Source organism: Zootoca vivipara, chromosome 8, assembly GCF_965207765.1.
Source record: "Zootoca vivipara chromosome 8, rZooViv2.hap1.1, whole genome shotgun sequence".
Classification (NCBI taxonomy): Eukaryota; Metazoa; Chordata; class Lepidosauria; order Squamata; family Lacertidae; genus Zootoca; species Zootoca vivipara.
In genome coordinates, this window is record NC_142591.1 from 58,102,942 (window position 1) to 58,175,030 (window position 72,089).

General features: G+C 41.5%; 2 protein-coding genes across 3 annotated transcripts; both read right to left on the reverse strand.

Annotated features, from left to right (window-relative positions):
• Nucleotides 1-18,554: 18,554 nt before the first annotated feature.
• LOC118090215 (E3 SUMO-protein ligase KIAA1586) lies at nt 18,555-38,179 on the reverse strand. Of its 2 annotated transcripts, none has more exons than XM_035125631.3 (3): nt 38,076-38,179; nt 26,890-29,121; nt 18,555-19,743 (listed from the first exon to the last, which is right to left on the reverse strand). In XM_035125631.3, the coding sequence occupies exon 2, from the start codon at nt 29,033-29,035 to the stop codon at nt 26,900-26,902; it is 2,136 nt and encodes a 711-aa protein (XP_034981522.1). In that variant the 5' UTR covers nt 29,036-29,121; nt 38,076-38,179; the 3' UTR covers nt 18,555-19,743; nt 26,890-26,899. The 2 variants fall into 2 exon arrangements, with proteins under 2 accessions (XP_034981522.1, XP_088531753.1); XM_088675627.1 differs by lacking the exon at nt 38,076-38,179 and adding an exon at nt 29,327-31,382.
• Nucleotides 18,639-19,726, reverse strand: PEX2 (peroxisomal biogenesis factor 2). Its single transcript, XM_088676193.1, has 2 exons — nt 19,206-19,726; nt 18,639-18,663 (listed from the first exon to the last, which is right to left on the reverse strand). The coding sequence occupies exons 1-2, from the start codon at nt 19,724-19,726 to the stop codon at nt 18,639-18,641; spliced, it is 546 nt and encodes a 181-aa protein (XP_088532319.1).
• Nucleotides 38,180-72,089: the final 33,910 nt, after the last annotated feature.

The following is a 72,089-nucleotide window of genomic DNA, read 5'->3' on the forward strand; positions in this document are numbered from 1 at the left end:
TCCGTCAGATACCCCAGGACATGTAGGGCTTTAAGGGCTAATTGCATCACCTTGTCTCAGAAACCAGCTAATAACCAATACAACTATTGCAATACTTGTAGTGGACAAAAACCATTCGGCAGCATTCTGGATCGTGAGGTATCCAAACCACCTTCAAGATAACGTAAATTACATGGTGAGTCAAATCACATTGCAGTGATGTGTAAGTTAGCAGTTGCTTATGGTTAGCTTTTCTGGAGAGGCTCTCAGTACTTCCCTGCTCACTGCTAGGAATTCCCACTAGCACCATCTTCAGACAGCAGATCTGAACACTGTCATTATTTTCTATAGTCTGCTTCACCTCATATACACTCAATGCATTTACTATGGTTTTAGTAAAAACATGAATAAAACATCCGATTAAAATCTGAGGATCATGAAAAAGGCCAACTAATACACAGGAACTTACCTGACAGTCTGATGTGCCATTCACAAGCACATGTAGCAGTATGGGAGCCTGTGGCGCAGTGGGTCAGTGGGACTGGCTGGTAATCAGAAGGTTGGTGGTTCGAGCCCACCCACGGATGGCTGTGGGCAAGATTGCAGCATTGCAGAGGTTTGGACTGGATCACCCTTGGGGTATCATCCAACTCTATTTTTCTATTCTGCTTGTGCCATTCTACACTGCTCAGGAGAATGTGTGAATGGAACATCACCTGAGCAGGGAAAATCATATCGCCCTTTTCTACCCAACTGTTGCCCAACTATCCAAGCTGTGTGGCATTAGGTTAGCGGGAGCCAACTGCAGCAGATATAGGTGAAGGGGGCTTGAAATTCCTTCTTAGCAATTGGCTACACTCCTGCAATATCTCCAAGGCCTGGGCATGCTAAGGCTTTGATTTATTGCAAGGAGCCCTCCAATCAGCCTTTGATTGCCATGATGTCAGAATGTTCACACACAGCGTAACCATTAAGAAGTAAACTGTCAGTACACAGAAATGGCCGTGTGCTGTTGCTAAGAAGAGGCAAATAGAAGTGGTAAGAGCTGAGTTTCTGGTGTGTTTTCTGCTTCCTTGGGAGCACTCACTTCTTGGTACCTGGCCTTATTAGGGAATAACAGAACAGTGTTCCATTTAGGGAAGTCTTTCAATATATATGCATTTGTGACTTAGCTGCTAAGGGTATGGAGAAGTGTGGAAGCTGAATATGAAATAAAACTTTCTGAAAAGGTTGACTAGCTTTTGCTTCTTATTTATTACTTTCATTACACTGCACCTGGAAGTATACTTGGTACTTTACAATAACAACAATGGGGGGAGGGGGGAATGCCCAAAACAGTCTACAAACAAACAAGTAAAGTAATTGGAAAAGAATTAGCAACTAAGTATATACACAAAATATGGAATTAGGAACCAATTCAACTGTATTTAATTAAATTGTGGATACAGATTTCAGGTGGAGATTATACCATCTCAGTTTTCATGCGAGGTGTCCACATTAAAATGACAGCAGCCCATGAAAAACTTAGCATGTTTGAGGTAAAGCCTTCTGCATATCCACATGCACCTACTTTTAAACAAGCAGGTCTGCATATGATAAGTGAGTAACAGTTCAAACATTTTAAACCCTCTAGCATAGAAATTGCTGAACAATATTTCTGTATAATAATGTACAGTATTACATTTGGGTTCTATAAACTTAATAGCTGTTTACTATTACTATGTGGGTTGCCTATTTGAGAGGGAAGTCTGCAAACCAGGGGTGCACATTTCTGGTCCTGAAAGTGGTGAGGAGATGCTTCACACAATTAGGCCAATTTGTGCAGAAAATCATGTCCTCCCTAAAAGAGGGCACATGTTGCGGTGAGACCTGGAGACCGACCTCCTGTGTTGTGGGTGGGTAAGATTGGTCAGCCACAACACCCGACTGGTAGGTCCCTCGATGTTGGGTTCAATCTGGCCAATGGGGCACAGTCCAAACGGATCGAGGGACCTATATATACCCATGCACGTGACCCAGAGCTTCCTCTTTCAGTGCGTGCACTCGGAACACCTGCCCACCTCTCCCTACTTTTAGGGCTTTGTTGCGCTTGACCTTGCTATGCCATCATGTGTCATCTGTCATTGGGACAGGGGCACAGCAGGAATTTTCCCCACTTGCCTAAATGGCTGTTGCCATTTTGGTTTCGCCTGCCGCGTAGCAAATCGCCACAACTTGTAAGGTTGCGGATAGGCACTGGTTCAGGTGATAGGGATGGGAGAACGCTCTCGCCATGCCCATGTGAAGAGTATTCCGTTAAAGGAATCCAGGGACTCAAATGGTTCGGTCAACCCCTGAGAGGGGGTTGTACCCGTGCCTGAGCCCAGGGGGACATCTGGGTGGCAGACATAGCCTGTTTCCGGCTTTCCGCCTATCCAGGTGTTCACCCTTGGCTTACCTATGCTGGTGCCCTGGGTCAGCGATGCCTGCAAAGGTGCAGGGAGCTAGTCGAACCAGAGCCTATGCAACCACTCACTTTCTGTAGTCAATAAAGTTGTGGCCTAAATTCTGCCAAAAACCAAACTAAAATTTGAGTCAAGTGTGAATTTATTTAGGGGGGAGGTCTCTGGGTCTGAACACGCAAACACTGAGTATGACTTAGTCAGATGGCATCCTCTAAGTAGGCCCATCAAAAACAAGGACGTTGGCCATGATTAAGCCCATTTACTTCAATGATTTTACTGAGACTTAGGCCATGCCCACACCACACATTTAAAGGCATGGTGCTACCACTTTAAACTGCCATGGTTTCCCCCAAAGAATTCTGGGAGCTGTAGTTCGTACAGAGTTCTGAGAGCTTTCAGAAGGTCCCTAGTCCCTTCCCAGAGACACAATTCCCAGAGTGGTTTAACCATCAACCGCTCTTCACAGGGAACTCTGGTAAAGTGGGGAGACGTAGAATGAAAGAAGAGACACTCACAAACTTCCCACAGCCACCTCAAAAGTAAGGTGATTGCATTTTTTTATTTAAAAAACCCAACACATTGCACCCCTCCCATGAGAATTTTACAGAATTTTGTCATTTTTGAATGAAATTTCTATTCTCATTAATTTAATGAGAATAGTAGATAAAATGCATTAGACTAACGCAGAGTCCACAAAATTCTGCTTACCAGGCTTTACATGACCTGAAGTTTCCAAAATAGGTGCTTTCAACATGCTGCTTGTAACATTTGCAAGTGGCAATTGCAGCATACAAAAATTGGATAGGCAAAATTCCATACAAAAGTATGTATATTGGGAGAAATTTGCACTAAAATTCTGATAAATGTATGAGGATTTCTCTCTCATTCATATCTATCTATCTATCTATCTATCTATCTATCTATCTATCTATCTGAAATGTGTAGAACTGACATTTAGATTAGTAAACTGAGAAACTCAGGAAAAACAAAATTAACAGATTCACCCAACCCCAAGGCAGACATAGTTTGAAAAACACAATTGTACCATGGATTCCAGTTTGTGTCTATGTGTATGTAATGGAGACACACTGGTTTCAGCGGAAGTAGCAGACCTGTGTGTACAAATGAGAGGCTGGCATAAGAGTCTGAATGTACATCAGAGTTCTGTACCTACAACATCACAGGATGGTAGTGCATGTTTGGGAGACAGTTCAGGACACCTTTGCAAGGACCATGGGTGCTCCTTAAAATCCATTTTCACTAATTTATCTTCATCTACATATATCCAAAAGCAAAATGCTTTTAAAGAGAACAAACTATGGTTTGGCTATATTTATCTTTTTTACATTGCCTACTTGATAAATGCCTTTTTAAGTGGTTACAAAAAAATAAATAAAATAAAATATTTATCTATTGAACGCACAAGCTTTTTTCTGCAAACCGATGAGGAAGCCATAATTAAGAGGGAAGATCAAGTACTTCTGCTCTAAGCAAAAGTAATTTGCAACAGTGAATTAATGTTTTTTATTAATATTGGTATTTGAAGTGAAGTTTGTTTTGGTTATTGTTTCAGGGGTATTTATTTATTTATTCTCCCCGATTTTCTCATCCCTTGTGTCTTTTTCCAGCTGCCATTTTTCCTTCTTAATAATGCTGAAAAGAAATTTGCTTAAGAGACAGTACTGTGCTTTTGTGCGCTGCACAAATATAAGATGGGGAACACAGGGTTTGCCTGTAGTACATGTGGAAAGGATCTAGGGGTCTTGGTAGACCAGAAGCTTAACATGAGTCAGCAGGGTGATACAGCAGCAAAAAAAAGCTCATGCTATTCTAGGCTGCATCACCAGAAGTATAGTGTCCAGAACAAGGAAAGTCATAGTGCCGCTCTATTCTGCCTTGGTCAGGCCACACCTGGAGTCCGGTGTCCAGTTATGGGCACCACAATTTAAAAAGGATTTTGGCGAACTGGAATATATGCAGAGGAGGGCAACCAAGATGATCGAGGATCTGGAAATAAAGCCTTATTAGACAAGGCTGAGGGAGTTGAGTTTGTTTAGCCTGAATAAGAACAGACTGGGAGGAGAAATGATAGCCATCTTTAAATAGCTAAAGGGTTGTCACATGGAAGATGGAGCAAGCTTGTTTTCTCCTGCTCTGGAGGGTATGAGCCAAACCAATAACTTCAAGTTACAAGAAAGGAGACTTCAACTAAACACCAGGAAGAACTTTCTGACAGTAAGAGCTGTTCGACAGTGGCACAGACTCCCTCGGGAGGTTGTAGACTCTCCTTCCTTGGAGGCTTTTAAGCAGAGCTTGGATGGCCATCTGCCATGGATGCTTTAGTTGTGATTCCTGCATTGCAGGGTGTTAGACCAAATGACCCCTGGGGTCCCTTCCAACTCTACAATCCTATGATGCTATGATTATAGGAAGCACAAAAGGATTGGGAACTGATAGAGGAAAACAATGGAAGCCGGAGTGCTTGTCTGATGGTTAGGAGACCCGAGTAGAAGCACACATTTTTAATGTGGCTGACTGAAGCAGATTTTGTAAGCCAGGATTGCTGATGCTGCATTTCAGAACCAGCACTGCTTATTTATTTTGTTTATTATTAGTACTCAAGAGCTTGTCCCCTCTTTCAAATGACTGGAGGGTGTGGGTTTCAGAAACATCACAATTAAAGTACATTGTGCATAAAACAAAACCACCAGGACAACACATGAATGCCTGCTTTTGTACGTTCCTGTGTCTGCAGCTGGGTAATATGTGCTCTGCAACCTGCCTGTATGTTGCGCAAGCTGCACAGGCTTGGATACTTACCGGTAGAGCTGTGCATGAAAGGAAACTGATTAAAATTTAAGTTTCCTGTGCTACTCCTCCCTCTGACCCTCCCCACCCCTGAAAAGCTTCTCTGTAGGAGCATTCCTGAACAATGTAGGATGCAGACTGGGGGAGCGGAGAGGGTTACCGCTAGGGGTTGATGAAATTACCCAAATTCGGATGAAGGCCTTTTCTGTGAGTAATGACACTGCCAGATTTCAGGCAGTTCTTTTCTCTCCCAGCAGCCCTCCAGAGCCCTATCCCACTTTGTTCAGGAGTGCCCATTGCCTCCCCCCAAAGAGAACCCCGTCAATTTTGATCACTCTGTTAAGGATAATGTAAGGGGGGTGGGGAGGATTTTTTTTAAAGAAGTGTTTTCTTCCTATCACAGATTGCTGGCACTTCTACTACTAGAGGTTAACATATTGCCTGCCTGCTTTTAATAGAAACATTCTTCATGCATTCTAACAAATCACGTATCTCTGAATTCTGCATATAAAGTTGTAATTCCGTCAAGGGCTTGTAATGACATTGATAAATGATGTCACCAAAAACCCCTTCCTTGAAATACAGCTTTAATTATGGACACCTGGGTCCTTATTATTCCTTATATTATTTCTGTCATAGCACTATCTTGTCTTAGTAGCTGGGCCTCCATAGCAATTTGCTTTATCAGCAGCTCAAGTAATGCAGTAGAGCCCCTCTCCATGTTAATACACTGTGCTCGGGGTAATATAGATTGGTAGGATTTTTAAAATAATGCAGAGCTGCAACAGTAAATATCACTTTTAAGTTAGTCTAAGGATCAAACAACACCTGATGCTCCGTGGTGCTGTGCTTTCCCTTTGTGGTTTGTGCTTTGTTTTGTCTTTAAATGCAAAGCAGCCCTATAGCGGAAACAGGGAAGGGGGGCAAAGGGCTGCTTAAAAGTTTCCCTTCCAGCCTTTTGCCTGCTCACAATCACTCCCCAAAGGTGCTTTACCACTAGTGGGTGGGTGGGGGAAGCTACACTGATCCAATATCCTTACTTCCATTTGTCAGAAAGCAGCTGGAGGCTGCGATCAGTTTTGCGCAAACAAAGGGCAGGAGGGAAAGGGCTAAGTAGCTTCTCCCCATGCTTTCCACTCAAGACTGCAGCCTTGACCATAGCCACTTTGCATTTAAGAATAAAATGAACAAAATGAAAAAAATTCCTTCCAGTAGCACCTTAGATACCAAGTAAGTTTGTCATTGGTATGAGCTTTCATGTGCATGCACACTTCTTCAGATACCTGAAGTATCTGAAGAAGTGTGCATGCACATGAAAGCTTGCATGAATCTACCACTTATATCAACCAGCATCTCCTTAATGTTGTGCACACCGCAGCCTCCAAACAGGGGAAGGATTTCAGGGATGCCTGCACCTATCCAGAGTTTAGATTCCTTGGAGTGAAGGTCAATGGATGCTGAGGAGTCTTGATGATATATGGTTTTATATATACAACCTGATGGATGGGTTCACAGCATTAACACACCACCGATCCTGCCTCACTATTCGGTTCCCAGAGAGATCCTCAAGCCATAGCACTGGGTTCAGGGCTGGATTTAGGTTTGATGAGGCCCTAAGCTACTGGAGGTCATGGGGCCCTTTATATGTCCAGCTGTCCTTTGTCAACAACAAATTGTCGCTCTTTTTAGTGTTGAATATATGCTATATGGTAATTTATGGACCTAATAGGTATCTAAAGCCAGTTGCACATGACAAAATATGTATTTTATCAAAGTAATTGTTGAACTGAAATACAATTAAGAAGAAGTATATTAATAGTGAAATACAATTAAAAAGAAGTATATCAATAGTGAAATACAATTAAGAAGAAGCATATTAATAGTGAAATAATTATTAAGCTCTAACTTAAAATGATTTTTTATTTATAACAAACTTAATAATGCAAACACATTGGTATTTGCCAATAACAAAAGTTCCTTTAGAAGTGAGCAAACCAGTGATATTTTAGAGAGCAGGCTAGCAGGCGGGGTCCATTAGTTACATCATAGGTGCCTACACAGCACAAAACACTGTTGCTGTATGTAGGTTTTATTTTTATCTTATATTTTGGAAATGTACATCCAGGTTTTTTTCCTTTAGATTTTTTTGGGGGCCCCAAGAGAGTGGGGCCCAAAGCTACAGCTTGTTTAGCTTATACGTAAATCTGGCACTGACTGGGTCCAGCACAGAGCAAGACAAACCTCTATGTCTCCAGCTTTGGGCCTGTTATTCTCCTTGCTGGGATGATGTGGCATTCAGTCAGGTGAGAAGTGGTGAGAAAATGCCTATCCCACCCCCTCCTAAAAGCAGGGCAACACACATTTTCTTAGTGTTGTCACTATGGCAACACATCTCTTCTTAGCTAACCCTTTATGATGCTGATGATAGTGACCGATGCCATTAGCTTAACAAAGGAACTGATTTGACCAATGCACCAGGTATCCTCTTGCAAGGTTCTAACTTCACAGAGACAGAATCACAGGCATGGAAGGGACCCATGGAGCTAATTCAGACTGATCCTCCCCCACAAGATTTGTGCAGCTGTTCTGGTTTCAGTGATGGCATCATCACAAACCTGTATTGAGACTCCAGTCAAATGACTTTGATTAAACTAGAGTTGTGTGTGTGCATGTCTCTCTGAATTCAGTAAGGCTTCCTTCCTGATACATCTGTTCAGCATTGCAGAGTAAATAATTTCTAGGTGCTATTGGAGAAAATGGTAAGAAAAGAATACAGTATTTAACTGTGTATGCCAGAACTTCTGGCTGGCCGATAATTTCCTAATGGGAAATGACAGCTTAAATAGTTTATAAAAACAGCATTCCTCTAAAAGTTGCAGGCAGTAATTTGTATATGTAATGTGAAGAATAGAGGACAGTTTTTTAAAGGAACATTTCACAGGCTTCTTAGAACTATGAGAGCTATTTATTTAAAATTGCTTCAATTTTTTTCTTGAAGAAGGAAACAGTTTGGAGATCAAAGTGAGCAGTACTGTTATTTCTGTCACTAAAATGGCAGATTAGGGTCTTTGTCAGTGTTGCTCTTTGGGTGGCCATGTGTCCTATTCTACAGAGGACAGCGCTCTATATGAAGGGGGCTTGAAGGACTCATCTGTTTGAAGTACTGCCCAGTCCAAGCCCAGCTCAAAGGCTAAGAACCACAAGACAGGAAAATTTTGCACCTGAACAACAGACTGAGCAGGATTGTGAATCAACCTCCTCACAGTCTCTTCCCTGCCGTGGTGAGTTGTCATTATTTCTAAATGTGAATCTATACATATCAAGTAGCACACTTATGCAAATATATATCCTCCGTTTTGGTGGTGCAGTTCCTCTTTGGGTGATATTAAATCTTCATTCTCTAGGGCAGGGTCTGGATCTGGTGGCCTTCTAGATTTTGCTGGACTACAGCTCCCTGAGCAGTGGTCATTTGGGCTGTGGCTAATGTTTCTAACTCTCCTTGGTCTTGAGGGCTAGCTGTCCTGAGATTCCTTTGCATATAGCGTCAGCATCTGAGGAACTTTTGCCTTGAATTAACATAATGATTAAATGTTATTTCTGTCCCATTACCGTTGCAATTTCAAATATTTGTTGGAAGTATGGTTGGTGAGTGAGCCAAAAAGCTGACATGTTATTTCCTTATCAAACCAAGGTACAACTCAAGGCTAAATATCAACGGGATCGTGAAGGTTCAATAGACTGTGGATTTATGTCCTTCCCAAAAAAATAACTTTGAGAAAGCACAATGCTTTTCTGAATACCTCACAAGTTGGGGCTGGCAGGAATGTCATGTTTCCTTCATGTGTCTAGAAGGGTTACTTACCGTATATATATGATGGGCGAGATGACAATACCAGTTTCTACACTAGAGGTTACATTGCAGAATTATGCTCCACAGCTTAGTCACCCAAGATTAAAGACCTGGGAACTTGCTTCAGTTTCTGATTTGTTTGCATGCTTGAAAGGGTGGATGAGAGGTTGAAGCAAGCCGAGAAAGAACAAGAGACTCCATAGATCAGGGACTCTTAGCTGACCAATCCAGGGACAAGTGATCACTTAAGCAATACTTGAGTTGCTATCTTGGAAGGGCAAAATACACAGGGAAAGAGTCACTGATGTGTGTGTGTGTGTGAGACAGAGTGTCTCAGTGTGAAATGCCCCAGAAATCTCTATTTATTAATGTAGATGGGAAGGGGTGGGTGGGTTTGTATATGTGTGTGTAGAAAAACAACGCTGGGAGAACCCCTTAAATTCTACAGATGGGTTTCAACCTTCTGCAAGCCTTCAAAATATATGAAGTCAGTTTGATCAAAGACATTTTTTCAAAAAAAATGAGCACGTGTAACTTTATGGGAGGCTGCAGACAGAAGGTGCATGTGGATCTGTTGTGCGAGGGGAGTCAGAGCGGGTTATGAGGTCGCCAGAAGTTGTGCACCACAGAGGTGAGCCTGAGTGTGCATAGAATACTGCTTTATAAGGATTGGGTTGGTAGCCTTTTCTGTGGGCAGTTAACAGTCTCCTTCAAACATGTGCAAAGCTGTTGCCTGTACACAGCTTCAGTTGTGCTAAGGATGCTTGGGTCACATTCAGGTCAAAGCTGGAACAGGAGTAGGGGAAGAGAAAGAGAGGGGAGCTTTAGAAAGATGGCTAGGCTGGATTCCCATGTGGGTGGAGGCTTTGTGGGATATTTGAAACAGTGTGCAAGTGCAACATAACTGGGAAAAAATGGGCAGAGTGAGATCACGTGAAATGTTTGGTGATTCTTCTAAAGTTTCCCCTCCCCCAGGTAGGAATCTGAGGGATGTCAAGCTAAAGCTTTCTTGTGCCTCCAGTAGTTCACTCAACTGCTGGCCTGGACAAATGGAGCTCGATTGCCACTTGCATGCCTGCAGAGACTAAAGGCAGAGTTTTTGCCTGACATAAAAAATGGCAGAGCAAGGCCATCAGGTAATTATTCAGCACTGCAATGAATCTGAAGAGATGTTAGGGAAAGTAGATAAATGCATTTAGATAAGGGTAATTAGTAAGATGTTTCAAACTCTGATTCAAAGCAAGCCTTAAAATGACTTAGGGGTTACCCTTGCACTTCTAGGTCACTAGTTCAAGTGTATGTTGGGGGAACAGGAATGGAAAAGTGCCAGCTGTCATTCTACCATCAGAACAGCTTCCATTCCACATGTTTGCAGACATTTGCACATTGCAAAGAATCCAACAGGCAGTTCCTTGCTGTAAAATGTGAGCAATGGTATTTCAAAGGACAATCCACTCCCACCAATCTCAACCAGGCTGGGTGAGGGGTGTCATCTTGCCAACTTTTGAGCCTCGATTCCTCTTATGCAGTAGCGGTAATTTTAAAAAAATATTTATGCAATTATCATCAAACAACAAGAATAATATGAATAATATGAAAAAAATAATATGAAAAAAAGTTGATAGTTAAAACTGTCAGAATGAACAACAGTAATAACGAATAACAATTGGAACACAACAGCCCGTTTTAATTCTGGATGAGATCACATGAAATGCCTGTTGATAAAGGTAAAAGTAAAAATTCGTCCTTAAAATAAGTGAGAAGTCCAGAAGCAAACATGAGGGCAGTTAAATAAAAAAATTCCTTCAGTAGCACCTTAAAGACCAACTAAGTTTTTATTTTGGTATGAGCTTTCGTGTGCATGCACACTTCTTCAGATACAGTGAAATGGAAGTTTCCAGGCACTTATGTAGAGAAGGGGTGGGGAGGGGTGGGGATGGGGAGGGGGGATCACTCAGAAGGGATTGAAGTGGAATCTCTATATACCAACATCCCACACAATGATGGTTTACAAGCCATAAGGAACACCATTTCAGATAAAACCACAGCGGACTTTGCTACCAAACTCTGCCACTTTGTCCTTACCCACAACCACTTCAAATTTGGTGATGACCTGTTCCTCCAGATCAGCGGCACAGCCATGGGCACCCGCATGGCCCCACAGTATGCCAACATCTTCATGGCAGATTTAGAACAACGTTTCCTTAACTCCTACCCACTCAAACCTCTCCTGTACCTGCGATACATTGACGATATTTTTATTATCTGGACACATGGACAACAGACCCTGGAAACCTTCCACCAGACATTCAATGACTTTCACCTCACCATCAACCTAACAATGAACCAATCTATGCAAGAAATACATTTTTTGGACACTACTATAAAAATACAGGATGGACGTATAGACACCACCTTATACAGAAAACCAACTGACCGACAAACATATCTACATGCTTCTAGCTACCATCCCAAACATACCAAACAATCCATCGTATACAGCCAGGCCTTACGTTACAACCGCATCTGTTCCAACTCTACAGACAGAGAATCTCACCTAAGAGATCTACAGCAAACCTTTTTAGAACTAAAATATCCACCTGATGAAGTTAAACAACAGATCAACAGAGCCAGACAGATACCTAGAGAGAACCTGCTGCAAGACAGACCCAAAAAAGAAAATAACAGAACACCACTAGTCATCACATACAGCTCCCAAGCTAAAACAGTACAACGCATCATCAGAGATCTACAGCCTCTCCTGGACAATGACCGCTCCCTTTCTCAAGCTCTGGGAGGAAGACCTTTCATTGCCTACAGACAGCCACCCAATCTTAAACAACTCCTCACCCACAATAATACAACCACCAGACTTAACATGGACACTGGTACCAGAGCCTGCAATAAACCCAGATGCCAACTTTGCTGCCACATACACCCAGACAACACCATTACTGGCCCCAACAACATCCAACATACCATCTCAGGACTATTTAATTGCTCATCCTCTAACATTGTGTATGCCATCAAATGCCAACAGTGCCCTTCAGCTCTCTATATTGGACAAACAGGCCAAACCCTACGCCAAAGGATAAATGGACATAAATCTGACATCAGGAACCAGAAGACAGAAAAACCAGTAGGAGAACACTTCAATCTCCCAGGACATTCTATACAAGATCTCAAAGTAGCTGTCTTACTACAAAAGAATTTCAGAAATAGACTGGAAAGAGAAGTTGCTGAATTGCAACTTATCACCAAGCTCAAAACCATGGAGGGACCTGGTTTGAACAGAGATATCGGGTTCTTATCTCATTATACATGATAAGCGATCTTCAGCCATCTCAACCCTTGCTTTTTCATGCAAAACCATTTGCAGTCGTTTGCGGTCATCAACAGCTATCAGTCAGTCAATCACCCATTTCCACCACCCTTCTGAGTGATCCCCCCTCCCCATCCCCACCCCTCCCCACCCCTTCTCTACATAAGTGCCTGGAAACTTCCATTTCACTGTATCTGAAGAAGTGTGCATGCACACGAAAGCTCATACCAAAATAAAAACTTAGTTGGTCTTTAAGGTGCTACTGAAGGAATTTTTTTATTTTACTTCGATCCAGACCAACACGGCTACCTACCTGTAATGAGGGCAGTTGTTTGTCTGCAAGCAATTGGTATTCAGAGATAGTCTGCTTCTGAACGTGGAAGCTCCTCTTCAGATAGCTTTATAATCTTCCATAAATGTGTCTAATCCCTTTTTAAAGCTCATTGCCATCTTTAAACCTTGTGGCATGGAGTTACATAAAGATGTTACTTATAGATTTATTGAAATACTGAGACGCCATGTACAATAGAGCTTCCTTTTGTCAGTTCTGAACCTACCACCAATACATTTCAGTGGGTGAGCCAGACTTCTAGTATTATATGAGATCTCTCTGCTTTCAATTCATAATTTTATCAGTCTCTGTTGTGTCCCTTCTTATTTATCCTTTTCCCACGATGCAAAATACATGAAGCCAACAGAAAAGACTAAAGGAGCTAAAGAGAGTAATAAAAATCAAAACATACGGGGAGGGACGGTCTTGGTCAACAACAGTAATAGATTATGGCAGAGAAAAAGATAATTTGTCTCTGGCTAAAATGGAAACACACACAACCACTAGATTTTTTTAGGGGAGGGAATATGCTGCTCTGGATTATTAGTATTATTCTGATTAATTAGAAGAATATTATACTACCTCTATGTCATAAAAAGTGACAGGTGCCCTATCCTCCTTTTCACCAGAAGTTCTGCCCCTTTCCCCAGAGGTCTTGACTTTTAATATAAACTTTATATCTGGAATAAAGCTGCGTGCAATTTTTATTTTAGCATTTTGCCAAATTTTAACATTGGTAAAAATGTGTCGGCTTTCAGTGTGTGTGCATGTGTTTTATAAAAAAATGATTTTTGAAACTTCCTGGAATAAGCAAGCAAGCAAGCAAATAAATAAATAAATAAATAAAGTACTTTATACGATATGTCATTAGACACCATATCAGCTGCCTCGCTCCCCATCTTCCTTAATCCCTTCTTGACTGGCTGCTGTTTTGAATCCTAATTGTCCTGCACCAAATTTGCACATTCAATCTCAGTTGGTCTAGTCCTCAAGGCATTCAATAAAGTCACATTTAGGCTAATGAATTTCCATTAACATCTGCAAGTAAAAATTAATGTTTTAAAGTGCAAATTAAATCCAGGCTCTTCTCATAAGTGTATGTTCAGCAGAAGTGGCTGTGATCCAGCTGTGCGGACCGTGGCAGAATAAATTTACTCTCAACACACAAAGGAAGTGCAATGGATCCTAAGAACCGAGAATTCAAGGACCAAACCCTCACTCACCTCCTTGCACACTCGCGAATTTTCTAGGGATAAGAACACCACCATCTCAACCTATCTTCCAGTTTCATTTCTCTGAATGTCGTCTGCACCTTGCACCAGTATGCCAAACCTGTCAAGATGAAGGTCAACAAGGAATCTTCTCTGTGGTGGGACAGGGATCAAATGCAGTACAGTTGCACCTTGGTTTTCAAACAGCTTACAGTAGTTCCCAAAAGTTTTGGCTCGCAAATGCCGCAAACCTGGAAGCAACTGTACCGGTTTGTGAACTATTTTTGGAAGCCGAACGTCTGACAGGGCTTCTGATTGGCTTCAGGAGCTTCCAGCAGCCAATCAGAATCCACACTTTGGTTTCCGAACGTTTTGGAAGTCAAACGGACTTCTGGAATGGATTCCGTTTGACTTCCAAGGTACGACTGTATCTATTTCATGCAGGGAAGTATGTATTTGGTCCAGCCCTTCATCATACATACAGCAACAATGGGGAATGGCTGTAAGAACTGGTATCCACGAAAATCAATGGGTTGTATCCCACTAAGTCATAGAATCATAGAATTTTAGAGTTGGAAAGGACCACAAGGGTCATCTAGTCCAACCTCCTGCAATGCAGGAATCTTTTGCCCAACGTGGGGCTTGAAACTAAGAGTCTCATGCTTTACCGATTGAGCATAAGGACTTCCATCCACACAATGAAACTTCATCTCCCTCTCCTCTCCCTGCATGCCCCTCCCTGCACCCCTCAAAACCTGTTCCGGGATTTCCCCCAATCCTCTGGAGCAGACTTGTGGAGGGCATGGGGGTGGGTCCTTGGGAGTAAGAGAGGAATTTCTGTTGCATAGGCGGAAGTCCTTCCACTAATGGGATAACTTTGCTGTCTACTACCCAAGACACTCACGACACTATCCCTGTACAATTTCACACTCTAGAAAAAGGGTTGCATGTGCACATCTTGGCACAAGTCCTTTAGGCTGTGGTATAAAAGCATCCAGATTAATACTAACTGGTTGTGTTTTAGCCTCTGCACAATTAAGTCACTTTCTGGGGCGGGAGTCAGATGTGTCCACAGAACCTTTGTCACCAGGCTGGCTTGGGCTGTCAAAAGCTGCTTTCCAGATCATGTGGAGAGCACCCGGTTAGCGAAGAATGTTTTAAGCACAGGGTGTGGACCCCAATTCCTTTGCTTTTCTGCCAGTTATTAACTTCACTCTTTTAACAGGGCAGAGCACAGAGGAAAATGATAGCCTGTATCCCAAAGAAAAGAATGGCAGACTGATTACTTTATGGTTATTTTGAAAAACTGATGAGACAGCAAATGATAGTCAATCCTATTAAAAAGATTAAGCGTACACACACACACACACACACACACACACACTCCTTCAAACACTCTATATAGCCTACATTGGGATTGGTTGATATGATTCTACAACTCAAGAAGAGTGGAAATTACAGAACATCTGCAATGAAATTGGTTTTCTGTGGAAAACTGATGAATCACTTACTGCCAATGACTGGAAGGAAAAATACTTGTTTATGCCCTTATGTAATGAATTTTTATGAGGTGAAGTTTGGTGTTTATTAAAAAAAGAAAAGAAAAGAAAGAAAAAAAACCACTTTAAACCGCCAGAGATGTAAAATAATAGAATTCCAAATTCAAAGCAATGAATTACTGCAAAGACAATCGCAAGTAGAATACTATCTGCTACCAAACACCCAAACAGACCCATTACTCTTATAATGACATTAAAATTTTTCATCCATCCAGTTAAGTGGGGCGGAGAGGGGGGGATGGCATGAAAGGGGGCAGGCATAGCAGTTCCAGTTCAAAGCAGAAAACACATCTGCATTCCTATTTTGAGTTCCAGGATGTTTTCTTTTTTTCTCCTCCTGGAAAAGGAGATGGGGGGGGGAGGGGGAAGCTAAAGCATTTTTCAAGGATAAAATTACATTTCTCAGCAAGTCTTCAAAAAAAAAAAAAAAAACCAAATCAAAGGTCCAAAAGCTTCCTGCAGCCCCAGGAATACAAATTGGAGACAGACTCCTCCCCCATCCTATTTCCCAAAGTTCACACAGCCTTTTCAATTGAAGAAGTCCAGAATCCCATGCAGTGATGCATAGGCAACACTTTTACCCAAAACCTCCACTGAAGTCAGTGGGGCTTGGCTGTAGAATAGGCATGGCTACAGGCTGGCCATGTTAGCTGAAATTTACAAATATTTCCTCCTCGTAGCCAAGAAATTGCCTCGCAGTATCAAAACTCTTTAAGAGTTAAAACAACTGCATTCCCTCTAAAGACGACGGAACAACTTTTAAATAGGAGCGGAAATTAGCTGATGTTCTTGCTTGTGGCTAAGGTGGGGAGACCGTAGCCCTGTGCCAAACTGACTGCTAAACTAATGATTACAACAACTTAATTACCCTCAGTGTGCTTAATATCAACCCCCCATGGATTCCTGTCAGCATGCAAACTGAAACTCTAAGCCCTCATATGGCAATTGCTTTGGGGGAAATTAGCTTGGCTTCAGTTGTGAGGAGTGTGTACAAGTGCAGAGTTCTGAGGCGATAGTTATCTTTCTAATAATCCCTTTTCTTCTTTCGCTTTGGAATTATACTTTTGCTCGATTCCCCCGCCCCCAAACAGAAAAACCGCATCGGCAATAACAGCGAGGGAAAGAGCCAGAAGCAATATATCCACTTCCTAGCCTTTCTGCTCCAGCGCACAAGTATCAACCGAGTGGCCGGCAGTTAGCCACTCTCTTCAGAAATATGGCAAGTGTCACTTTGCGGGATTGGCCTGGTACAAAGCAACACAGGAGCTGCCTTCCACAGAGCAAAACCACTGGCGCAGCTCGCTCAGGGCCTATCTAGCATCACTGATTGGCATCAGCTCTGACACTCCCAGCCCTTTTCGGAGACGCTGGGGGCTAAACCTGGGACAATCCGCATGCAAACCAGACGCTCCACCGCTGAGCTACGACCCATGTCATGAACAGGAAGGGGAATCTGGTGGGGGGTGTTGCTATTACTGGGACAAACAACAAGCATAGAAAGTACTCACGGGGTGATGAAGAATGGTGGTCAGCGTGCAGGAACCAGAGCCGCAGGCCCCATGACCAGAGCCAGAGGGAGCCCTGTCTCCTCAAATACAGCAGGCTGAGGCCTAAGGAGCAGTGGGAGGAATGCTGTAGGAGGCTGAGGCAGACGAGGGCCCACAGCCCAGCTCACTAGCTGGCCAGGTGGTGCTTGTTAGCTGGAGGAGCTGAGTGATTCCTCAGCTGGAGGAGGCTGGGAACAGGTGAGGGTCACCTGCCTTGTCAAGCCCAGGTGCTCCAATTGGCAAGAAAACCACAGCTTGGGTGTTCCAAGGAGCTCTCGGAAAGTTCAGTAAAGCCTCTGAACCTATTGGAGGCATATAACAGCACTGGGAGACGCAACCACAATAAGGTTTGTGGATTGGCCCCAAAGTATTTGCAAGTCAAGCCTAATTTGGTTGATTTGATTTACATCCTTATGCCCTTTTAAAATGTTTTTTTTTGGGGGGGGGACACCATTCGGGGTTTTTTTAAATTAGGTATTTTGTGGTTTCTTCTTCTTCTTTGATCACTCGTAGCCGAGTAAGATTGTCTTCCATAAACATGGTTTTAACAATGAGTCTGTAAGTGACTATGGAGGCCAATTCTGGATCCACACATCGTTGCAGTGGGGACATTGGTTTCCAGGCGGGATTTGATCACAGTGTGGATTTGCCAAGTGTGCCTTCCTCTTAGTATGTTTCTCCCTTGCGTCCTGAGTTTGAGTGTCTTCAAAGCCCAGGGCACCTTTGGTAAAGGCTGTTCTCCAATTGGAGCACTTGCAGGCATGATTTTATTCTGTGAACCATCCTGAGACCCCTGGGTATAGGGTGGTATATAAATAATAATAATAATAATAATAATAATAATAATAATAATAATAATTTGCAGGTGCAGTTGTCTCTATGCAACTAAATCATACTCAGAGTAGACTCACTGAAATTAATAAACTGTGATGTCTTTTTTTATTATTATTACTTTTATTGGTCTACTCCCATACCATCCACAGAATACAACCCAGTGTGGTTGAACTGTATATAAAACTGAATGGGTCCAGTACTACTTGAGAAACAATAGTGTTAAATAGCTTTCCACACAGTTTGTGGCAGCTTTTGATGATGCCATCTCTTCTCTCCTTTTCTTCGCACCCACGTGGTTATATTGCATGTAACCTATTACAAGTGGCTGCACTTATGTTGAGGTTACCAGATTTTTTTCAATGAATCCAGGGACTTTTCAACTTCAATGGATTTTGTATGGGGACTGGATTTGTAAATCCAGGGACTGTCCCCAGGAAACGGGGACGTCTGGTAACCTTAACTTATGTATCATAGAATTGCAGAGCTGGGGCACCATGAGGGTCATCTAGTCAAACCCCCTGCAAAGCAGGAATCTTTTGCCCAATCTGGGGCTTCAACCAACGACCCTGAGGTTAAGAGGCTCATGCTCTACCGACTGATTCAGTTACCTTAAAAAAAGGTTTTCTTTGAATGCACTGACTTATGATGATATAAATAAAATGGACAGAGTTTAATCACTATTTTGTTCTTTATTTGCAGTTCTATTGAGTTTGCAATTCTTTGAAAACCACCATCTTTTTTAATAGCTGTTGATCATTTTACAGTAAAGTAACAAAACCTACAAAGTAGCACAGAATAAGAGAATTCCAGTATTACAGAGAGTTTAAAATTACTGCACGCTAAATTTAACTATCAGGATAGAATAGTCCCATAGAATCCACAAGTTATACATAATTATGGATTTGAGGAAAGCCTAAACAACCTTAATGTGTATCTACCTCTTTCATTTCTAACTTATACTTTAATGGCTGCAGATCTTGCACCTCTGTGCCACATTTAGGACAAGTGAAATACAAATCAAATAAGTAGTTGCTTTTAATACAATAGTAACAAAAAACATGTGAACAGCCAATGGTGTGAGGCAGAGTGGGCCACTCTCCACACAGAGGACATTCCTTGCAACATGCTGCTGAATTATTTTCATTTCTGGTACCCCCTGAAATAGGTAGAGACCAAGAAGAGACTTTGAGTTTGAGCTTTTGCATGTTAATAAGTGGTAAAAGAAAAATTAGAAATTCAGCAAACCCATGCCACAGGAGTTCCCTGTTCATGTATTCAAATCCAATCTGACGAACACTCTGTGGCTGGCAGAACACTGACCTGATTCGCAAAATACGTTCAGTGAGTGTAGCAAACTTTCCCTTCTGAAGAAAAGCAAGGAAGTTCAGCAATTCACAAAGCCTCAGGAGCCCAAACACTATGTTAATAAAGTACTTTGTCTTCCGGAATGACTCCAATGGACGATTGCTAAATAAACCGTAACACCTTTCTTCCAGCCATTTCCCACCGACGGTGCAAATAAGGTACCAATATTTCTGTTGCTTGCTCAACGCTTGGTATTTCTGCATCTGGGATAAGTCGTTCTTGTACTGAATGTTCAGAATAGCTTGCCCCACAGTTGCATTCTTGGAGTAGACAGTGAATCTCCACAAAAAAAGCCACAAGAAGGCTTTAAGCTCTGGTTCAAAGCGAGCCAACAGTCCGGGTTTAAATCCCTGAAAACAGCGAGTAAACTGGGACCAAACCAGCTGTTCCAATGCTTTGTTCAGTTCGAGGGCATCAAGCTGACTTATTCTGAGCACAGGAGTCACTTTCTTGCCACTGTCATCGCCAGATGCCATTGTCAACACGTGGCTTTCTATGATAAAAGAAGAGATTTAAACATATGTATTATTATGATCATCATCATATTAATTTCAATTACAATTTATTCGGCTTTAGAGGAAGTATTTCGTGTTGATGAGCTAGATCACACAAGAATTCAAAGCTGGGAAAATGCAACTTACCCCGAGGTCATTCAATGGCAAGCAGAGGTTTGAAACCTGAGTTTGCTACCCTCTCCTATTGGTTCGCCAAGAACAAACACTGTATATACATACTCGGCGACAGTAATGCTCATATAATTTTCACCTGATATGGTTGGTGTTAATCTTTAAACTGAAGCTTAGAATGTGCAATCAACAATTGCATTTATTATTAAATGTGAAGCATGGTGCAATAGGCTGAACACACAAACACCAATTACTATTTTATTTTTAAATATTTTTCTCTCAACCCTCCACTCTTACCCAAAAAGATAAGTATTTTATTTGGTTTTAGGGAAAAGGCAAAAGCTTATTCCAAACTTTTTTCTTTTTTCTTTTTTTTAAAAAGCTATTTCATAGGTGCAGGTGTCCCCTAAGAAAAATCACAGCACTTCCTATGGCTGAAGTTATTATCAAATATGAAAATTAAGAGGAAGTTCTGGGGGGATTGTATTGCAGTTAAAATAGTTAACATGCCTTAAATGTGGAAGTTGGGTATATTAAGTAGACATATGGGTAAGATAATGAAGAAATCCTTGCCACATAAGCACTTGCCATACAAAATGATGTGGAAGAATATGAATGAAAAGCATGCATGAGAGAATGTAAGCGTATCAAATTAATATACATAAGAGTGTAGCAGAGACTGTGACAAACTTTAGGTACTTAAAGAGAGAATTTTAGCTTCCCTTAAACTAAAACCAACATTCAGACGAAAGCTGCTTCCTTGCAAGCAAGCATCAGGTGTTGCTGGTGGTTTTTTGCAGGGAGCATGCAGAGCACCGGCCAGATCTGCTGGATGCCACCATCAGCCAGCATAAACTGTGTACATACTCCAAGATCCCCTCAGTGAGGGACAATGGGGTAATGATGGGAATGTCCTTTTGCAGGTGAGTTGGAGGAATGCTCGCTGGTGCTGTTGGGAATCCCAGGGTTTTCTGCAACATACAATGAGGACCAAGGGATCTATGGCAGAAGAACTGCTAGGTTGTATTGTGCTAAACACTGGAATAGATTCTTTGAAATCTGGACAGAGTTCTGCACTCTACTGATTTCATGATGGTTCAGTTGAGGTGGTGTTTTTATTTTTCAAGGCAGCTGGTGACCTTGCAGTACCTTGCTCTCATGCTTTCAGCAGTCTAGAACAGGCACCCTCAAACTCGGCCCTCCCAATGTTTTGGGACTACAATTCCCATCATCCCTGACCACTGGTCCCGTTAGCTAGGGATGATGGGAGTTGTAGTCCCAAAACATCGGGAGGGCCGAGTTTGGGGGTGCCTGGTCTACAGGCTGTACATTTTAGGCAGTTGCCTCCTTCCATTCTATACAAGCACAACTTCCTGCTGTCAGTCGGCAATCAGTTTCTTTAATTCCCCAATGTTCTTAAATGGAACTGAACCAGTCAATTGCTTTTATGAAATGTGAAGATGGCTCACAGATTCAAGACTTCTCCCAGAAACGGTGCTAGGTCCACATGTGGCAGATCAATGCGCTTAACTTATATAAATGTATGAACTGGTATGGTTTAATTTACTGCTCCAATTATTCACAGTGCACCATCACTATGCACAGCACATTACAAGAGAGGAAGTCCCTGCCTTGAGGAGGTTACAGTCTAAAATCTGACAATGGGGAAACAATGAATCTATTCATGAGTAATTCCCTGGGTTCACTTCAATCTCAGACCAGCAGGCACAGCCAACATAATTTTATCTGCTTGTTTTGATTTTGGACTAGATTGCTATAAATTACTTGGACAAGCATACAAGGGCTGTTCAACCACGGCAGGAAAAGAAGGTGGAGCTCAAGCAGGGCAAGTTATCCTTAGGCAACCCTTGTCTACTGCACATCCCAGAGTCAATCTGGTGAATAATCTAAACAGTGTTAAGTTACGTGTGTAATACAGTGGGCACAATTTAAGTCAACCTTTTTTCTGTGAGAGCATTCAAAGACAAAATCTAATACCCAACATACCAATGTTGTGTGAACCATGATGGACTCCAAAATACAAGAGTGTATCTGTAGAAACTTACACAAGTATGGCCTCGCAACTCACAACATCATGTAACATCAAGACAACTTCATTCCAGTTGCTGTGTGGATCACAAACACACATTTATTTTCAGTCTTGTGATCATAAACAAACATTTTTTCATTTATTCTTTCATACAGTTCCCCGAGCTCTATAAAGATAGACGTAATGGAAATGAAAGCAAATATACCAGTGTTGCTGGAAACACAAGGAAGCTTTAGTACAACAATAGAGAAGTGAAAGAAACTTGCAGATGAAGTTGATGTAGAACTTAAAACACCTAGAGAAGCAACACAACAGCGAAACTGTGCCGATCACCCAACCAATCCACAGAAGAGTTCTACCCTTGGTCCATCTACATTTCCTACCTGGATTCACTTATTACCTGAGGTATTGGGACACTTTCCTGTCACTAGGTTGCACTGCATAACCCATCATGATAAGCTTCACCAATAACAGTGAACTAACCTGCTTACAGTTTGCTAAAACGACTTTGATCGCAGGTGTACCGCATTTTGGGGAAACATACTTTAAAACTCATGTCAGTTTCCTTCAGGATCTTTACAAACTGAAAATGTTGGGCATGAATCATTGTTTGAAATATGCAACATGAACCTCAACATGAACCATACTAAACCATCCCTTGCTATTTAAATGGCCATCCATACAGCACTTCCCCTTCCAGTTATAACATGCAGTTATGACTGATCTTTTAGCACTCGACAATGAGTGAAGATCGATTGTCTGGCTTGTGTTTGTGGAGTGACCATGGAGAAAAGTTGAAGACCTATCCCAAGGAGAAATTTATAAAAGAAATGATTGATTGTTTTGGCCAAGACTCTCAGAGGCTCCAGTTTTTGTTTGAACGATGATCCACTTTGTATTATATTTTCCTTTAAGTTATGGACAGGCAAGCATTAACAACAACAACAACAAAAAGTCTGACAAGTTTCAGACCTTATGTCTGTTGTTCACTACAGCCAAGGCAGATTCTGTGTAAAAGGTGTGAAATTCAGCCTTAGGGGTTTTTAATTTGGTTTAGAATCCTACAGTATTGTTGTTCAGTGGAAAATATGAAGCTGTGTGTCTTTCTCCTGCCTTAACTGTTATTGTTAAATGGACAAATAAAGCAATTTGTTAGCAATTAGTTTTGAAATGTGTAATCCCAAACAATACAGTACACCACCATGGTTTCTTGTTGCTTCTCTTCAGCACCATATAATGATCTGTGGGGTTCAGTCATATGAAGATTGATAATATTCCATTCAACAATTTGTAGTTACAAGTCATAGAGCTTGCGTCTCCACATTTATTTCTGTGGATGCCCATGACACAATGGCCGCCAATATATGTGACAAAGCTACAGATTATTGAAAACGGTAAACAGATGTGAAAGTTGTAACGTATCTATATCTCTAACTCAAATGACACATTTTATATCATTTCTAACACTAACATGCCTTATGGTTATACAATTGCTTTTGCTATAAATATGCTATAGTTCTCTAGGTGTGGCTAATTTTCCAGAATACAATGGAGATTCTGTGCAACCTCTCAAAATAAAGATTATGTAATAAAATAGGTTTTAAAGAGGGAGGGGAAATGTAGTAAAAGAGGAATGTGACCAGAGAAAAAGAGCAACTCATAACTCAATTCTAAGATTTCCTAGAGGAGGCATGACGGAAACATTTTGTCTATGCAGACATACCTCCCTGGTTCTGTTTATCAAAATTGTTTATGTAATCTATAAGAGAGTTGCTACTGTGAAATATACAGAGACTATATACAATAAGCCCCAAACTTGTGTGCATTCATCTTTACATGCATGGCATTTTTTTTTATAAAAAAAAAGGTGCAGAAAAGGGGCGGAGTTGCGGGGAAAACAATTGTGGCAATCCCATCTGCCATTGAACCCAATGGGTTTTGACTATACACAATGTTGGCTTTAGGTGCGATCCCTAGAATGTAACACCTCACCTATGTTGCAGGTCTACTGTACTGAATTCTGTTCAAAATGCTTCTAGAAAGGGGGTTGTCTAGCTGTGTTCCAGGCATCCTCCCAGACAAGATCAGTCGTAATAGACAAATTTCTCTTAACATCAATTGGTCAACCATCACTAGACCTTTTAACAAGCTGCAGAGTTTTAGTGACCTTAAAAAAAACCCCACAACACTTATGTAATTGTAAAAAAAAAATTAAACTGTCTTGGAAGCTTTTTGGATGAAAAGTAGCATAAACATGCTTTAAATAAGATAAACAGATTGGCTGGCACTCCAAAGAACGGAGCGTAAGACTTGGAACCTCCCCCCAAATCTGCCCTGTAAAACATTCCTTGGCAGGAATGTACATTCCTGGGTGAAGCAAGTTTAGAAACCCATTGTCCTAGAACATCTCAGGGCTTAAAGAGGAGATAGCGAAAAGTTAGATACAGTCAGTATATCTCCTCCACTGCCATGGGCTTGAGGCTAAGATAATAGAGAGGCTTGCTTAGGGTCAGCTAGTCCCAGAGAGTTTGTGGCAGAGATGAGATTTGAATCAGCAACTTCCTGACCTATAACTCACACTCTTACAAACAGCACCACACCAATTTTAATTATATTATGCCCTATGAAGCCGAGAGATATTCTATGAAAGTACAAAGCCTCTGGAAACTCCTTTCCACCGTCTTAGTCAAAACACTGATAACTATAAGGCTCCAAACGGAAACCTTTAAAAATATTATCATTAGCAATGCTCTGTGAAGAGTGTGATCAAGCAAAGCAAACAAGAATTCTTGAGGGGGGAGAAATATTACCAAATGTCACTGTATATACTTTAAAATAATAATGTTTTAAAGATGACGTAGTTCAGGTTTTAAATGTATTTGAGATGTTTCTGACCAGATTTTTTCTTGTAATGTCACCCTGCTTTCCTTTCCGGAAGTAAACCGCATGTCATGTTTTTATATCTGTCCAACAGCTCTTTTAAATAACATAATATATTGCTCATTTTTATTTAACTAAATTCAGGAATCCCTCTTGCAAAACATGCACTGTAAGAAAACAATTTGCTGTATATCACCAATAAAATAGGTATTTCTCCTGATATACTTTAGCATTGCTTACTGAGTATTGTACAAATTATGAATGAATATATTTTATTTAGAAATGCATTATTGACAGAAATCTATCAATAGTAAAGTGGGTATTGTCAAGGGCCTGTCAATATTAATGTAATTATGATTAAGGGGATAACATGGATTTTAGCTTTAATACCAAATAACATCTCCTACATTGCTGCTATCAATATAAGCATTATTATTGACCTGTTCTGAGGCTCAGAACTAGATGTATTACCATTAGGCATATTTGTCAATGCATTCTGCCTACAAAAATTCTACATTTAAATTTACAGGCCTGTAAACTTTGGCAGCAGAAATGTATGAGTTCAAGTAATCTCTAGGGTGTCATTCCCCGCTTCGCCCACTATTCTACTGTAATAAACTAATTTATGCCAATCCAATGTCACTGCCATCTCACTCCCACTCCATCTCATTTTTTAAGCATAATTAGCAGAAAACAAACAGCATTTTCATAATGGAAGGTCACACACATTCTGTTGCTTAATGCATGCTGGCCTTGCATATCTTCAGGATCCAAAGCTTAGACAGAAAAGGAAAATAATGGGCTAAAACTCCTATTGTAAGAAGTTTGACTACTGAAATCCCTTAATTGTGTTGGCTGTGAATGCAGCAGCTTATTAGTGAACCTCTCAGTAAGTAATATTCCAATTGATTCAAACGTCTTATTATCCAAGTGCCTTAGTTCCCAAGGCCATTTACATCAGTGAGGCATGCTGATAATCTGTTAGGCACTCATCACAGTGTAAAATGCATCTCCAGCTGCCAATCAATACCACATCTCTTGTGGGTTACATTGTCTTGCTGGAACATTTTGTGGGGTCTGGGCACACTGCTTAGAGGGGTAAGGGAAAGGGCTGCAGCTCAGTGGTAGAGCATCTGCTTTGCATCCAGAAGGTCACAGCTTCACTTCCCCGACATCTCCAGGTAGCGCTGGGAATGTTCCCTGTCTAAAACCCTGGAAATCTGCTGCCAGTCAGTGTAGGCAATGGTGAGCTAGATCAGGGGTCAACAACCTTTTTCAGCCATGGGCCGGTCCACTGTCCCTCAGACCATGTGGAAGGCTGGACTATATTTTGAAAAAAATAATAAATGAACGAATTCCTGTGCTCCACAAATAACCAAGAGATGCATTTTAAATAAAAGCACACATTCTACTCATGTAAAAACACACTGATTCCCAGACCGTCCGTGGGCCGGATTGAGAAGGCGATTGGGCCGCATCCAGCCCACGGGCCTTAGGTTGCTTACCCCTGAGCTAGATGGACCACTGATCTGACAATAGCTTCCTTTGTTACTAAGGAGCACAGTTACGCAGGGATAGAGAACCTCTGGCCCTCCAAATGCTGGACGACTTCAGCCAAGCTGGCTAGGACTCAGATATCCACCAACTCAGGAGGTCCACAGGTTTCACCCCCCTGGTTTCCATCATGACCTAGTCCTGCGTCAACTCTGCTGGCGTTAGTTGAAGACTTCATTTTGAAAGCTTTTTTAAACAAACAGGTTGTCATAAATTTAGTATATGGAGCGTAACTCTAAAACATTTCCAAGCAGGACCCATCTCTGTAATGAACATTGCTACTGTTTCTGATTACAGAAAGGCAAACAGGACTTAAATAAAGAGAGGAAACCTGAAGTGTCTATTTTCCAGCAGAAGCACTTTGTGGAATAAGTTGTAAAATGTATTAATTGTTACAGGTGATGAAATTGAACTAAATCATCTCACCAAACTAGAACAAAAGCAGGCACAGAAAATCACTTGCACTGATGCTTTTCATCAGTGCTTTTCCTTTTCCTTTTTTTGAGGAAATAACGGTGCCAGTACTCACCATGAAGTTGTTAGAGTAAGTGCCACACTTTTGATACATCCTCCGATGTACCCTCGTCTTCTCTAGATCGCTTCCTGCTTTTTGTATCAACTGTGTTAGGATGTCCTTGTAGCAGCCATGATTCAACATATTTGGTAGGATTGAACTGAGTAAGAGGAGGTCCTACCATCCTGATGAACATCAGAGAAGAAACTGTCCGAATAACCAGAGATGATCTTGATGAAGTTACTGTGAGGTTCATCTGAGATAGTCCTCTTTCACATTCCGTCGAAGATATTGCAATTGTGCTTAAAGCATGCATTAGAGGAAGTAATTTGTCTGGGACTTCATTTTCTTCAAGATATTCATGAAAGCCACAAATTGTTTCCTTTTCATTTAAGCAAAACTTTTGTGCTAGCTTTCTAATTTCAGTTTCACCAAAGGTTAATTGCTTTCCAGGATTTTCTGGCCAATATTTGGAATCTAAAACCTTGGCACATTCAGGCAAATCAGCATCATCTCCTTCAAGTATACACTTTCTAACAGTTTCTTTCAGACTTTCATAGAAAGCAGATGAACTTATTGTAGGGGTAAGTTTTTCATTTTTGTGGAGCTCACTCCCTTTGAACTTCATAGTCTTCTGACTTTGAAGAGCAACACTATAGTATGGACCAGGATTTTCAGTTCGTTCTTCAAAAAGTTGAACTGTGTTCTTTATCTTCCTGTCTGCTGTAAACAAATCAATATTTCGCTCTTGTAAATCCAAACTTAGTTCACTGAGAACTTGGAGAGCGTCACACATAAGACCCAAATCGAGAACAAATTCACATGATGTTATTGTCCTTAAAAGACCCTCATAAAGACAGCGATCTGTTTTGCTTCTTCTCCTGTCTTCTTTTGCCTCCTGAAAGTGATAAACCAGTGCTTCATAATCTTGCCAAACTGCAAAAACTGTGCAAAAGCTAGAAGCAACCCAGCGAGTGCTTAAAATCCTTCCAATTTTCAGAAGCTGAAGTTCTAGAGTTGCTGCACATTCCTCCAATTCCCTAGCATTCTCGGGTGAAGCGTGGTAAGTCACATAGAGTTTGTCCATAAAATTCTTAAAGTGATTAACTCCAACCACTTTGTTCACAGTATCACTGACAGACAATTCCAGACGATGGTTAGCACAACGCCAGAAGATAACACTCGGAAATTTTTCTTTTATTAACCTTTTTACACCACCACGTGCGCCAAACAACACTGCAGCACCATCACAAGTGACAGACAATAAATACTCCTTTAAATAATCTTCTGAGATTCCTAGGCACTCAAGATGACTGATTAATGAGCTTAAAATTCCTCTTGCTGTTGTATCTTGTAACTCAATCAAATCTAGGAAAAGACTAACTGGAGCCGAATGTTTGGGAAGAACTACGCGAATAATAACAATCAAAGTTATTCTGTTATTCACTGTTGTCGATTCATCAATAATTAAGGACATTTTGTTCTTAGAGTTCACTATGTTGCTTATTAATGTTTTTCTCATTTCATCTGCAATATGGTTTAAAATATTAATGCAGGCATTTGTAGAGTGAAAGGTATATCCCATGTCTAGGCCATTAAGTTCCTGTAAATTTATTTCATCTTCAAAGTTGTTAAATGCTTGATTCTTTTTTGCAACTTTGTAAGCGGTTCGAAACACTTTTGTTGTGTTTAAGACAACTTTATCTAACTTTTCATTTTTAGATTCAGATTTTATCCTTTCTGCTGCTTTGTGAGCTCCACTTTCCTTGTGTTCAAAAATCTTTTTTCTTAAAGACATTAACTGTTGTTTGCGAGACTCTCCAAAATGACTAATTTTACAATTTGCCCACTCTACTGAAATTTTCATTCCCATCCGCTTTTCGACAGGAAGACTTCCGATATCTCGGCACACTTTGCAGCCCAACCTTTTATTGTTGACAAAGAGCCACTCATTTCTCTGACAGAAGTCATTTTTCTGCAATAGTGTCCAACATTCGGGCCAATCTTTGCCTGAACTTCCATCCTCTTGACCGCATGTATCCTCGGTGTTAGTTTTGCGATGTTTGAAAGGATCAGAAGTTGATTCCACAATTTCTGCTTCTTCTTCAGCCTTCCTTTTTTGACTCGGTGGCATAAAGTAACTACTTAAGGAACTCATCATGAAAAATGATTGCACCGATTTAACTTGGATCACATGTACAACTGCCTCATCGTGCCTTCTGCAAAGCGGCTATACTGAGCGTAAGTCTGAAAAAGAAAGAGAGGCTGGCGTTAGAGGAATTCCAGAAACAGAACTGGCAAAGACAATGGAGGGGTCCCACAAGGAGGGCTTGTTTTGGCGCTGGCCATGGCACCCACTTCCCCAGCCACACTGCAGGGAATTAGACTAGATGACCCTTAGGGTCCCTTAAAGCCAGATGGCCTCCCTCCCTCCCTCCCGTCCTCATATTACCTGGGACTCTTGCCGCACTGGCTCCGGTGACTTTCTGGCGGCTCCTGCGCCCACCCTGCCACGACCATCGTGAACAAGGCCAGCAGCAGAGCGCACTGCATGGCAGGGAAAGCACATCACACACTGTGCTGCCTGCTCTTGCGCTCCACAGGGAGCGGGACTCGTGCGCTCTGGCCAGCCACGCAGCTACTGACAGGAAGCAGCAGCAGTTATAGGGCCCAAGAACAGCCTCCGGGGGGGGCAGCGGAGCTGGGCCCTGGAATGGCAATGCCCATGCCATGTCTCCTCATGCAGCCGAGCATCTCCAGGAAAAAGTAAGTGCCGGTATTGAGGATCATTGGGTACCACCAGAAAAATAAGCAATGGTTTTCATCCAAGACCCAGTTTCTGGCTATAAGACCCTTTACCAACCTAGTGCTCCCCATATGTTGTTGGACTACAAATCTCACAATGTGCTGGCTGCAGCAGATGCAAGTTATAGTCCTACAACATCTGCAGCCTGCCAGGTTGGTGGAGGCAGGCCTTAAACATGGCCTGAAGGTATACAATGCAACACCTGTGCTGAAGAAGCAGGTTGAAATCTGGTCAGCGTCTGGACAGACTACCTGGGAACCCAGTGTGCTGCAAGTTCCATCATGGAAGAGAGATGTCAATGTAATAAAGATATACTATTTATAAACATGATAATTTCTTAAGAGTAATTCCTACCGTGTGTGCTAGTAAAAGACTCTCAAAATCATTTGTATTGAGTCCATGCCAAGGAGCCTGAGGAGTACTGAGGAATACAGTTGCATGAGAATTCAGCTGCCAAGTAAGAAGACTTCTATCAAAGCTACAGTGTGCAAGACAAACTCATCGGTCTTTGTTTAAAAGGGCCCACATTGGCTGTCTGTAGGCTGCCTCCACTCTACGGGTTTTCAACCCAAACCACAATAGAGAATCTCCTTAGAGACACATACTGTACAATGTATTTTTCTATCTTCAGTCTCATCAAAGATAGGTATGTTACCTCAACAAAAGCCTGACTAGAAGCCCTGAGTATATTATCTCTTAATCACTGTAAAATTAGTTTGCCATTACTATGCCATTAGCTTAAATAACCTTAGAAAAGATTAATTTCATATTACATTTTAAATTTCTATACTCTTCAATTAAGTGCCTACTATCGTTTGAAAGAATAATATAGACTTAGGTTCTCTAACCATTCTGCATAGCTAATAATACTTAACGTTTATATAACTTTCTATGTTTGAATCCCTGAAAATGTTAACTGATTATTTTCATGGTATTCCTGTGAGGCATTGAAGAATTATCTCCATTTTACAAGTAGAAAAGAGGACTTCAAAATTTGAGGAAAAGACTAGGAGAAATCACATGATTTTCATGACTATATTCATTTTCTTAAGTCACATAATCTTTTACTTAGAATTTTAGTCATTTAATTTACAGTTCTTTACTGGATATTGTAAAAAGGATAAATAACTATGGGAAATAGAAGGGAAATATCTAGGTTTGGGAATTTTAACTACCTTGATACAGAGAACTGGACTGATAATACCCCTTTTAATTTTTCATTAAAATCCATTATGTTGCCTGGAGATAATAAACTTTCTGTACCATGCAAGATGCATCTTACTATGCTAGACATCATTGATGGCTATGTCCACAATAATGCTTAAGCCGGAAATGGTAGTTTGGCAAAAATACTGGATGTGTAACACATTTCATTTTACTTACAGCTGAAGAGCAGCTATTATCGCTGCTACTACTGTTACTATGATTTTGCCCAACTAGGGAGTCTGTGTAATTCAAGATTAAAGGTAAAGGGACCCCTGACCATTAGGTCCAGTCGTGACCGACTCTGGGGTTGCGCGCTCATCTCGCATTATTGGCCGAGGGAGCCGGCGTATAGCTTCCAGGTCATGTGGCCAGCATGACAAAGCCGCTTCTGGCAAACCAGAGCAGCACATGGAAACGCCGTTTACCTTCCCGCTGTAGCGGTTCCTATTTATCTACTTGCATTTTGACGTGCTTTCGAACTGCTAGGTTGGCAGGAGCTGGGACCGAGCAACGGGAGCTCACCCCGTCACAGGGATTCGAACCGCTGACCTTCTGATCAATTGGAAACACTGAAGAATGGCAGCTGCATTGATACCTGTAAGACCAACAACTCAAGTAGTCTCTTGAATTTTACATAACTTTTATTCTGGCTAAATGTCCTTTCCCGCCTTACCCCACTCCATCCTGTTGCCCCAAGAGGAACTAGTAGCTTTGGTATATTAACTCAGGTCCTCTCTACTGGGCACAAACTCACTTAAGGCAAATAATTTTTTTGAAATAGATAACTAAGACAGTTGGGTGTCTGTTTTGCCCTTTACCAATAATCTTCATCTCTTCAACCCAGTCTTCTCTTTTAACATCTAGCTGGGTGCACCATTCTGGGAAACTTCAAAGGTGGCTCAGTCCTAATAAGGGTATTACATTACTAATAGAAAGATGCACATATAGTTGATCTAAACAGAAATGGAAAACCCTTTCCTGTACACACACACACACACATATACATATAGTGGAACCTCGAATTCTGAATGTAATCCATTCCAGAAGATCGTTTGACTTCCAAAATGTTTGAAAACTCAATACAGAAGTCTCAATAACATATGTAAACTCAAAATGGAAGCCACATGGCACGTTCGGCTTCCGAAAATTGTTTGAAAACCGGAGCAGTTACTTCTGGGTTTTTGGGGTTTGAAAGCCGAAATGTTCCAGCTTTCGAGACAATCATAAACTGAGGTTCCACTGTATATATCATTGTAATTTATGGGGGGGGGGGTGATACAAGTAACCATTTGACATTCTTGGGTCACTGAAACCTCCTGTTGGTTTTCTTTTAAAGTCCATTTTAAGTACATTTTTCTCCCAGAGTTTTAGTCTTTGTACCATGATACACAAACACACAGACTAAACCACTGCTTTCCATGTACTTTTAAGACACATTCAGCCCTCCTGTAAGTGCAGCTCTCCATTTGCCGGACGGCTGCTAACAAGAAGGTGGAGTCAGTAGTGGCAGGACACAGAGCAGCAGACACAGAAGGAGGAAAGAACACACCGGGCACCTGGGCTAAAGCTAAAGAAAGTTGCACTTCTTATTCCCATAGATCTTCACAGCACTGATCTGCTGTAGTTCTCATTTCAGAACAAAGGCAAGGCTGACCTGACCATTGTTTAAAGCAGGCATCCCCAAACTTCGGCCCTCCAGATGTTTTGGACTACAATTCCCATAATCCCTGACCACTGGTCCTGTTAGCTAGGGATCATGGGAGTTGTAGGCCAAAACATCTGGAGGGCCACAGTTTGGGGATGCCTGGTTTAAAGCATCCACCACTGAAACTAGGTTCTACGTGGGCATTTAAAATCACATAGTCCAGACTAAATGGCACTGCTTTTGGCTCAGCTGTATCAAATGATTGTATTTGTTTTGCTTTAAGGAGGTTTAATAACGTATCTGTGAGACCAAATTTTCATCTTGTGTTTTGGAATGAGTCTCTTAAGGGTGGTTGGAATTCACTTTTCAGATAACTGCTTTCTTCTTATTGCCAAATGTAATTAGTGTGTTATGACAGTATAATACTGACAACGGTTGGTTGTTTTGTTTTTTAAATTCCTAAACATGCCAATGAAGTGCTATGTTTAATTTATTTCACATTTTTCTCAGTATTCTCATAATTTCCATTTCACTGTCTTGGCAGTAAGATGGAGCAGTTTTCCGCTTCCTGCTTAGTTTGTAATCAATAAGAGATTATTGGGGTGGATAAAAAAAATAGTTACATTACATAATATTTATTAAATTGTGTTGAATACAAACATTCATAACTAGATTCTTTTTCAAATCTCAGGTCAGACCTGTTTTCAAACATACTCCACTAAATCCTGTTTAATAATAATAATAATAATTTATTATTTATACCCCGCCCATCTGGCCGGGTTCCCCCAGCCACTCTGGGCGGCTTCCAAAAAAAAAACAGAAATTCTAAAATACAGAAATCCATCAAACATTAAAAGCTTCCCTAAACAGGGCTGCCTTGAGATGCCTTCTAAAGGTCTGGTAATTGTTTGTTTTTTACATAAAAGAAAAAAATAGGGAAAATGTTTTGACTTCAATAGTTGAGCATTAAGAACATGATACTGTACGTACAATAAATCATGCACTGTGTTCATACTTTCCTACAATCATAAATATTTATGACTATCAACCAAATAGCAAGGACATTTACTTTTTATCTCATAGAAAAACACTGTTTTGCCCACTAACTGGAAGCCTGGCCTCTGAAAGTTCTAGATGCTGAGCTACAAGCTCTGCTGAGCCAACTCTACAATGGATTGTGGCCTTGTCTCCAAGTACATGATTTTGCTCAGTGTGCTTACATATGTACATTAAATTCACAGCCCAAGGCAGATATAATTGTGTGGTGCAAATGGCACGTGGGTCTGCATTACCAATTATTTTATATTATGTTGCAAGGTTAGTACACAAGCTTTATTTAGTTGCAATCCAATACGCTGTAACTTGCAGCAGAAAATATATGAATTTTAAAACCCGCATTACAGTATTTAAATCGATCCACACGGTAAACTATTTTTTTAAAATACGGGGTACAAAGTGCTTTTCTTAATTTACAACAGAAGTGAAGTGATCATAACTTAGAACAGGGATATTTGAAAGGACTTCCACCATGTTATATACATAAGTTCTTGAATGAATTATTATGGTATTCGATATGAAGACTTCTGAACATGCATTAACAGGATGCTGAAGTAGCTTTAGATATCTACTGCATTTCTAGTCTCAGGAAGCCCTGAATTATCACTGATAAATGTCTCAATAAACTTCCAAAGAAGTTCAGAACCTACTGCACCAAAATTTAAATCTGAGTCTTCTGCTGTGAAAAACCACAGATCTCACCAAGCTCAAGAACAAAGGATTTTTTATATATTAAAAAATAGCATTCTGTGCTGTATTCTAGTTAGCATCAATGGTAAAATTGCACTGTTGTAGAAGACAGTAACCTGATGTTCCTGGTTCCTTCTACTTGTAATTTCGCTAAATTCTGAAGTCTGATTAACCCCCACATAGGAATTTGTCTGCACAAAGCTAAATGGTAAATGCAGAAGGAATGAGCATTAATTAAACATATTTGCCCCAATCTGGGGGCCTCAGTGTGCACACTGAGTTATGTGCACATTGAGACTTCAGTGATAGAGAATGCTATATAATCCCCCATCCCTTTCTTCACCATTTAAGTTAATGGGAGAGCTCCTGCTGACAGTGAATTCCATGTCTGTATCAGCAGACCTGCAACTCTTATGAAATTTACTGCCTCTGAAAACCTAACACTAATATTCCGTTTCCTGTATAAACAAACAATCCTATATTCCTAAGCAATCCAAATGAAAATCATCTTGGAAAGTAACTGATTACAGCAACAAATAATATAAATTGCTTAACTACCATTTTAAAAAATATAAATGTATGCTTAGATCTGCACAAAATGAGTCAATTTCCATCAATGACAAAATGATAAGAATGATGTGCTTCTCCCCCCACCCCACCTCACTTTTTAATAAGGATAGCAAGGCTTAGAAGAGGGCTTATACGGTGCACTTTTTAGCTCACTCAAATCTTTATCTTAAGGAAATAATTTAAGGGAGGTACCATGGGCTTTGAAAGGAAATTAAAATGTGCCTGCTAATGTAGCATTAATTTCCTTATAGCAATTTTGCTTGGATCAAGTCTGTGCACTGTGCATGCTTTGAATATGTGATTTCAAACTGATATTTCCTTTCTCGCATATGTTACCACATTTAAGAGGTCTGAGATATTCCTTCCAAGGAATACATGACATGTGTGTGTAACATACACACATACGATATGAAAATTGACTCTTTGAGTACCATCAAGATTTTTTTAGGGCACATCTTGGTAATTGTTTCCACTCCTGTGCCAATGGTTTTAACCCTGCCTTCAAAACCTATAGTATTCACCACCTTGTTTTTCTCCATATTAGCTGAGAAATAACCTTTGAATAAGGTCATTGAAGGAAATAAGCAAAGGCAATCTTGCTCCTGGTGGGACTGCTGCTCAAATGTTATTAAAAAGAAAGAAAAAATGGAATCCCACCTGAAAAATGTAATTAATCGTTTCAAAATTCCTCTAACTCTCCTGAACAAGAACCTCCAGATTCACTTTGATTTTGCTTTAGGCAAATTTCAGTGACAAGTCTATTTGAGAGCTCTTCCACAGGACTAATGAACACACACATAGATATGCACACTTATTCTCTTCCCCCCCCAACCCCAGATTCATTTGCTGGAAGGAAATGGGTAGTGAAAGAAGTTCCTCAGATGACCACACCATTGTTCAACCTACTTGTAGAATATTTGCTAAGGCACTCCCAAACCTGAACTGGGCGTGTAAGCAGAATTCACGCACACAAGACTTTGTTATGAGGTAACTGTGATTCTGTGTCTATTTTGGTGCCTCCTGTGAATGAAAGGAGCGTGAGTGTGTTTGTATGTAGGGCACTGTGATTCTCTACAGTCTGGTAACAAAAATCTAGATACTGACTTGTATAGATGTGCAATTTTCTATTCTTGGTGTAATTACATACTGTAACTGTTAAAAGCACGTTTGTCTTAAGAGATATTATTTAGGTAACTAAACAAAACACGCCAGATTTGTTCAAATTAACATGCCTCTTTGCAAATGATTATGAATCACTGAATGCAGAATAATTTGGGATTTGCAATATGCCAACTCTGGAATACTAGGGGTATACAAGGAAGACACCTCAACAAGGTTACCTAAGGGATTTTTTTTCTCATTCTTTAATGTGTGAAGGAGCAAGCAAAACATCTGAAAACAATGTTCACGGGAAAGGATCAATGGCATGGATTTCTCAATGGCACTCCACTGGACTCTGCATCTTGAACAGCTGTTCACTCAAACTTCAAATACAGGCAACAAGTGGGAAGTGCAACTAAATGTTGGGGCAAGAAATGCTCTTTTTCATGACTGGTTGGCTGCTTATCCTGCATTTTTCTGGTATGCCCTATTCCATTCCTACCCTCCTCCAATTACTTGGGCATACTCAGTGTTCAGAGGGCTGTTTTGGGGTCACTCCAGTGTGTGTATGTTTACTTTTGCAAACTTTGGGATCCTTGAAATGCTGCTGCTACTTTCCAGGGCATGGGCAGTGCTCTTCCATCTATGTAAGGACCAACATAACAGATATTTATGTTCACTATTAGTACAGCAGCCCTGGCGCCCTCCAGATGCTGTTGGACTCCCATCATTCCCAACCAGCATGATCAGGAATGATGTGCATTTCAGCCCAAGACCTCTGGAAGTCACCAGGCTTGGGAAAGCTGATACTGTACACTGTATATGATGGCAGGTGCTGATTTCTGTGTTTTTCATTCGTTTTCACTCATCATTACTTTAGGGGCATGAAAAATGCAGGAGCAGGGCTTTGAAACTAACTGTAAATTAGTTTCAATTAGAGGTTTGTGGTTATTCATCAATTGTTGTTTTTTTAAAGCCACATGTAGTATGGCTAAGCCCCTTACTCACCCACCCCATAGAGGAATCAGTCATAGAAATGTCAGTATGATACAGTGGTGTTAAGACTACAGTTGGCTGGATCCAGGTTCAAAACATCACTCAGCTGTGAAGAAGCTCACTGGGTGACTTTGGATTAGACATTCTCTCATTGGAACATTAAGGAAAAACCTCTTGCTGAATCAGAACAAATCCAGCATTATGTTCCCACAAAGATGCCTCAGGGGAAGGCCACAAGCAGAACCGTAGGAACTAGCATTCAAGCCAATCCTAACTTGCATGCATGTTGCAGGGATAAAAAGTGGTGTTAGGAAGAAGGATCATCCATACAACCCTGGAAGGGCCACAGCTCAGTGGCAGAGCACCTGCACTTGCAAGCAGAAGGCCCCAAATTCAATCCCCGGCATCTCCAGATAGAGTTGGGGGAGACCCCCTGCCTGAAATCCTGCAGAGTCACTGCCAGTCAGCATGCAGTCAATACTGAGCAAGATGGGCCAATCGTCTGACTCTGTATATGACATCTTCCTATGTTCCTTGAGAAAAGGGGACAAAGAAATGTAAACAAGCAGATACATGGCAGGCAGAAATTCAACTGGTAACACTTTTTACAAAGCAGGTAGGGATATAACACAAAGAAACTTGGTTTGGGGATGTGCACAGAGGGGGTAACCCAACTTCCAAGATTTTGCTCCCTTATTTATTTCATTAAAATTGTGAAGGAGGAAAAAACAACAACCTCAAAGCAGTTTACAAAAATTCACAAAATTCACTTTCAAGCATACAGACGTCAAAGCACTAAAACAGATGAAAACTACCTCAAGTTTCTAAGCATCTGGATTAGGCTTGCGAGAACACGAATGCTTTTAGCAGGAGCTGGAAAAAGCGTACGGTGAGGCGGAGCCTGCTTGACCTCAATAGGCAGGGAGTTCCAAAGAACAGGCCTCTTCAGGCCTCTTGTGTCCCAGAATTAAGGATGGTCCTGAGCTCGCATTAAACCCCATTTGGGGACCTGCACCCCCACCCCACCTTGACGCCACGCAGCCCCTCTCCCCTCCAGCCCCCCGCGATTCCCTCCCCACCGAGTGCCAGTCTCCCCCCCCACCAAATCCCCCTCCTCCGTCACGGACTGACCTCTCTTTTCCTGAGGGAGGGGCTACTCCGCGAGACCCCGCCGCCCCGTTTCCCGCGCCGACCGAGAGGAAGAGACCATGCAGTTCGGTGACCCGGATTTCGCTACGGACGTCGAGTTCTCCTTCGGGGATTCCTAGAGCAGCCGAGCTTGTTTCCACCACACCGCGCACCTTTCCGCTCTCCTCATCTCTATGGTGCTCCTCGTCCTTTGCTTTCCCCAGCGTTGTAGGTAACGGGCGACTACAGGCGCAGAGCGTCTCCCGAGCCGAAGCAGGAAATACTAATGAGATGCCCTTTACGTCTTTCCTAGAGCGGCTCCCCCCCCCCGCCGCTTCGCGGTTCTTGTTCTCTGCTTTTGCCCATAGAGATAGTAAAAACAAAAAATAAATTAAGAGTGACACATCGTCCAACTCTCTGGTTTGAAAAGACCTTTTTATTTCTCCCTAAGGGCGAAGTGAGAGCTCTCCGTAGAAAAGGACACAGGAAAGAAACACAGTTTTTTGTAATACGGGTGCGATTGGGCAATAGGCACACCTCGCCCCTGCCCTCAAATTAATATATAGGATATGCTGAGCTCCATGTTCCAAGTAACGTCTTTCTTCGTATGAAGAACGTGGTCTTAGGGTTTTTTTACCTTCTAAGGATTTGTTGTCTTGCGGATCTGCACGCAAGTCAGCAGAGCACAGGACTTCTGCATACAGCTGAGTGCTAGTTTGGGACTAGAAAGGGTCGGGGTGGAAATCGGTTGACTTTTGGTTAGACCAAGCCAAACCAGTCGACCTCAGCCCCACCTGCAGCATGCATAGCTGGCTGTTGTAAACTTCCTCTCTCGCTTAAGCCTCAGGATGACCTCCAAAATGCAGTATTAACAATGTACTGTACTGTTGTAGTCACACTCTTTCAACTGCCCACCCGCCCCCAAGCCAAAATATGGGGGATTTGAAGGCCTGGGTTAAAAAATGAGCATGGATTCCTGCCTTTGCTACTCCCTTTTTGGGGTGGGCATTCTGAAGCCCAGTCACAGATTTGGTAAAAATGTAAATAAAATATAAAACACTTTGGTTTCCCCGTTGTTTTCTCTCGCTTCCGGAGACGGAAAGGTTTAAAAATGGCTTCCAAAGTAAACCCAGAAATCGCTATCCAGATGGTGAGCTACTCTACCCTTAACTCTGTGGGCTTGCCAAGCTTCTCCGCGGGGAGCTCAGCCGATTGCGGCGAAGAGGCCAGGCGGGTCCAGCTGCCTGATGGGCGGCGCTTGCATCCAATCACATGGAAAGAAAAAGAGCGGACGACGTGCTGCCCAATGAGAGATGATGGGAGAAATGGGATTCAGAACCCATTGCGCTGTTTAAGGAGTCGAGGGATGGGCAACTCTTAAGAATTAAATAGCCCAGCATCTTGTTTGCAAGAGGGTAGCATCAAGCAAAGAGTGAGGGCTGCAGCTCTCATTTCTGTTTTGTTTGTATTGTAGCTGGTATTCAGAGGTATACTACTTCTGAAACTGGAAGCTCTATTTAACAATAACGGCTAACAATCCTCTACAAACCTGTCCAATATTTAATTTTTATTTAAAAGGCATCTAAGCCAGTGCTGTTACCACGTCTGGCAGTGAGACCCACACACCAATTATTTCTAGTGGCATTCAGTTTGTCAGAGGGTAACCTCAAATAGAATGAGAAATGGGAAGGGGGCAATAGCCATTCATAAATTGATAAAGCTCCTGTCATTATTCCCCCATCCTCTTCATAAGATAGTAGGGGGGTGTTATTTCTCTTGAACCTTGAAATTTACCCTTAAAAGGGAAAGCAGCAAATTGGAAAGGATGTTTGGAGTTTCTTGTTATGCTCTCCTCTCTGCTTTTTTTCTCCCTTATAATGAATGTGTGTGTGTGTGTGTGTGTGTTTATAAAATAAAATCACATGGTCAGGAAAAGCCCTACACCATTTGGCACATTTCCCATTTGTTCAACTTCTTAATACCTTTTTTAAAAAAATTATTTTCAAAATCTGTAGCTCATTTAAAAATTCACAATTTAGCTCAGTTGGTAGAGTTGTGGGTTTGAGCCCCATGTTGGACAAAAGATTCCTGCATTGCAGTGGGTTGGACTAGATGACCCTTGTGGTCCCTTCCAACTCTACAATTCTATAATTCTATGAATTTACATGTATTATTTACCGGTATCCCTGTCATATAAAACAATAAATTTGTATACTAAACAAGGTATTCTCTCTCTCTCTCTCTCTCTCACACACACACACAGACAAACACACACAAAGTTGTTGAGTGGGCACTGTTGCGGGAGGGAAATGTTAATGTGACAGTATTGCCAGCTTTGCAAGTAAATATGAAATGTTTGTACTGTGTGTGTGAGCAGTTGGGTGGGCAGCCTATGACAGGAGTGATTCCCCAACAAGCTGTGCCCCAAATTCTGCACTGAGGTTTGATGTAGTTGTATGCACTGTATGTTGTTATTTCATAAGCATCCACTCTCCCTGGTTACTGTACTTTCCACTTGTTTCCCCATTAAATGACCTTAGTACGGTAAATGACCCTAGTAGAGGTAAAATGTGGTGTTCTGTACAGTAGCTGAAGGCACAAAAGCTCAGCCAGAAAACAACAGCCAGCCAATCACCTCTGCGCCATTCTTTTGCCTTAGGTACTTGGTTAGATCATTCTTTCTTTGATATCTACATTGAGTGGTGGTTACCTCAAAGAGTATTTAACAGCTCTACCTTTTTCACCCTAAAAAAGTCTAGCTGTTGAATTTGCGCAACACATTCATTTGTAGAAGACGAAAAGAAAAGAAGGTGTGTGTATGGGATATGTTTTTTGCATGACTTATAACAACTGAACTTGCTTCTTCCATCCTAACATCTGAATAAGAGACAAAACCATCCTTACTACCTATCAGATTCAGATCTTGCTAATTCACAGCTATTTTCTTTTTCTTCATTGTGCCCCCCCCCAATATTTTTATTAAGAATTTTGGCATAGCAGTATCAAATACAAAGTAAAGAAACCATGACATTAAACAGGGAAAGGAAAATAAAAAGCCAAAGGAGAAACAAAGACAGAACATCTGGCAAGAATGAGAAGGTAAAGCAAACCACAATCAATTCTCTAACTATAAGAGGCTCGCCTTGTTTCTCTTTGTTATGTCTTTCCAGGTATGTTGAAAGGATGGCAGAAACAACCAGGCAAACAATGAGGAAATGCTGAGAAAGAGGAAGATGAAAGTCACATAATCCACAATCTCATATAGGCTGGTGGCAGAGACCTTTATGCGCTTTTTGACGGATGTAGTCGATAAAGTCAGACCACATGTTGCTACCTTCTGGACCTCTTGTGGAGGGGGCACACGAAGAAGGGCCTCAGATGATGATCACAGGCTCTGGGTTGGTTCATATGAGGAGAGGTGGTCTGTGAGGTATTGGGGTCCTGAGCTGCATAAGACTTTATAGGACAAAACAAGCCCTTTGAATTGGGCCTGGAAATTAATTGGTAGCCAGTGCAGTGGGGCCAGGATTGGCTATAGCCCTCTCCCACTGTTGTTCCCCACCACCTGGTATGCAGAGGCAGGCTGCCTCACGTCCTGGATGAGCACCCACATTAACACAAACAATAATTGCAGTGATTACAGTTCACTTGCACAGTTTTAACAATTGCCAGACCTATTCCTGGTGCCCAAATGACAACTGCCTGACCCAGTAACTCATTTTCATAAACAATATTTGGACTACATGGCCTTGAGTATGACCCTGAAGATTAATATATGTGTTGTGCTGCCTCTAATTGGCCTGTTTGCCTCTTGATACACACACACGATTTCACAATAAAGCTAATGGGGATTACGTGTGTGCCTAAAGGTTAGAAAATACTTTGGAAGGCTCTGTTACATTGTGCGGCATTAATGATCTCCAAATTGCAGAGGTGCTTGGGAAAAGTAAAAGAAAGTAAATTGGGGGTGGGCATCATGCTTGCATCAATACAGCAGCATACGCACTACACAAAATGCAACAAACCAAATCTGTCAGTAGTGGAACAAGTTCAAATTGAGTCCCAAAGCTTCTTTGGTGACCCGGCTCTGAACCTCTGTTGCCTTTGAGGGTGTGTTCTAGTTGGGGATATATTTACCCTGAGGAAAGGTGTTCGCAACACATCAAGCAGTCGTGTCTTATAACAAAGTACAGGGTACATAGGCATTCTGGATAATGTCCTATGAACATGGATTGAAAACCCAGCACTGCAAATCCAGAAAGCAGGAGTGTGAACAGAACCTTCCAATTGGGCTGTGTTCACATTAGTGGCCTGAAACATATTCCCCCCCTCCACTGCTTTTCAAGCCACATTTGCATAGAGATGCATCAGAGAAGTTTTCATCCAGTTTTCTAATCAGATTGAAGCTGGCTTGAGAAGAATTGCATCAAACAGCAGTATTTGGCAGGAAACGACAGGGTCGATATACAGATTTTGGCTAACGTGTGAATACAGCTTCAAAAATTAGCAGTGGGGATGCTCTGGATACAGAGCAAGGGGCAACATGAACATACCCTCAGATGACGCCAGCCAGGTTACTGTATATGGTGGGACAAACTTGTAGTTGCAAGTTGTAACCCCCCAAACAGCCCCAATGAGAACTGAGCATGCTCAGTGGCTGTGGGATTACTCAATGATTCCTCCTCCCAGGGTGGTGCAGAAATTGAAAACCATGCGGAGAGGGAATGGAATGGAGCAGATGGAATCCTGATCAGCAACACTCCATTGTGCAACACACTGTTATAAATCTTGTTTGTGTTTTCCTTCTTTCTTATTTGGGGTGAGAGGATTTCTCCTACTGAAACTGTTACATGAGTTTAGGTTTAGGTTTGAAGAGTTGGAACTGAAGCAAATACTTGGAGTTCACAGCCTCTCCGGCACCTGAAATCGTATGGGGGCTGGATTCAGAAAGTCAGGGAAGAAGACCCATTGAACTCAAGACATGCATAGAGATTACACTGTATGGGAAGTTCATGGTAATTTGCCACCTGCGGTTAACAAAAGTATCATATAAATGTATCATGCAGTTCAGCTCCCCCCCCCCACTTTTCTTTTATGAACTAAACTTTACATTCATGATCAATCATTTTAGTTAATGGAGAGGCTCTGTAGCCTCTCTGCTTTATTATTATTTTAAAAAATTACTCTTGTCTTTGTGTAGTTCGAGTCCTTTTGTTAATTATACCAAACCAGATTTCCACTGAGACTCCAGCGGTAGTGCTATCAGCATGTGATCTGTCAAGGCCCCATGAAACCTTCTTCAATGGCTTTTGTAAGTTTAGTACTTTTTCTGTAGACTCGCTTGTTGTACAAAAGGTGTGCTACTTGCACTGTTTTGATCTAAGTCAGGCTCATATGAGTCTTATCTTTTAATTTAGGCTAATTTCAATTCTGGGTTTTTTTAAAAAATAGATGATTCTCTCCTCCCTTGCCGGCAAAGGAAAGCAGTAATTCTCCCTTGTGCTGTAGCTCTGTGATTAGCCATTCAAGTATTCGTCTTTCAAGAAATGACAAGTCCAAGTTGATAAGTTACTTTGTTCTTTGCTTAAAACATATTTTTTTATTTATGAATTTATAAGCTGCACTTTCATTAAAAAAAGGCGGAATGCAACATATAAAAACAAAGGCCTCATTCACATGACAGTTTATTACATTTCCCTGCTTTTGATTTCCACATAGTATTTGAGCTTTCCCACAAGGTAAAAGCCACTTCCAGAAAACTAATGGAATATAGAACATGTTTAGCACTCATTTCCATTTTACTGGAAAAATCTGTTTGCAGCCATCTTAACCTGGAAAAACAGCAAGAGTAAAGTGACAAAATTTGGGGTGGGGTACCAGCATTTAGTTATTTCCTGTTATCATGGGGGAACATTCATGCATGGAAAGAGGTGGGCAGTAACAACGTTGTCCAATAGCAATTGTGTCATGCCACACCCACTGATGTGAATGAAATTTAGTGCAACAGGCTGGTATATTGGTCAAAAAGCCACAGTTCCCTAACACGGCAGGTGCTGCAGTATGAAAGGAACATTAGCAAACAGGTCAAAAGTCATATGTGACCATCAGCAAAACTAACACAATATTCCCCATGTCTGAAAATGCCCTCATGCAATCTATACTGAAGCCCTTTTTGTCTGGGAAGAATTGCTGCATTTGGTATTGCCACCGGGGGGGGGGGCAAAAAACACAGCATGGAATACAATGGTCGACCTCCTTTGTCCAGGTTACCTCCACACTATGAGTATTTTGTGGGAGGGATTCAAATGCATAGGAGAAATGTATGTTTGTGCCATTAAAGTGCTCTGTTGCCTTAGCACAACAAATCCACTTAAAACAAAACCAAAAACCAGACCTTTCATAGTTAGGAAATTGACAGGGAAATGTACTGGAAATGGTGGGATGAATGAATGATTAACGAGAAGAGACATAAACGCCCCCAAGTAAATCGGAATGAATGCTCATTGCCATATAACACCCCTGCAAACAAATCAGAATGAATGCTCAGTAAAGACCGAATTTAATATAGTCTCTGTGTAAGCTTTCTTCCAGCAAAGCAGGATGAATGCTCAATAAACAGGTCAGCAGGAGGAGCCTTATAAGGGATGGGTTTTATTAGGTAGGTGAAGGAATATAATTAACTATATTTTATCCCTCTATAGACCCACGTGTGTGGGTTAGCAGACAAAAGCATCAGTTAATGGAGTGATCCCCCCATTAATGTGGGTAGGGGAAAAGAAGAGGCTACATCTCTAGACACAGCTGAGACAGGACAGTCTCGCCCCCCTAGCAAGGAGCCCATTGCCCCAAGGGTCCTTGATGGCGGTTGGGGAGGGGGATGAGGCTCTTCTTTCCCCTTATGCAAGCTAATGAAGGGATCACACTCTCAGTTTGCCCAAAGTGAAGCTGCACCACCAGAAATGGCTGCCGAGTGCATGTAGCTACTACCACCACAATCACATTCCTTCTTGATCACCAATGTTCTGCCTCCTCAGTCCTCACCCTGTGAAAATATGCGAGGGAAAGCTTTTAAAGTTAAGCTCAGCTGTGCAGGTGTACATTGAGAAACATGTCCCTCCCCACCTCATCAAAAACATCCACAGAGAGTACAATGAAGGGTAAAACTACCCCCCCCCCAATTCATCTCCACCCAATAAATTGTAACCAATCAGGGGGAAAGGCCTAGCCTAGAAGGGTCTGTGTGTGAGTCTTGGAGGACTCGGCCGCTAAGGGGTGCGTGCATCTCGGCAAGTGTGGACTGGTCCCTCCCACCTAGAGGTGATTCAAAAGGATTACAGCTCACATGGTCTCCTCAGTACTGTACACTGTTGCTCCAGCAGGAATGTGTGACACTGGTACTGGAATTAACAAAGAGCAATTCAATGATTCCCATTCCCATCTGTAGTCACTGCAATGTAGAGTCCCCCAACTGGGGAATGTTACTTGGTGGTTGTTGCATTGATAATGTCTGCATTGGGGTTTCTGTGTCTTTGTGACACTGACCTTCCTAGGGGGACAGATTTAGCTTTGGTCTCTGTCTGTCTGTCTGTCTGTCGCACACATGGAACAGTGTACTTCTGGTGTTGCAGACAGACCTTTCCTCTTCCCTCCTAACTCGTATCATCCCTGTCTATGGCACTCTGCCCTAGAACTGACCATTTCTGTCACTTGAAAGGAGATGGGCCAGGGTGTGCTGGCAACATAAGGATTCTCTTCTCCCTCCATTACATGCCATATGTCTGTAACCCTACAGGTGTTCTACTAGTCTATTTATAACCTTCGCTAATGCAAAAATATGTTTCTAATTGCAAGTAATTGATGCATGATTAAGATAAATGGTTGGAGCTATAGAGAGGGGTGGGGGAGCTCTCTTGTTATTCTGGTTTTGGCAGCAACTTGGATCAGATTGATACCACATCAGAACAATGTTTTATAGCCTCTGCCAATTTAATAATCGAATCAGATGCTGGATCTGTACAGAACTGCATCTCTGATTGACAGAAAAGGCTGTTTTAATATGGATGTGATGTGCTATTCATATATAATAGGGTCTTTGAATGACAGTTTAACAATGGTATAATTTCTACCTTATATACTGTAAATGATTCTCATTGTGGCGCTGGTAGCTCTGCGCAAGCTGTATTATGTATAGAACACCCTTTCCCCACCAAAGAGTAATGCTTTCTAAGGCTTTTAAAAAAAAATCCTATGGGTTGTGACAATTAATCCAATATTGCTAGGCAGTGTCAAGTACCGCTATTGTTGCAAACCGTAGGATAAGAGTTCTTGGGTACTTAACATCCAGCGAAGGACAGCACATCTCTTTTGAGATATGTTGCACATAAAGGCAATGGGGAGACATGGTTCCAAGCTTGCATTTGTCTACATTGCTTCTAATGTACACCCCCTGCAAATCCTCTTCTCCCCCACCCACAGTTTTTGCTCCTGAATCCTCTTAGGGAGAAACTGTCTAATGTAATAGAGTTACTTTGTTCCATTAAATCACATAAGGGGAAATTTAAGAAGCCTCAAAGACCAAATAAAAAATAGAGAATACCCTTTCAGACTCTTAAGTCTCTCCCTATCAAATATAATTTGTAATTCTCCTTTATTTAATGTAATAGAGTCATGTGATTGTTGCCTACCAGCATGGCTGTGTGAGGGTCTGATACAGTGCCTTCTCAGTGGCGGCACCCCAACTGAGGGACTCACAGGGAGATAAGGTTCTTCTCCCCAGTTATTATTTAGATGCCTATTTAAAACGTACTTGTCTGCTTGAGCATTTCGGCCACAAAATGGCTCTGAGATTCCACAGTTCTGTTTCACTGCTTTGTTGTTCTGTTTTTGTTTTTGTTTTTTTTGTTAAGTCTTGTAATGTTTAGATGTTTTATTTATCATTTGCATTTTTTATGTTGTGCACCTCCCCAGACTTCAGGAGGAAAGGCAATATATAAATGAAATGAAATACAATAAACAAAAGCAATAATATTTTGCACTTGGCTCCTGCAAATGAATCTGGGAGTTCTGGTCAAAATGCAAAGCATTTGCCCCTGTCTCTGGCTTGCCCCTGTCCTAGAGCCAAGGGCTCTAGACTAACATTGCTGTGAGAAATGTCCTCCTAAATGCCGATTGGCTCCTGCATCCAGTCTTAAATGCTTATTTACCCGGGCAGTGACTCACAGGAATGGAACAGTAGAACGGAAAAATATTATTTAGAGTTATTATTCCCACCCCCCTCTGAGTTCTCAGTTCAGGCAAGACGCTATTCTTTATGTTACTTTTTTCTGTGTTACTAATAACAGCGCTGTTAAACATAAAGCGCCTCCATACAAATATATATCTATAAGGAGTAGCCAGTGACCCACATTACAGTGGGGCTGAGAAAGATCAATGACACTGTACTCATAAGAGGCTTTTTAAGGTTGAGTGTGAATGTCGCCGCAGTCATTCATTTTGTCAGTGGACTTCCTCCTCTTGGTCAGGACCATACATCACGGCGCCGATTTCACACAATGCCTTGGCTCCTTCTTTGAATAGATTGTAGTCCTTTGGAAAGGACCTACATTCTTTTCCATAGCTTTGATACCAGCGTATTAGGACTGTTAGCGTTTTGAAGAGTTATTTTTAAAATCCCGCTCTCCTCTTTGTGCATTTCTTAGGATATTGTGACTCAAATGTAAAAGCTCATTCACCCACAACTGTGGCGACAAGGATAACTGGTCTCAGGTCAGTTTGACTCCTCTTGAGATTTCTAAGGCGGCATGTTACAAAGTGCTATTTTACCACATGAAAATTTAGATACAAAGAGAGTAAATAATATTTTTACTCCCACTCACATCTTTAAAACTATTCATTATTCTCCGTTTTGAAAGCTAGATACATGCTGTTTCCAATATTTTATTGGATAACAAAGGCTGCAATCCTAAACAAGCTTTTCTGGGAGTAGCTCTGTCGAACACGTAATTTTACTTCTGAGTCATGGATTATGCTGAAAGTCAGAAACAATGCAGCAGCTCTTAAAAGTGTTTTTATGTGCTCAGCCCTTTCCTATCTACTGTCAATTTATTTCATACTCTCCAACATATCACAACTGAAAAAAAGAGACATTTCTAGGCATGAATGGATGATTCGAGGTGCAGAGTCCAGCAGTGTGGCCCAGTGAACAAAATTAGGCCAAGGGAACGCAGGCTCAAACTGTACTACAAACAGAAAGCAGGAATCAACACAGGTGCAAGCAGATGACAAGTGCAACAAGTTAAGCCGCAGGCTGCACAGCAAGTCACTTACGTGTAACATGCACAAACATGCATTATGTTGTTAAGGAAATATGCATGTACATAATCTGGAGGACGCTGGTTCCATTTTATAGCTGGGGAATACTGAAGCATAGCAATAAATAAGATCAGCCTGTGGCTCTATGGTGGAAACTGCTGAAAAACAGTTACCGTAAGTTTGTGCTGAGTCAGAGCATTGGTTCATCTAGAGCAGTACCGTGTACATAGACGGGCCATCGTTCTCCAGGATCTGAGACATAGTTTGTTCCCAGCCATACTTGGTGGCTGAACCTGGGACCTTCTACAATGTGATTGTTGTTGCTCCACCCCTGGTTACTGACTAGTTATGTTGCTATGGCATGGGGAAGACCCTATTTCTGTCTATCCCTTCATGCATTGCTGTTTGTTTGTTTGTTTAGTCGTTTAGTCGTGTCCGACTCTTCGTGACCCCATGGACCATAGCACGCCAGGCACTCCTGTCTTGCACTGCCTCCCGCAGTTTGGTCAAACTCATGTTCGTAGCTTCGAGAACACTATCCAACCATCTTGTCCTCTGTCGTCCCCTTCTCCTAGTGCCCTCAATCTTTCCCAACATCAGGGTCTTTTCCAAGGATTCTTCTCTTCTCATGAGGTGGCCAAAGTATTGGAGCCTCAGCTTCACGATCCGTCCTTCCAGGGAGCACTCAGGGCTGATTTCCTTAAGAATGGATAGGTTTGATCTTCTTGCAGTCCATGGGACTCTCAAGAGTCTCCTCCAGCACCATAATTCAAAAGCATCAATTCTTCGGCGATCAGCCTTCTTTATGGATTGCTGTAGTATTTCATTATTATTTCCTGGTTCTTTGTTTAGGGACATAGATGATTAATCTTTTCTAATTTCTCTCTGTCTCTCTCTCTCTCTCTTTAAAAGATTACGTTGCTTTTAAGCCTGTGACTAATCCTCTTGATTTTAAGGTGTAAAATGAGTATTAGAACTGTAATGCCAGAAATACGACGGTCGTTCTTTGTTTAGGGAAATAGATGGTTTATCTGTTCTAATTTCTGTGTTTTTGTTTTGTTTTGAAAAGAAGATTACATTGCTTTTAAGGTATAAGATTAATATTAGAAGTGTGATGTGAGATGTGATGTCAGAAATAGGTTTCCCACTAAACAAGCAGTAAAGAAAAAGCTAAACAAATACCTCCCGATTGCCATTGTTTATTTTAACGTAAAGCTACACTTATTCTTTGCAGTGACAAAAAACCCCTAAAAGCAGAACCTTAAAAAGAAACAGATGAGGGTAATGACAAAACTGAAGGTGAATATTGTTTTCTCTACATCTTCACAGCCTGTGGCCCCTAAATCGTCTCTACAGTTCTCGTCAGCCCTTGAAGTGACTTCTTCCCAGTCCTTCAGCAGAACTTAGCCCTAGCTGGTTCTCTCACTATCAGCAGGCAGCTTAACATCAAGGTAAATGAAGGTAAAGGCCCCCTGGATAGTTAAGTCCAATCTGAAGCAGTGAGGCCTCCTGGTGAGGGGGAGGCAGTGAGCGCGACGGGCCTGTTGTGGGACGTGGCAGCGGAGGACGAGGCACCGTGGTCAATGCCTGACAGGAAGGCGCACCGTGCTCCCCAGGAGGCTTCACCGCTGCTCTTCCTCGGCCGCTGAGGAAAGTGTGGGCGAGGCGGCAGGCGCGCTTGTGGGAGGGTGGGGGCGCCCAAGGGATCCCTGCGCCACGGCTCCATTTAAGCTTAAGACGGCCCTGTATGGGGTTGTGGGTCTCATATCGCTTTCAGGCTGAAGGAGCTGGCTTTCTGGATCATGTGGCCAGCATGACTAAACAGCTTCTGGTGCAACGGAACACCGTGATGGAAACCAGAGTGCACGTGCCATTTACCTTCCCGTCGTAGTAGTACCTATTTATCTACTTGCACAGGCATGCTTTTGAACTGCTAGATTGGCAGGAGCTGGGACAGCAACGGGAGCTCACCCTGCCGCGGGGATTCAAACTGCCGACTTTCTGATCAGCAAGCCCTAGGCTCTGTGGTTTAGACCACAGCGCCACCCGCATCCCGGACTGTGGCTAGCAAAGTGATGGAGAAGTGCACTCAAAAGTGTGGGATAAATTATTGAGCAACAGGAAGACGTATAATCTCTGGGAAAGCAAGTTGGGATGAATTCTCATTGTTGTATAATCTCCCTGCAAACAAATCATAATGGGTGCTCAAGAAAGACTGGTCAAGTAAGATTTGTGGAAGCAAATCAGGATGAATGCTCACTCAACAGGTTGTCTGTAGAAGTCCCCGGTTCTGCATAGAACCATGATGATCTGCCTGCTGGGTGAGTTACTGTACAGACGGCAACCATTTTAGTTGCATCCAATTTATGTGCAACTGTTGATGTGCTGGTCCTTTTGGACCCGGAAGAGAGCAGAATGGGGGGGACTGGACGGAACAAGGTGGGGCAGGCTTATGCAATCACCCGGAACTCAACCCCCCACGCAAATCGGGGGTTTACCTGTAGTTACAGATGAGACTGTCTTTCAAATATAATTGAAATGCATGCCTTAAAAGGAAGATACAAAACTGAAACAGTAATTAATACTATTTAATAATTGCAGGGGTTTGGTAAATCTCTGAAGCGTCGCATTAAACATATGGCCCCATAAAATGGAACATGTCTTACAGCCGAATATCCAATCCAGTTAAACCATAGTACTTTAGATAATTCTATGTGAAAATGGAACTACATTATATTTAAATATTTATTCTTTTTCTTACTCATCCTTTCTAAGCTATCATTGCTCCCTTGCTGGGTGCTGATTTCTCCAAATAATTCCTGGAGCACAAAATAGCAGTGTGCTGTAATTGGGAATAAGTAATTTTAGAAAAGCAATATAGGAGGCCTGTTCTTTTGCTTTCCTTTTGCTCTCCATAAGTGCTAATAAGAGCAAAGGTATATTAAGTAAAATCTTTGGGGATTTACATTGTATTCACTAGTAGTTTATGTGATGTTTGAATAAATGTTTACTTCTGCTATGCATCTTAGTGGATTATGGCTCTTTTGCATATTATGAAAGCTTTATAGAATTGCCTGATTTGCATTTTGTTTTAAGAGAAGCACAGGATTTGTCGTTAACAAATCTTTATCTCAGTCCTGCTGCCTTTTGAAAGCAAGGTATACATAGAAGAAATAGTAGGTATTCCCCTCGGAGATGTCTGCTATGCATAGCATTTGAGTCTCCAAATTTTTAAAATACGGTATTTAGATGCTACAATGGTGTCTGCCTTTGTCATATTTTTGAGCAGGAGAAGTATCTTTATGGCATTGCTGTACTCAGTTGCCCGTGTTATATGTTTTTTTCATTATCCCGTCATGGAACCAGACATGAAGAGTTAGCTAATATTTGTCTAAGTTTGATTAGTGCTGTGCCAAATGTTTCTCCTGAATTTTTTTAGCCATTCTCTATCAATTAATGAAAATAAGTTGCATTCAAAAATTATTAAAGGGAAAAGAACATTTCTGTGAAATTTTGAGTGCCGGGGTTTTGTTGCCCTTAGCTGACTTTGTGGCTGAGGAGTGTTTGTGAGGGTCCTTTCCGTCATTTTATAAATAATTTCCCTAGCTTTCCTGTAAGACCTCTCCTCCTTCCAGAGGGGAGGAGTTGCGAGCGGGAGCCGTTTCCCCGCACTTGCAGCGGGGCATGTTCGGCTAAAGTTAGATTGCATGCTTTATATGGGGAAAGACCCTGGAAACTCTGGAATCTAATGTCCGAACTGGGTCCCCTCTGTACGTTTATGAGAAGTATTGTTTTCAGGGACTGTTCCATATCTACTGTAACAACTGCTTCCAGCCTAAGATCAATGCCTGTGAGACATTATGCTTGCCATTTAGTTGCAATCATAAAAAAATTGATTTCTAGATCTTTTAGAAGTCTTGGTTCAGGTTTTCTTTGGATTGGCTTTCCATGCTTGTGGCTAAGATCTGGTGTTTGTGCTCTATTCTGATTTCAGTGGTTATTTTGTTGCTGCATTATTACCCACCTCTAAATTCTTGGAAAGGGGAAGTTAAAAGAAATAAATATTTGTCTCACTGCAATAAAGTAAGGAAGTCAAACTTGGATGGTGTGTACATCCTCCATAATCAATTTTAAAGGCATATTAAATTTTATTAAATAATTGAATATTATAATACTTCAGTCCTAATAGGAATATAAGAATACAAATTATATGTTATGTTTGGGACAGTCATGTTTGGGATTTCCAATGACTGCCAATCTGCTCGCTGCCCAAGTTTTGATATTAACATATAAGGTCCTATACCACTCAGGTCCACGTTACCTGAAAGACTGTCTTATTATCTGTTATATGCTCGGTAGATCACTGAATTCTGCGTAAGAGTTTCTCACTGAAACCTCACTCCACAGCAATTCAGTGTGGCTGCCCCATTCTGTGGAACAACATTTCTGTTGAGATACAGGAGGTGCCCACTGTTTGTTCTTTCTGGAAACAATTGAGGACATTTTCTGACAAACTTTCCCAGCTAAATGGATTGGTCTTTGCCATAGCTGTCCATCTTGTATAGGCTTTAAACCCGTCTCCTATTGTTTTTTTGTACTGTTTGTAGCTTTTAAAATTTTTTCTTATATTTTCACATTGCCTTAAGATATATATTTGTCTGTGGGGTGGTGCCGGGGACATTAATATATGACAAGAACAATAGCAGCAGTATCCTGCACTTAGCATTTAGGAAAAAGGCTGTGCCTGGACAAGTGTTTAGGCGAGAATTTCAGCACAAGGACTGAACTCACCATATTTGCTGCCCCCAGAAAAACAACAACACCCTCCTGCTTCCCTCTTCCCTGCTTCCCTTATTTTAGCCAATTCTCAAATCTAGTTTGTTTTATTATTCCTAAGCAACTTACAAGCACAGTAGAAGAAAAAGCTATTTGTTTTTTTAAAATGTCCTTATTGGTATTTTATCAGTAAAACAAAGGAGTGGGGTGCAAAAGCCAGGAAGCATTTCCCTCCCCCAAATTTGTCTGGCCCTCAAACTTGTACTGCACCTTTACCATACACTTTGGGCTTGGGAGAAGCAGCCCATGGTAAAAGCATCTAATTTTCATTTAGCACCAAAGGCTTTTAGGAGGAAAGTTCAAAAGGAAAGAAACTGGCAAATGTTTTCAAAGAATAGATTTATGCCCATTTCTTTGCTTGCCACTTCTAATTACGGCTCTAATTTTAGAGCCATCATAACTCTTGTGGTGTTTAAAAATATAGGGCTAAATATACAACTTTAGTAGGCAGCACATTTATGATACCTACTCTGGGCTTCTGTTTTAGATGCTATTGTATGCTAGAGTGTACAACAAAGGGAGTGAAGAAGGAGGGAAACAGAAATGTAATTGTTTTCCCTGAAAACTGGAACATTTGGAGGGTAGATTTTTCTCCAGGACTCTGAAATACATTGTGTGTGTGTGTGTGTGTGTGTGTGTGTGTGTGTGTGTGTGTGGACTCAGGGAAAGGGTAAGTAGAGGGCATCCATAAAGCTTCTTTCCAGCATCAATAGGTAAAAACAGTTAGCCCCAGAGTGAGAAGGCCATCATAGAAGTGGGTTTACAATCTGCACAAACTCGTTAGCTTGTAAAAAGTACCAAGCACCACAGAAGAGAGAGTCTGCAAAATCTTATATTTTTTGCAAAATGCCAGCAATGGAATTCTGAACAAATACTGCAAAATCCCTGCATTGCAATGAAGCTTGATTAATGAGCAATTTGCCTAAATTAAATGAAATATGTATTAGAACTAGAAAGTGGATTCTCAGAACATTTTCCAATAAGCATGCATTCAGATGTGAGAAACAAGCATATGAAACCTATTGCGCCATAACACTGCCTGTTTCAGGAGCTTCTACGGAAGCATTTTAATGGCATCAATTTTTATTTTGCTCAGCACCTTGAATGTCTCTTCCTTTGGGTCATGCAAGACTCTCTGGTATGGTGGCCCCCTGTTCTCCATGGTAGCTGAAGACAGATTGAGCATTCCCAGCCTCCTCTGCTGTAGCTTCTGCTTGAAGCAGTGGTTCCCTTTTGTGGCACTTTTGTGGTCTCATTTAGACCACCACTGAGGAGGAATGAGCATAAGAGAGGTTGGTAGTCATGTCCAAACAGCCATGCAGAGTGTATCTAGCCTGTGGGCTACTAGTTTTCTGCTCGTGCACACTGCATCATGGTGGCTTCATATATCAGTGTGGCTCCCTCACACGCCAGCATAGCACCAATTTCCTGACCTGTGGCTTCTGGTGTTACCGGTACCTTCTTAATGTGGAAAGAAACCAAACTATGGCAATTCTTCCACTATGAAGGTAACTTTGGAAGAGACCTGCGGGATGTGGCTTGGTGGTCCGACTGAGAACAGTATAGCGCAGAAAGATTGAAATCAAACCCTAGTGAAATATATAATTAATTTCTCTCATTTTGGGGGACCAACATGGCAGTAAATATCCTGATCTCCAGTATATCAGAGAAGGAGTTCCCCAAGGGACCCGAAAGAAATCTCTCTGTTTTGCTTATATAAGGAATGTACAGCTTAGAGATGTACTTTAAGCAGCTACCTGGGCTTCATTCCACACATTTGTAAAACATTAGTCTGTGGAATTAAAGCCCAAGTCCAAAACCATTATTGAGAGAACAATTTTACAGTCACTGTTTTTAACACTCACTACTATGAAGAGTACTGTTTCAGCAATCTTTTAGATGATTCTAAATTGGGCAAAATGTTCTTTGAAAAGTTGTAACAGCCAATCTTTTCCCCCGTAGTTCAAAACTGTAATAGTTAAAGGGTTATCTCCAGTGAAGGACTTCTGCTTGTGCAAAGGATGTTTTCTTCTCTTCTCTTCTCTCCTGCTATACTCCCCCACTAAAAAAAAAATGCTCCCAGAAGAGATTTAGCTCTCATAGGGAGGAGACAGAGAGGCAGCTTTGTTGTGAAGCAGAAGTCCCTCTGTTAACTGGATGATTTTGTTGGCTACAACTGAGAAGCTTAAGACTTTAGAATAAAGTTGTATAACTACACGTCAGATTGCTCTGTATTTAGCAGAAGTGAGCAGGAGAATAAGATGAGAAATCAGGGGTCTGGATCCTCCAGGTTTTGCTTCTTATTGGGGCCCACTTCTGAGAGCATCCTGGGCAAAGTACACTCCTCAGTGGGCTTTCCTGGCAGTGGGGAGCAGCAGCATTTAAAGTTTCCACAATATCAGATGCACTGTGGTCAATTAAAATGGCCACATCCCAGATCCCATTGGCCAGTGTAGCTCTGAGTGCCAGGCCAGAATATTTTTAAAAAGGGGGGGACCAGGGCAAGCATTTGTGGGGAGCCTTTTGAGGTGCTAGGACACAGCAGTTGCCCAGAGGTGCTGAGTGCTGATGCTGACCCTTATTTGCCTTTTTGGTTGACCATATTTTTAAGCTTTTTACTGTGGTTTTATATATCTATATCTATATCTATATCTATATAAACACAGTTCCAGAAATGCCATGCATGTCAACTATAACTCATTAAGCACGTGAGAAATCTCTTCCACAGCCCTCATGGGGCAACCTATCAACTTTAAGGGGACGGGTGTGTGTGTGCCTTGCATCTTTGGATAGGAAGATTTTTAAAATAATTCTAAATAATTCTAAAGCAGAATCTGTTTAGCTTCAATAAGAGCTTTAGCTCAGGGCCCTCATTAATAGCTCCTAATAAAGGAACTCATCAATAACTATTGAAGTGGAAAGAACTAAAAGAGTGGTGGAAATCTTGGAAGATATTTTTTGGTAATGCAAACCAAATGGCTTTCAAATTATTCGCACTATAGAAACAATTAATTAAAACATTTTAAATTAGCGTTCTCACGCTTCTAGCATAAAAACCCAAATACAAGTAGAGTTAGAAGAATAAAGCAAAGAATAGTTTTTAAAAAATGGGTTTAGCTAGAAATATTCTAGCTAGCAGGATGGACAGATTGTGTGTGTGTGTGTGGGAGACCTTTAAAATTTAGATTAGTATGACATCTTCATGGGAAAGTTGCCCTAGAATGTTGCAGGAGAAGATAGAACTAAACATGCAACGGCCTCTTAAAAGCAGCAACCAAGTGTTGAATATAACAAATAATTCCACTCCTAGGAAGAATGAAATAAACTGTAAAATAAATTCCCATAACATGTCTGTGGGCTGGTTTGCATGCCACTTTAAACCACAGTTTAAACTATGCTTTAAAGGTGCAGCATGGTGGTGCAGAGAACTAAAATTGTGAGTGCTTCTCTTTCCCCCCAGTCCTGTTGCTACTGCACTGCTGGAAGCTAAGTTGTGGGTTGGCTTAACATTACACCTGAACCCAGGCCGGGCCCTATGGCCCCCTTGTCGCTTCCTCTACCTTCTGGGAAACAAAATGGTTAGCGAGGCAATGGATAATTTTTTTTGGACTTCATATCCTTGAAAGAATTTGAGTCCCAAATATCGGGGAAGTTGAAGTCTCCCATGACTATTATATTTCTCCTTTTTAAACATTCGGTGATCTGGTCTGGATTACCAAACGCTTCTTTATAAATAGAATGCTTCTTTCCTTGGCAGAAATGGCCATTACTTGAGAAATTACGGTTTGTTATTTTATGTAATGTGATTTTTATGCCCGAAGTATCTGTATTCTGATTTGCTGCCTTATGTTTTGTATCAATTAATTTTTTTTTTAAAAAAATTGAGGTGGTATTATTTGTGGGGGAAAGTTCGACTTTTCAAAACACGAATGACAAAAAGTACAACGCTGCTGTAACGTTGATAGTAATGATTAACAACTTAAATTTCTAAAGGGGTATTGTCTCCTCAGTCATATGTGATGCTACAAGCATGCTCTCATTTGATGACTAGCAAAATGGAAGTGTGCTCTGCTCTGGGCAAAGTGCCACATTAATGCTTGTTAGTCCCTCATTATCTCCCTGCTGCTGCGAGACATTCTGTAGTTACTCATAACTCCTAATGAAGTGCTAAAATATTTGCTGCAGAGAAATTGTGAAATTGCTGTGCTTCCGAACATTGACACAATCTAGCTCTGCAGAAGCACAGGCATGATGGAGCGTTAAATGGACTCTCCTGCAACAGCGCATGTCTGCTATTATATAGAGCTCCTGAGTTGAAGACCTTTACATGCGAATCTGTTAGTTGTTTTTTTATCTCATTACCTGTCGTTAAGAGCAGACAAAAGGAAGGACCTATTCACACAGCACTAGGGATGAGAAGGCCTGGGGAAAAGCCACAAAAATTGGTTTCCCCCCAAAGCCATTTGTTCCGGAAAAATTGAAAGAAAAAGTATGTGGAATATGTTCTTTTCCAATGATAATATATCTATGACATGGTATTAAAAATATATAATGGAGTACGTGGATATGAAAATAATTTTGATGGGAGACCTGAATGGGGTAATAGACCCACAACTGGACAGATCAGGAGGGGGGGGAAAGCAAGGGGAAACTGCCACAAATATTTGTTGAATTAAGTAAAAAATTGGAGTTAGAGGATGCTTGGAGGCATAAACATAGAAAAGATAAAGAATATACATATTTTTCAGACGCAAAAAAATCAGCGAGTAGGATAGATGCAATTTGGACATCCAAGGAGTTATTGGGAAGGATCGAGGAAGCAAAGATCCTCCCCAAAACAATTTTGGACCACAACCCGGTATTGGTAAAAATTAAACCTAATTGGACAACAGGGATACGCAGATGGGAATTAAATGAGACATTACTAAAAGATGAAAAAATAATAGAGTGGGCTAAAAAGGTATTGAAAGAATACTTTGAGTTGAATTCAGGAAAGCAAACAGATATCAAAACAATATGGGATGCTGGAAAAGCAGTTATTAGAGGGTATTATATAAAACAAAACGCAATGCTAAGAAAAATAAATGAGGAAGAAAAGTCCAAATTGTTAGAGGAAATTAGGAAAAAAGAAAAAGAATTAGATAAACAACCATTGAACGAGAAAATTAAGAAAGAAATTAAATTATTACAAGCAGAGTATACATGTAAAATAGAACAAGAAATAGAGAAAAATCTGAGATTATACAAACAAAACAATTTTGAATTTGCAAAAAAACTGGGAAGGTATTTGGCTTGGCAACTAAAAAAAAGAAACAGTGAAAAACAAGTGAATAAAATCAAAGTAAATGAGGAACTTATAGACCATAGGTGTCAGAGACAAGGCCCGTGGGCCTAATCCGGCCCGGCAGACCTCGCAATGCGGCCCGCCGCCCGCTGGCCCACCGGCCCGCCGGCCTCTGGGCGGCCGCTCGCTGGCGCGATCACATGGGCGGCCTGGGCGCCGCTTCCGGAGCAAAGGGCGGGACAAAAGTTGCATTCAAGGCCCCATTGGCTAGTGGCGCTGCTAATCTCAGCCTCTCAGGGCTCGCCTCGCCATTGGACAACGGAGTTCGGAGCGAGGCAGCCCATTGGCTGAAATTTTTTTCCCGGCTCCGGCGGTGGCACGAGAGTTGAAAAGGAGCCTGAGAAGCAGCGTCCTGAGAAGCAGCGTGGAGAAGGAGTGAGAGGCCGGTGGCAGAGGTATTTATTTTCTCCGCTGAGCCTCAGCGTAGTCGGGCTGCCTTTAAATGGGAGGTTTTTTTTTAAAAGGTTTCAATCCAAGGTGGGGGGGGGGAAGAGAGAAGGAAAAAAATCCTGCCTTTCCGGTGGCAGCGGCACAGAGGTATTTATTTTCTCCGCTGAGCCTCAGCGTAGTCGGGCTGCCTTTAAATGGGAGGTTGTTTTTTTAAAAGGTTTCAATCCAAGGTGGGGGGGGGGAGAAGGAAAAAAATCCTGCCTTTCCGGTGGCAGCGGCACAGAGGTATTTATTTTCTCCGCTGAGCCTCAGCGTAGTCGGGCTGCCTTTAAATGGGAGGTTTTTTTATTTTTTAAAAAAGGTTTCAATCCAAGGTGGGGGGGGGAGAGAAGGAAAAAAAATCAACTCCTGATACCTCTTCACCGGGGTGCCTTGTGCATCCGCGGAGGCTCTGCTTCTTAGCTAGAACCCTGGAAAAACAGGACTCACACTATGAACATGTGAAGGGGGCAGAAGTAAAGCTGCAGCCCCCCTCTATCGGTGTTCCCTCTTGGGGCAATAATTCCTGGAGAGAGCTTGACTCTTGAGTTTTGTTTCTGTTCTAAGTCCCTTTGCATCATCCTTCTTAAAAAAAATTGCAGACCATGTTGACTGCCTATGCCAGTTAAGAGTAAATGCCTCAAGCTTCTGTGAGTCTTAATTTGTGTGGTGACGTTGCACCTAATGCAACCCAGGGGTATAAATAATAAAGGTTGTTGTTGTTGTTGTTGTTGTTGCATGTGTGGTGATTGGATTTTGGATTTTGCAAGGTGGCTGTGCTTGCAATATTTCCACATCCCTCTGTGCTTGCATGATCATTTCCCACCTCCTTTCTGCCTGCCCTCCAGCTCCCTCCCTGGCCTGCAGGACCACAATAACCTTGTGAGGCACTGAGATGTTTACATGTTGAACTCCTTGCCCTTAAGAAGACAACATTCCCCCCCCCCCCGGGAAGGGGAAGACCCTTTTTGAATGTGAACTTTGCTGGCTAGGCCTATGGGCATAAAAAAGAGCCCCCTGAAACTCAGTAGGGAGCATTCCTGATGAATCTCTGTGTCCTACAGATACAACCGGCCCTTTGAGGGTGACCAAACTGCTGATGCGGCCCCCGATGAATTTGAGATTTGATACCCCTGCTATAGGCAAACCCAAGTTGATAATAAAAGAATTCATGAATTTTTATGGAGAATTATACAAAGAAGATTTGAGAGTAGGGGAGGAAACAGAGGAATATCTATCTAAACATAGATAGATATCTGAAGAAGTGTGCATGCACACGAAAGCTCATACCAAAATATAAACTTAGTTGGTCTTTAAGGTGCTACTGAAGGAATTTTCTTATTTATCTAAACATAAGATCCCCAAGATTATTAAATAAGAAATCGGAAAATTAAATGCCCCAATCACGGAAGTAGAGGTACGAAATGCGATACAAAAAATCAAGACAGGCAAAACCCCGGGCCCAGACGGCCTTCCTGCGGAACATTATAAAGAAATGGAAGGACTTCTAATTAAACCATTAGTTGAAATTATGAACGATATCCTGAATGAAGGTGAAATACCAGACTCATGGAGGGAGGCGTACATAATCCTCCTACCAAAACAAGATGGAAACCCTGAAGAAATGGCAAATTACCGACCAATATCACTACTGAACTGTGATTATAAAATCTTCACTAATATATTAGCCAACAGGCTGAAAGAAGCCATTAAAGGTATTATCCATTCTGATCAAACAGGATTTCTTCCAGGGAGACAGATTTCAAACAACACAAGGAATATCATAAACATCATAGAATATTTAGAAGTAAACAAAGATAAAAAAGCTGCACTTTTACTTATCAATGCCAAAAAGGCATTTGATAATGTGTCCTGGAATTACATGAAAAAACAATGGGAAATAATGGAGCTGGGATCACAGTTCAGGAGGGGACTAGAAGCCATATATGACCGACAAACTGCAAGGCTCTTAATAAACGGTAATTTAACAGGTAAGATCACAATAAATAAGGGGACCAGACGGGTGTCCTCTCTCCCCACTATTATTTATTCTGGCACTAGAACCACTTCTCCACCACATTAGAAACGAGGAAAAAATAAAAAGAATTAAATTGGGGGAAAACACCTATAAGGTCAGAGCTTTTGCGGATGATCTGATCATAACCACGCAAGACCCAGAATTTGGAATACCAGCAGCTCTAGACTTAATTAAGCAATTTGGAAGATCGATGGGGCTAAAAATAAATTATCAAAAGACAAAAATGTTAACCAAAAATTTGACCAGAGAGGAAAAGGATAATCTTCAAGATAAAACAAAATTGGAAATAAAAAAGAAAAGAAAATATTTAGGAATCTGGATTTCCAATAATAACTTAAATTTGTTCGAAGATAATTATAATAAGGTTTGGAAAGAAATTAGGAAAAGTATGGAAACATGGAATAAGCTTCATCTATCTCTATGGGGCCGAATCTCGGTTGTGAAAATGAATATCCTATCAAAAATGATGTTTTTGTTCCAAACAATGCCCATATTAGGGGGAAAGAAACTGTTTTAAAGATTGGAAAAAGATATATCAAGGTTTGTTTGGAACGGGAAAAACCCGAGGATTAAATACCAACTGTTGATTGATAAGAGGGAGAGAGGAGGCTTCGCTCTCCCAGATCTAGAGCTGTATCACACGGCCGCAGGGTTGATATGGATGAGGGAGTGGATAACACTACAGGAAAGAGAGATGTTAGACCTAGAAGGCCACAACACAAGATTCGGGTGGCATGCCTATTTACTGTATGGAAAAATAAAAGCTCACAAGGGTTTCTTAGACCACATTGTAAGGAGATCATTATATAACATCTGGAATAAATACAGAGGGATACTGGAGCCCAAAGTCCCATTATGGGCATGCCCGACTGAGGCAATTGCAGTAAAGAGAAGAAATATGGAAGGGAGTTGGCCCACGTATAGAGCAGTTAGAGATATGGTGAACGGTGAAGTTCGGTGGCTCTACCGAACCTCCCGGGCAGCGGAGGAATCGCGTTCGAAGCTCCGCTGGGCTGCTAAGCCCCCGGGACGCTCTTCCCGGGGTTTTTATGGGGAATCCGCGCGTCACGCGGATTCCCCCCCTCCGCGATGCCAGAGACCTTGGAGCTCGAGGTCTCTGCATCCTCTCACCAGCGCGGCAGATCGGAAGTCATGTTCAATGCCAGATAAGTCACTTACATTTATAGTTATATTGTACTACTTTGGCTATGTGTTTAATAAAATATTGAATTCTTGCATTACGAAAAACGAAGATTATGGTGAAAAGTGAAAAACATGAATTGCAAAAAAACCTAGAGCTTACAGAACAAAACGACTTCAGATATGAAATCAGCACGTTGAAATTAGGTTAGAACAACTTGCAGGTGTCAATGCAACAAAAATTTTGTTCGCCAGCGATATGGCCGCTGAGTGCAAAAATAACAATTTTCTGTGACGAGAGGCCAAATCGATGCAGTTCTGAATGGAAAATATTCTCTACATTCAGAGAACTGGAAAGTCCCAGAAGAGGAGGATTTACTGGCTAATTTTATCAATTTACCAGATGAAAAGCAGAGGGACATTCTCATCAAACTAGGTAAGCTGCGGTCCAGGTTGGCCCAGATGCAACAGCTTGGATGGCAGGACGTTGGTGAAACAGCTGGCAGTTGGGCCCCATGTTCATGGGTCATTTCCCCAAAATGTATAGTCAAGAACAGGATGTCAGAGGAACATTTGAGTGCATAGATGCAGACCTGCAATCCAAACCCCCCACCCCCAGATTATGACATGGTGAGGGTCAACCTTGACGTTGTGGCTGCGAACTCCTGGCTGAGCTTTTGCAAACTAGCTCCAAACAAGATAGCTAGTCCTCTCCTGAGAACCAGGGGGTATACCAGCATGATTGAATGTGTTCCTACAAAACAGACAAAACAGGGTATCTGGAAAAGGTGGAAGTTATGGGCATAGAGCCTTGAGGGAATGTGGGTTAAAACTGATGTCATGGAATATAGCAGGCTGGCGCTCAAAGCAGAACAACAAACACCTGATGATCTACTTTGAGCAATTTGATATTATTCTCCTGCAAGAAACACAGCACAGTGACCATATAATGCTTAACAGTTATAAATGCCACTCATTGACAGCCACTCCCTCAGTGAAAGGTGGAAGGCCCAGTGGGGTCTAGTATGCTTCATCTCCACAGCATTAAATGTAACTACAACATCTATGACCTCATGTAATCTGTTTTTAACTGCTGTCCTAGTTAAAGTATGGAAAGCTTGTTTAATGCTGATCAACATTTACTTACCACCTTGAAAAAAACTACTATAAATGCTATTTGGACAGAATTAGAGAATTACATAGAATTCCTGGAACCCATTTATCCTAGTCAGGATGGCTGATATTTAGGAAGCTCCCTCCTGTAAATCTGGCCAGGAGGAGCAATGCAAGAATTGACTCTGGTAGACTAGGCCCAAGTACACATCAGGTTCAGATGTCTTGGTGCCAAGGTGCTCCAGTCAACTGACAAAACAGCAGAGGCCTTGCAGGCTTTCTTCCTGGCAACAGATGAAAGATAATGTGAGACATATTTTAAATATAATAGAATATCTAGAGACCAGGAATGATAAGCAAGCAGCATTAATGTTTATTGACACAGAGAAGGCCTTTGATAATATTTCATGGAATTTTATGAGAAGAAATTTGGAGTTAATGGCTATGGGGCACACGTGCCAGAGGGGGCAACTCAGAGCCATCTCTGTGGGCACTTGTGCCATCACCCCAGCACAGAGCTGGCAGAAGGCGAGGGCAACGTGTCAAGTCCTCAGCTCAACTTGGGCAGCCAGACTGCAGTGTGTGGCAAGAGTAGGATGTGATGCAATCTCCTCCTTGAATGTTGAAGGAGGAAGAAGTTAAAAATTGTGGTAAAAGAATTATGACCCCCTTTGAAGACTTAGTGAAAGGATACAGGAGAGACAGGGCTAAAATAGTTTCAAAATTGTATAAGGTCCTACTAAATGAAGGGAAATCACCAAAGGAAAGCTTGAAAGAATATTGGAAGTTAGATACCCAAGAACAGATTTTAGATGAAGATTGGGAAAGAGTATTTCGGCAATCTCCCTTTGTCACGACTTCTAGGATAATCCAGGAGCAGGGGCTGAAGCTGGTACAAAAATGGTATTATACTCCAGTAAGGTTGTATCATATTACAAAGTTAGGAAGTAAAAATTGCTGGAGGAAATGTGGAGTAATAGGAACTTACAGTCATATGTGGTGGGATTGTCCCTTAGTTAATAATTTTTGGAAACAGATAGGTATAGAAATATCAGAATTTGTGGGAAGGAAAGTGGAAATATCTAAACTAATGGTTCTTATTGGCCTGGGTAACACAAAAGAGGAATGTAAATGGGTAAATTTGATGGTAATTGCAGCCAGACAGGTTATAGCAAGTAAGTGGAAAATGCAGAAAAATTAGAGGTGAACCAGGGCCCTTTCAGGAAACAGTGGCATTATGGGGGGACACGCGATGTGGGGGTGCTGCTCCGCACAGGCTCAGTAGGCCAGACCAAGAATGCACACTTGCTAGGGCTAGAGCTTAAAAGCGGGGAATCCTTAAAGTGTGGAATTCTCTGCCAAATAATTCTAAGTCAATGAAAGCACTTGGGATTGCTTTCCTTACTTTGTTTGATCATCTTAATGCAAACTTTTACATTTCAATAAAAAGTTGTTTGTACCATTGAAAGCTCTGCTATTGTGTTTTTCTTTTCAGACAAAAGATGTTAATGTATGAGTTGTTTTTTCTAAACTAAAACCTTAATATTCAGATTAAATTGCCGTGTTGGCACTTTGTGATATATAAGTGGGTTTTGGGTTGCAGTTTGGACACTTGGTCTCTAAAGGGTTTGCCATCACTGGTATAGGAGCTATATAGTCAGAACAGAAAGCTAGATTAATAGTGAATAATGTATTAATGGATAACTTTGAAATTACAAAAGGAACAAGACAGGGGTGTCCGTTGTCACCATTATTGTTTATAACAGTCCTCGAAGTCCTAACAAGAAACATAAAAGTGACTGAAAATGTAAAACGAATTAGAGTTAGATCTAAATAATATAAATTGAAAGCCTTTGTTGATGATTTAGTAATAACAGTAGAAAAACCCCTATCCAGTGTACCTAAAGCACTGGATAGGATTGAAGAATTTGGACAAGTAGCCGGACTTAGACTTAACAAAACAAAAATGAAAATGTTAGTTAAAAATTTGAATGTGCATTTGACTGAGGAAATGCAACACAATATGGGAATAATGGTAATCAAAAAGATAAAGTACCTAGGTATATGGTCAACTGCAAAAAATATAAATTTGTTTAAAAACAGTTACACACCTGTTTGGAAAGAGGTTAAGAGAGACTTAGAAGTGTGGTGAAGGATGAAATTATCTCTTTGGGGAAGAATATCTGTTGTAAAGATGAACGTGCTACCTAAAATATTGTTTTTATTTCAAACAATCCTGGTGATCAACAGGGTGGCTCACTTCAAAGAATGGCAAAAAGTAGTATCAAAATTTATCTGGCAGGGGGGAAAATCAAGAATTAAATCTAAGCTTCTAACAGATATAAAAGAAATAGGTGGTTTCTCTCTGCCAGATCTGAGATTATATTATGAAGAGTCCTGTCTATGTTGGTTAAGGGATTGGATTGATTGGAAAACAGATTTATTAGATTTGGAAGATTACAATCATAGATATGGATGGCACACATATTTATGGTATGATAAAGTTAAACTGCATAAAGGATTCCTGAATCATACAATAAGAAAATCAATTTATGAGGTGTGGAACATATATAAAAATTTATTGGAACGTAAAACCTCTTGGTGGCTCTCCCTAATAGAAGCAATAGCAGCAAAGAAGTTAAATATGAAAGGAAAGTGGGCCACATATAGAGATTTAAAGAAAATGTTTAAAAATACTTTTGTTAAAAAAACAGAAGCCTTTTTATTGGGTATAGTGAATGAAGAGAAACCAAGGGAAGATAAAAGACTGTTTATGTATGCAACAACTGCGGCAAGAATTCTTTTAGCCCCAAAATGGAAACAACAAGAAGTACCAATGAAAGAAGAGTGGCAGATAAAGATGATGGACTGACTTTGCAGAACTGGCGAAACTGACAGGAAAAATCCGAAACCACCATGATCAAGTATTCCAAAAAGACTGGAGTTAATTTATACGATATCTGAAAGATTATTGTAAGCAATTAACATCACTAGCAGGGTTGTTTGAAGACTTGTAATGAGAAATTTTCTACCTTTCTATATTTATTTAAATTTTGAGTTATTGTATAATGTGTGTAATTAGATTTGGAAAATATGCAAAATGAAATGATACAAAGGTTAATTTTGAAAGCCATGAGGCGGAAGGGAAGGAAGTTGACAGGCTCTAAAGAGCCAGGGACTTAAAGTGGAGTGTTATGATGTGAATGGAAAATAAATAAATTTTTTTTAAAAAAAAACTAGTAGAAGGTGATCAAATAAAAACGAAGCGGTAACATCAGAAATTTAATAGACATATGCTTACAATGGGAGTGGGAAACCTAATTACTTTTGAAAAAAATGTATTAAATTTAATTTGGATGGATTTGTTAAAATTTGAAAACGAATAAAAATTAATACTAAAAAAACCCAAGTGCGGCTGCTGTAAGCAAAATACATCCTGCACGGAGCATTGCCGCTGTGAGCCCTCTGACTTGGTGAGGAACTCTTGGTTGTTGTATCACAGGGGAAGCTTGAGGAGTCGACAGGTGAAAGTAAATGGAAGGGGACACCCAACACATTGTGAAAATCCATAGGGATACTCTCCACCCCCCGTCCAAGTGGTGTTCTGGTGGCCACATGGGTCACAATAAGAAGGGGAATAAACAAGCTCAGGATAGAGGGAGGTGGAGAGATTTCACTCCTTGAGGATGAGAGAGTTTTGCTACCTTGGCTCCGGCTCCCAAATCCCCAAGCACACTCACTGGCAGCCCCGATTCAAATGGGCAATGGCAATCACACCCCTTCGGACGGTAGTGGGGGGGGGGCTGGCACTGGTCTTATTGGTTAAATAGAACCTGCCAACCCTGTGCCAAAACCAGGTGACAATTGATATATTAACCTAATGGAGGAAGTAGCATTAATCTTTAATTTCACCAATTGTTGGGCATGTGGGGCCCCCCAGTCCACTTCCCTCAGGAGGAGTGCCCTCCCCCTAAGCCCCAAATGGATTATAAGTGCCTGTTCTATAATACATAATGGCTGTACCCCAAAACTAGCTCATGTACAAGTCTCATGGAAAAGTAACCCAATAGGCAATTGGTGGTTTAATCGGTTTGGAACTGGATGGCTAGCAGGATTAGGAAAAGGAGCAGCCATGTTCCTCCTGGCTGACCTTGCTTTTATTTTATTTGTGCCTTGCCTTATTGGCTTAATCTGACACTTGTTTTCTAATATGAGTTCCACCATATCCCCACATGCAGTTACTTTTACAGCACCACCTATTACCTCAGCAGGGTCAAATTAACGGGGTGACGAGTTCCTCACACTATAAGCTTGAAGGGGAGGAATGAGGCACTGGGGGGTCTGTTAGAGCCCCCTTTACATTGGGGTTCTGTTTGAAACCCCTTTGCTCACAAAATACGCAAGCAGCTCAGTTGCTGGAGACACCAAAGATAAGATACAGCAGCAGTTGGGAGTGAATTAGGGAGTAAACTAGCTATGCTGGCCGAAAAAAGGACAAAATGCTTTAGGAGGCCTCTCTCCCTTTAATGTTGCAAGTAGGCATGCAGGCAAGATGCAGAACTTTATGTATTAGGCGTTGTCAGCGTTTTCTAAGTAAAGCAAGTAAGTAAGTAAGTAAGTAAGTAAGTAAGTAAGTAGATAAGGCCGCCAAGAAGCCCTTGTAAGGTTAGCACATTAAGGTGTAAGCATAGCCATTGTAGCAAAAATTGTATCCAATAGGCTTTCGCCAAACAACACTCTGCAGATGTTTGGGGGTTTCTAATTGGATTCTGTATGCATTCTTAGTGTGTAAACCCTGTAAAAAGTCCCTACGGGCAACACCCAGTGTTCAGCTTTTGGGAATTATCCCGCTGAATCAAGTGCTCTGCACAGACCAATAAAACACTGGACTGTCTCCTCTCATCTCCTGTGTCTAATTGGTGAGGTCCAGGATGGGCAGGGGTTTGCCTGCATCACTGGCATTTCTTAAGGATTGGAAGTTTCCTATGGACTTTTTGTGTAAAAGAGAAAATGAACTTTCAGTATCTGAAATTGAAGATTGAAAAAATAATAATACTGGTTTATAAAAGATAGAACGTTAAAAAAAAATCATATGCAGCGACCCAGAAGTCCCTTTATTCTACTCTTTTTCTTTAGTTTTTTCTTTCTTTCTCTTTTCTCTTTCTCCTACTTTTATTTTCTCTTTTTCTTGTACTTCCTTCCTTCTGTCTTTGCTGTTTCTTAGATTAAATAGCTGTTTTATCTCAGTATATTATAAAAATATATTTGTAATGGGTATTATTTGCCTGTCTTAAAATAAGTATCAATCAATCAATAAAAACATACGAATGATTTTTACACCACAAACTCTTCCCCCAACGAATAAACCCTAGCATTTCCTTGCTGTACCTCTAGCCCCACACCTCACCCTGTAGCCTGCCAGCCCCACAAATACCACTCCCAGCCAAGTTCTCTATGCCCCACCTCTTCCTTCTCCTCTATAAGTACCCCAAAGCCTAATTTTCAACAGCTGTGTCTTTTCTCAGTTGCTCCTTATCTTGCAGATCTCCTCCACCTGTTGACTAGGGACCCAATGCAGCATCTATGCAAAGGCCAGACATCAGCACCCCCTGTTGTATAATTGCACACTCTATGGGGGCAGAGGGCTGAGCCCCCCCAAAATTTTAAAGGAGGGGGTGGGGCCCCTCAAAAATCCCTGGGACCAAGTCATGTCAACACACCCCATGTGCTCATGCCATCTGGGGGGGGCATGAGCTAAGGGCCCCTAAATTTTTTCAAGGGTGCCCCTCAAAATTCCCTGGGGGAAACGCAGTGTCAGCACACCCCATGATGTGCTTGTGGCATATAAAAGGCAGGGGGCCCGAGATCCCCTCATTTTTCAAGGGGGTGGCCCACCAGGGAATCAGTTGAAAGGCCGTCAACACGAAACATGTCAATGATAGTGCTCTTTTAAAAAAGACTAAGGCTGGATCAAGACATATCAAAGAAGCATTTCAATTTAAAGTGTTGTAAATTTAAACAGGGAAAACAAGTAGAAAAAATGGGACTCCACATCACCATCTAGTGGCACAATGTTATATCGCACATACAACACATATACATAGTGGTTTTTTAAAAAATCAGTCTAGCTGAGTCCAAAAATAATGCACAAGTATTGCTGGCGTTCTGTTCATGTATGTGAGGTATTCTTTTTTAAAAATAAAAATAAATAAGAGCATCAAGTAAGAATGGCAAAATCTGAGGGGGGGGGGCATTATTTAGCACCTATTCTGCTTTTTATTTCCTGTAAGAGTTCTTCTAATGTCTAGTCTAGAAGCCTGTGACTTAATCATTAGATTTATATTTCCTGTCTGTAGAGTGTTAAGAGGTCAGTGAAATCAGAAAACATTGCCTTTGGCCATCCATTATGAGTCACGGACCTGGCCTACTTTGTTGAAAGCAAGTATCCGGCTATCTAAGAGGTATTTCTTTAAAAGCTGGGGTGCTTACTTTCCTTCCCTTATAGTCAGTGGAAGAAAATCTCCCAAGAATTTGAAGCTTCTTAGCAATTTGCTGAAACAGCAAGTGATCTAACTGACCTTGGCCTTCTATTTTGCCAACTCTTTTGAAGGCAAGCCGTTTTTTGTTCCAGCAGTGAATTTCAGGATAAAATACTGTATTTTTTTAAAAAATAAAGAAAAATCTTCAAACCATTTTACTACCTTATCACTTTAAAGGAAGAAATGACATCCTTAACTAAGCAGGAGAAAAGCATTCATTAGTGATGATGTCAGTTAAAAGCTCATTTTGTAACAATGGATATTAATATATTGATCGCTTTTGCCCTTAAAAATTAAGTAATCAGCCATAAAGGAATATGGTTGGGGCCTACGCCTGGTTTGACATTTCCTTACTGGCGTTGTGAGAAGACATGAATGGAAGTCTACACTGAATGTCTGTAATGGCAGAACAGCTGGATACAAAGTACAAGATGTGTCACATCTCTTAAGCTTGATCCTGCCTGCTTTACCTATTGAAATTTATATATTTTGTGAACATTTCTTCTAACCTACTTTCTTGACCTGTGAGGCAAAGTGCACTTTGGTTTGCAAGCTTCATAATCTGCACTGGTTTCCTGTCTATTTCCAAGCACAGTTCAAAGTTCTGGTCTTAACCTTCAAAGTCCTTAAATGGGGTGGGGCCACGATACCTGAGCTATTACCTTCTCCAATATGTACCTGCCTACTCCTTGAGATCTTCATTGTGTGTCCTTTTCCATGTTCCCTTCCTAAGTCAGGCAGGTGACCACTAGGGAAAGAGCCTTTTCAGTGGTGGTGCCCCGTATATGAAATGCCTTCCCCAGAGAGGCTCACTTGGTGCCCATGCTTAAGAGCTTTCTTCACTGAATATAGTATTTATAGTTTGGTGCTTTATATTTTATTATACTAATTTAATTCAGCAATGTAGCGGAATGCTGGAAGATTCGGGACAGACAAAAGGAAATACTTCTGCACAAAGTGCATAGTTAAGCGACAGAATTTGCGAGCAGAAGGTGTAGTAATTTGGATAGCTTTAAAAGTGGTTCAGACAATTTCATGGGAGGCAAGACCATCAGTGGTGTCCTGCCTTCAGTATTGGAGTGGAGGTTGTATGGCTCTGAATACCAGTTGCCCAAGCAGAGTACTGTTGTGCTCATGTCCTGCTTTGAGCACCCCTTGGGTATCTGTTTGGCCTCAGAACAATACAGTATGCTGGACTAAATTGACCTTTGGTCTGATGCAATTGAGCTCTCGCACATGGAACTGGTGTGCTCAGCTCAGTCTCTCCCTCATGTGATTCTAATCAACTGGGAGATTTGAATACAGCCCAAATGTCTGAACGGTTGCACCTGGCCCCTAGATTGCCTTGATTTTAAATGGCCTAAATATGTCAAGCTGTGCCCGCAACTTAATGGATCCAATTGGCTTCCAGAGAGTGGTAGGGGATGTTTTATCCCATGTCGATGGCCTTTCAGCTGATTCCCTGGTGGCCCACTGGAATGTGGAGTTAACCAGGGCTATTGACTGTTGGGCTCCGAAGCGCCCTCTCCGATTACATGGAGCCCGGACAGCCCCGTGGTTTTCCCCAGAGCTGAGGGCAATGAAACAGTCGCTGAGACGGCTAGAGCGCCGGTGGTGGAAAACTCATTCTGAATCAGACCGGACACGGGCTAGAGCTCAACTTCGAGCCTACCAAGTGGCAATGGCGAAGGCGAAGAGGACCTTCTTCACCGTTTCTATCGCATCTGCAGAAAACAGCAGCAGGAGACTGTTCCAGGTGGTTCGCAATCTATCCGAACCACCTTCGTCATCGGGGCCTGGTAGGGACCCCAATATCTCCTGCAAAGTTTTTTGCAGATAAAGTCGCTCAGATTCGGAGGGAGGTAGACACCACCGTGGGAGCAGGGCCGGAGCGGGAGAGTGCTGGAGCCCTGTCTAGTCATGTTTCATGGGATCAATTTCAACCTGTTACCTCCGAGGATGTGGACAGGCTGCTTGGACGAGTGAAACCGACCACCTGTCTCCTTGACCCTTGCCCATCCTGGCTAATAAAAGTGAGCTGGGAAGGGCTGGGCGATGGGCTCCGTGGGGTGGTAAATGCTTCCCTCTATGAGGGAGTATTCCCAGACCCACTGAAAGAGGCGGTTATTAAACTGCTTCTTTAAAAAACATCTTTAGACCCGACAAATGTGGCCAATTATCGCCCAGTCTCAAATCTATCATTCTTGGGCAAGGTGATTGAGCGAGTGGTTGCTGAACAACTCCAAGCACACCTGCAGGATGGGGAC

Excerpts from the sequence above, each read along its gene's own strand:
- PEX2 (XM_088676193.1), bottom strand. The coding sequence starts at position 19,726 with ATGGCATCTGGCGATGACAGTGGCAAGAAAGTGACTCCTGTGCTCAGA. Across the intron at positions 18,664-19,205 it reads GAACGTATTTTGCGAATCAG|GTTTTGTTACTTTACTGTAA; the intron begins GTCAGTGTTCTG and ends GCTACTTTGTAG.
- LOC118090215 (XM_035125631.3), bottom strand. The coding sequence starts at position 29,035 with ATGATGAGTTCCTTAAGTAGTTACTTTATGCCACCGAGTCAAAAAAGG.